Source organism: Bubalus bubalis, chromosome 9 (genome assembly GCF_019923935.1).
Source record: "Bubalus bubalis isolate 160015118507 breed Murrah chromosome 9, NDDB_SH_1, whole genome shotgun sequence".
Classification (NCBI taxonomy): domain Eukaryota; kingdom Metazoa; phylum Chordata; class Mammalia; order Artiodactyla; family Bovidae; genus Bubalus; species Bubalus bubalis.
The window spans coordinates 42741141-42802088 of record NC_059165.1 but is presented as its reverse complement, the minus strand read 5'-3'; the positions used below and the strand labels follow the sequence as shown (position 1 = coordinate 42802088).

The 60948-nt window shown below is 40.5% G+C and overlaps 1 protein-coding gene across 7 annotated transcripts; it reads right to left on the bottom strand.

Annotated features, from left to right (window-relative positions):
- Positions 1-9934: 9934 nt before the first annotated feature.
- Positions 9935-50978, bottom strand: LOC102397804 (integumentary mucin C.1-like). 7 transcript variants are annotated; one of them, XR_003111313.3, is made up of 8 exons: positions 48169-48758; positions 46716-46795; positions 26112-26476; positions 23022-23117; positions 17921-17975; positions 15443-15551; positions 14541-14582; positions 9942-11726 (listed from the first exon to the last, which is right to left on the bottom strand). XR_003111313.3 is itself a non-coding variant. In XM_044947405.2 (5 exons), the coding sequence occupies exons 1-5, from the start codon at positions 48352-48354 to the stop codon at positions 17959-17961; spliced, it is 744 nt and encodes a 247-aa protein (XP_044803340.2). In that variant the 5' UTR covers positions 48355-48758; the 3' UTR covers positions 17788-17958. The 7 variants fall into 7 exon arrangements, 4 of the variants coding, with proteins under 4 accessions (XP_044803342.2, XP_044803340.2, XP_044803341.2 ...); XR_003111312.3 differs by having other exon boundaries at positions 9937-11726; positions 14541-15551; XR_006553247.2 differs by lacking the exon at positions 23022-23117 and having other exon boundaries at positions 9935-11726; positions 14541-15551.
- Positions 50979-60948: the final 9970 nt, after the last annotated feature.

Below are 60948 nucleotides of genomic sequence, written 5' to 3'. Positions count from 1 at the left end.
AACTGTTAAGAGCCTCTGTCATGCTCACAGGCAGAGGGGATGATTCCAATAAATAGCAGAAGGCTAGAGATACACATGAGACTGGATTGTGCACATATGAAGATATCTTATAAAGTTCTCATAGTCAAGGCTTTTGTTCAAAACCTGAACAAGGTGCTTTTCCATTAAGTTAAGAAACAAGGTAAGGTTATCCGCTCTTCTTTTCAACATCATACTGGATATTCACACTAATGCAGAAAGACAAAAAGATAAAATAAAGGGTATACAGATTCAAAAGAAAAGCAAATCTCTCTCTGTTCACATATATATAATATGATAGCCCATATAGAAAATTCCAAAGAAGTGATCAAGTAATTCCTGAAACTAATAAGCAATTAAATCAAGGTTATAGGATACAACATTAATGTCCGAAGTCTGTTGCTTTCCTATATAACTGCAATGAAAAATTAAGAATTGAAATAAAAAATACAACACCACTTATATTAACAAACACAGAAACACTTAGGCATAAACCTAACAAAATATGTATAAGATCAACATGAGGAAGGCTATGATACTCTGAAAAAAAATCAAAGAATTATATAAACAGAGATCTGTTCCATGTTCATGGATCAGGAAGCCCAATACTGTTAAGATGTCAGTTCCTCTCAACTTGCTTTAGACTCAATGCAATTTCAATAAAAATCCCAGAAAGTTATTTTATTGATAATAACAAACTGAATCCAAAGTGTATGTGGAAATGTAAAAGACTCAGAATCAGTTCAGTTCAGTTGCTCAGTCGTCTCTGACTGTGATCCCATGGACTGCAGCACACCTGGCTTCCCTGTCCATCACCAACTCCTGGAGCTCACTCAAACTCATGTCCATTGAGTCAGTGATGCCATCCAACTATCTCATTCTCTGTCGTCCTCTTCTCCTCCTGCCCCTAGTCCCTCCCAGCATCAGGGTCTTTTCCAATGAGTCAGCTCTTCACATCAGGTGGCCAAAGTATTGGAGTTTCAGCTTCAGCATCAGTCCTTACAATGAACACCCAGGACTGATTTCCTTTAGGATGGACTGATTGGATCTCCTTGCAGTCCAAGGGACTCTCAAGAGTCTTCTCCAACATCACAGTTCAAAAGCATCAATTCTTCAGTGCTCAGCTTTCTTTATAGTCCAACTCTCACATCCATACATGACCACTGGAAAAACCATAGCCTTGACTAGACAGACCTTTGTTGGCAAAGTAATGTCTCTGCTTTTTAGTATGCTGTCTAGTTTGGTCATAACTTTTCTTCCAAAGAGTAAGTGTCTTTTAACTTCATGGTTGTGGTCACCATCTGCAGTGATTTTGGAGCCCCCAAAAATCAAGTCTGCCACAGTTTCCACTGTAGCCCCATCTACTTGCCATGAAGTGATGGGACTGGATGCCATGATCTTAGTTTTTTTGAATGTTGAGTTTTAAGCCAACTTTTTCACTCTCCTCTTTCACTTTCAAGAGGCTCTTTAGTTCTTTGCTTTCTGCCCTAAGAGTGGTGTCATCTGCATATCTGAGGTTTCTGATATTTCTCCCAGCAATCTTGATTGCACCTTGTGCTTCATCCAGTCCAGCATTTCTCATGATGTATTCTGCATATAAGTTAAATAAGAGGGTGACAATATACAGCCTTGATGTACTCCTTTCCCGATTTGGAACCAGTCTGTTGTTCCATGCCCGGTTCTAACTGTTGCTTCTTGACCTGCATACAGATTTCTCAGGATGCAGGTAAGGTGGTCTGGTATGCCCATCTCTTGAAGAATTTTCCACACTTTGTTGTGATCTACACAGTCAAAGCCTTTGACAGAGTCAATAAAACAGAAATAGATGCTTTTCTGAAACTCTCTTACTTTTTCAGTGATCCAGTAGATGTTGGCAATTTGATCTCTGGTTCCTCTGGCTTTTTTAAATCCAGCTTGAACATCTGGAAGTCATGGTTCATCTACTGTTGAAGCCTAGCCTGGAGAATTTTGAGCATTTCTTTGTTAGCATGTGAGATGAGTGCAATTGTGTGGTAGTTTGCGCAATCTTTGGCATTGCCTTTCTTTGGGATTGAAATGAAAACTGACCTTTTCCAGTCCTGTGGCCACTGTTGAGTTTTCCAAATTTGCTGGCATATTGAATGCAGCACTTTCACAGTATCATCTTTTAGGATATGAAATAGCTCAACTGGAATTCCATCACCTCCACTAGCTTTGTTCATAGTGATGCTTTCTAAGGCCCACTTGACTTCACATTCCAGGATGTCTGTCTCTAGGTGAGTGATCACACCATCGTGGTTATCTGGGTCATGAAGATCTTTTTCATATAGTTCTGTGTACTGTTGCCATCTCTTCTTAATATCTCTGCCTCTGTTAGGTCTATACCATTTGTGTCCTTTATTATGATAACACAATATTGAAAAACAAAGTCATAAGATTGGACTTACCCAACTTTAAGATTTATTATAAAGCTACAGGAATCAAGACAGTATGCTGCTGGCCAGAGAATAGAAAAATACATCATTGGGATAGAATAGAGAGCCAAGAAAGAGAAAAACACAAATAAAGTCAAATTATCTTTGACAAAGGAGCAAAGGGAATTCAATGGACAAATGACTGTTTTCTCAATAATGGTGCTGGAATAACTGGATCTCTACATTGAAAAAAAAAGAATCTAGATGCAGACCCTACACCTGACATGGATCATACTCCCAAATGTAAAACCTAGATTATAACACAGGAGAAAATCTAGATGATCTTGTATATGACAATGGCTTTTTTTTTTTTAATTTTTTTTAATTTTATTTTATTTTTAAACTTTACATAACTGTATTAGTTTTGCCAAGGCTTTTTAGGTACAACACCAAAGACATGACCAATGAAAGAAAAAATAGTAAGCTGGACTTCATTAAAATTAAAGACTTCTACTCTGTTAAAGACACTGTCAAGAGAATGAGAAGACAAGCCGGAGATTAGGATAGAACACTTGCAAAAAACATATCTGATAAAGGACTATAATGTAAAATATTGGGCTTCCCAGGCAGTGCCAGTGGTAAAGAATCCACCTGCCAATTTCCAAGATAAAAGAGACTTTGGTTTTGATCTCTGGGTCAAGAAGATCCCTTGGAGTATGCCATGGCACCCCACTCAATTATTATTGCCTGCAAAATTCCATAGACAGAGAAGCCTAGCAAGCTATATAGTCCATGGGGCTGTAAAGAATCAGACATGACTGAGCAAACACATCTCTATCTCTCTAATGTAAAATATACAAGAATGCTTAAAACTTAACAATAAGAAAATGAACAACCTCATTAAAAAATGGTCAAAAGATCAAAATAGACATGTCACCAAAGAAGATAAAAAGAAGGCAAATAAACATAGAAAAACATGTTTAATATCATGTGTTACTGGGAATGCTAATTAAAACGAGAGGACATCCCTGGGGGTGCAGTGGTTAGAACCCACCTGCCAGTGTAGAGACACGGGTTTGATCCCTGGTCCAGAAAGATTCCACAAGCCATGGGGCAACTAAACTCATGTCCACAACTACTGAAGTCTGTGTGCTGTAGAGACATGCTCTGCAACAAGAAGTCACCACGATAAGTTCATGAACTGCAGCTAGAGCATAGCCCCCACTCGCTGCAACTAGGTAAAGCCTGCACACAGCAACGAAGACCCAGCACAGCTAATAAAGAAACACAAACAAAACAACAAAAATGAGACACCACTACATACCTATTGCTATTATTCAGTCACCAAGTCATGTCCGACTTTTTGTGACCACATGGACTGCAGCATGCCACATTTCCCTGTCCTTCACTATCTCACAGAGTTTGCTCAAACTCATGTCCAGTGAGTCCGTGAGGCTATCCAACCATCTCATCCTCTGTTGCTCCCTTCTCTTCCTGCCTTCAGTCTATCCCAGCATCAGGGTCTTTTCCTATGAGTAGGCTCTTCATATCAGGTGGCCAAACCTATTAGAATCATTATAATCCACCACCAATTGCTGTCAAGGATGTGAAGTAACAGGAGCTCTCATTCATTGTTCACAGGAAGAAAAAATGCTATTTTGCTATTTAGCGATTTTGGAAGACACTTTTGTAATTTCTCACAAAACTAAACACTTACCATACAGTCCATCAAACATGCTCATTAACCTGAACATGAATGTTTATAGCAGCTTTATTCATAGTGACCAAAATTGGAAGCCACCAAAATATCCTTCAATAGGTCAAAGTACAAACTGCAGTATATTTAAACTATAAAATATTATTCACAATAAAAGAAATGTGCTATGAAGCCACAAAAAGAAACAAAGGAAACTGAAATGCATATTGCTAAGTGAAATAAGTCAATCTGAAAAGGCTTTATACTCTATAATTCCAACTACACAGAATCTTGGAAAGGTAAAACAACAGAGACAATTAAAAGGTCAGTAATTATCACAGGTTTGTGGTGAGAAATAAATGAATGGGTGGAGCCTAGAGGATTTTTAGGGCAGTAAAACTATTCTGCATGATATTGTAACGGTGGATACATGTAATGATACACTTGTCTAAACCCGTAGAATGCATCTCACAAAGTGAACCCTAATGCAAACTGTGGACTTCAGTTGATAGTGATGTGTCAATATTGGTTCATCAATTGTACCAAATGTACAAGGCTTGGGAGAGATGCAGATGGTGGGGAGACTATGTATTTTGGGGAGAGGGAGACAGACATATGGGAACTCCCCAGACTTCCCGCTCAGTTTTGCTGTGACCTTGAAACTGCTGTAAAAAATAAAGTCTATTGAGAAATATGTGAATCATTCATCACCCAAGGGTTTTTAGGCTCCAGCAGGTGCAGAAACTGCCAGACAGAGCACTCCCCATCTCAGCAGTCGACAGCACAAAACACAGAAGGTTACCTTAGAGCACTTCCTCACAGGCCAAAGGGGACTTTCTTCTTTGCTTGTTTTTACAACTAGTGGGAGAAAACATTTAATTCTTCAGAGGCCCAGGGATGGTCAAAGGAGACAGCTGTGGGCCAGCTTCCTGAGAAGCCTTACAAAAGCATGGCAGCATCCAGACTTTTGATTCCACGGCTGCACCAGCATCAAGCCATTGCCAAGGAAGCTGCATGGAGGACACATCTGCTGTGGCAAAGTGTCCTGCCCTTTCCCTGCTTGATGGCTCGCCTGTCCCGGACTGGACCAGTGTTGATGCACTCCTGTTTAGTTTGTATCTTTCAGGCTTTTCTAGGGTGCTTGACACACACAATAAGAAAATATGCTGTCATCTCCCTTTTCAAGTCAACCTCAACTACACATTGAAATCATCTGGGGAGACTGAAAAGACTAATACTACCTGGGCCCCACCTGCTGAGATCCTAATTTGTTTGGTCAGGGCATGGCTTCCCAGGTGATTCTGATGTGCAATCAAGGTTGAAAATTACTAGTCTGAGTCCAGTGGAATTCACACAAACTCCTACACGCCAGTCAGTCATAAAGAGGGGTAGTTTCTAATTTTGAGACACACTTCCACTCTCATCCCAGCCCCAGCACACACAAGAAGGTTCTAGGGAACATCATTTCAGTCTATTCTATTCTATTCTATTCACTAATTGTCATGAATAAGTATTGTGTAAACTGGATGCTGGGAAACTACATACATTTCTCTCAAAAAGCTCAATATAAAAAGCATCATCAATCTGAACACCTCTCATGCACAGGACTAGGTTACAGGGTCACTACTTATGGTTACAGTTTGTAGAGACTCTATTTGGCAGGTCTCTCTGCCTTGGCTCCAGCTCTCTATCAGGCAGGAGGAGGAGGCCTCTCCATAATTCACCCCTATGTGCCACACAAGCTAGGTGGGGTGCTGGTCTCCTGCAGAAAGACCTGAGCTAGGCACTGGCACCATGCCTGGCACATGGGAGGTGCTCCATACTATTCACAGAGAGACTACAATGGGCTGCACAGAAGGGTTCAGGGGAGGGGATCATTCTGTCTACAGGGATGAGGTGAGAAAATGTGAAGAGGCTAAGGCTGATTTGAACCTTGAGGGATGGCATGTCTGTTGGAGAGACAGGTGACAAGCATCTCCCCAAGACATGCTGACCTACAGAGTGGAGAGTGGGTATGTGAGGCATTTCTATCTGCCAGAGCACTGCATGGAGGGGCTGCATGAAGTGGACAAGGGAGAACCTGTGAGGGGCTTATGATGGAGTAGGGACTTGTACCCACTGGGGAGCAGTGGGAGGATTTTCAATTCCCGTAGCACAATCAGATCCTTGTTCCTTCGATTACACTGGTGCCTGGGTGGAAAAAAATTTAGGGACTATTGGGATCACCCAAAACACCAACAGAGTTGCAAAGCTTCTTAGGTTCTTTGAGAATTGCCAAGGGAAGTTTACAGTTATATCCTTGGGAATTCTAGTGTTAGATTATTCCTCTTGCAGCCCCATATCCACCCTGCTCACATTCTACACCAATGCCACTAAAAGCACTCTCTGAATTTTTCTCAGCTGTCACTACCTTTGCAGTAGGTGCAGCAATGACTTTGTCTTACTTCTTCAGATCATCTGATGTAATCAAGAATCAAAGAAGAAACAAAGTCTAGAGAAGCTTTGTATCCTAAGACTTCGTCCCTCAAAGCTGTCTACAACCAACTGCCAAAAGACTTTGATCAAACAGAGAACAAAGGATAAACTGTTATTCCTTCTAGAGAGTACTAGGAACCTAGAAGAAATAATTCTTCAAAGCTAGGCTATGAAAATCAGAGAGAAAATACACTTCCCCTACATTGTTAGGGTGTTCCTAAATTTTAGGGACTTGGAGCAATTTCTTTTACCTTCTAAAATCCATCAGAATACCCACTCAGTCTAAATATAAAGGGTTCATATCCATTTCCTGAAATTTATGGTTCAAATAAAGTAGAAATAAAGGATTATTGCATGCTCTACTTCTGTATATTCTTTCATGAAATCTGAATGTTTTTGTAAAAATGTAAAATAATTCATAGACACTTATATTCTGTGATTTAAACAAACAAAAAACAAATTCCTAGGTCTTATCTCTCTTATTGAATCAGAATCTCTAGGAGCAGAGACCAGGAATCTGTATATTAATGAGCTCCCAGTTGACCTAACTCACTGCCTCTCTGACTTCAGACATCTACCTAACTTTTGCCATACTCACATTGTCCATTTGCCTTTGTTCACTCAAGTTGTTTTAGGTTAACTTTAAAATTGTAGTCATCCTCAGTGATGTCCACCAAATCATAGTTTTGAAGCATTGTTTTCCAAAAATGCTTGTTAAAACACATAACTATTTAAAAAATCCATTGTGGACTAACTGAAGGTGGTACATGGTCCACTCCACTCATTCAAAGCTGTAAGTTTGGGAAGAGTGGGTTTAGCTGCTTCTGGGTTCCTGTGATCCAAACTTTGGCCTTCTTATTTCAGGACCTACCTTCCTAGGCCTGGGCGCCCTCATACGGCTCTACGGAAAGCGCCTCACTGCCAGGACCCTACCCTCTCTTTCCACATGTACTCTCTCCCGTCACCCCAACCAAACTGGATTTTTATATCTGAACTTAGGACAGTATCACTAAAGCACATTAATAAATGTTGAAATATAATCGGTAGGTTTAACCCTTGATAGCAAAAATGCTTTGATTTTCAAGAATGGGATTCTCCTCATAAACATTCACACAGCTCTTTGCATCAGTCCCTGAAACAGCACACATTTCTGCAGCTTCATTTCTTTTCAATCCTCCTCACTCACTCTGCCTCAGCCACACTGGAGCATACCTTACTTTCTCCCTCTTAATATACAAGCTCTTCCTACCTCAGGGCCTTTGCACTTGCTGGATTTCTTCCACATGTCTGCCACCTACACATTACTTGGGTTTCAACTCAAAATCCCTACTTTCTGAGAGGCAGCTCCTGACCAACCCAGTTACAGTTACACCAATTCCCCACATCCCCATGCCCTCCAGGGATCCTCTGTCACAGCAGTTTTTAACCAAGGGTGTTATTTCCTCTAAGGGAGACACTGGTAATGTCTACAGACATTTGCAGTTGTCACTGTGTGTGTGTGTGTGTGGGGGGGGGGTTGGTGGGGGCACACAAATACCCTCTAGCAAATAGAGGCAGGTATGTTGATAAGCACTCCTATAATGCTTGCACAGTGCCCTCCCACAGTGCATTATCTGGACCCAAATGCCGTGTTTGAGAAATTCAGCTCTGTCAGTGTGTTATGCTTTTTCCTTCTCATCATCAGCACCAGAGCAGATGGTGTGGGGGTTTCCTTCCTATTGAGCGGAGCTCCTTGGGAACTGGAGTTCAGGGTTGTTCCTTGCTCCACCTCAGCACCTAGAGGAGTGTCAGGCACCTTGACTCTCAAATCTGGCCTCATTTGCCCTTGTCCTGAGAGCCCACAGCAAGTTGAAGATGCCTGGACTCAGTAAATGGTGAGGATAAGAAAAAGTGTCACTTTAGAAAATGAAAACAAAAATGTGTTCAATTAATGAGTGTGCATACAAATGAAATTTGTGATGAGGAGTCCCTCATGATTTCAAGGACTGACAAAATTATCTTCGCAGCCATTGGTGAAAGACTGGTTCTTCTGCTTTTAAAGAAGAGCAAAATTTCCCAAGTTCAAATATATGGTTTTAATTATACCAGAATCTTAATGTCCCTAGACCAACAGAAGACAATGGAATCGCAATGGTCTCAAAAACAAACAAACAAACAAACAAACAATACATTCTATTTGATCGGCACTTTTAAAGGAAAGAATTTAATGTTAACTTAATGTTAAATACCTCCCCTTCCTTCCCTCTAATCCATTCTACCCCCTCAATTATTGACAAATTTTTCTATAGCATAAAATGATAGCCAAATCACCCATATAAATTTTTCTAGAACAGAACTGTTATTCAGAAAAATAATAAAAGGGACCATATAATGAGAAATTTGTGAATGCAATATCACTGAAATTCTTTATTGAGCACTGATGCTAGATTTCCTATCACGAGAAACTCTATAAACAGAAACCCGTTGTATTTCTGAAGTGATTTTCAGTTTCATTTTTTCACAAATATCATGTCATTGAAATTACCACTATACACCAATGTAAGTGTGGGAATAACTCTCATAGGTGCAAAAAGAAAAAATCAACACAACATTATAAATCAACTACACTTCATTTAAAAATAAGGCATAAAGAATGATTTACTCTAATGGCATCCAATGTTCCCGGTACAATTTGGGATTAGAGCTCAGGGCCTATCTCTGATTCTGAGTACTGCCTGCTTTCTCCCACACCCCAGGTCTTGTTTCACAGAATGCTACTGGGTATGCCAGTAGTCACTGTGCTCAGGGGATTCCAACAAATTTTGGAAATGCTGGATTAAACAAAGTTAAGCAGATTTCCAGAACTTGTAATGTGCCATCACAAACTTTAGGAAGGACTTGGAGAAGATAGCACAAATCATAAATTCAAAGCCCCACAAGTAACAAAGTAGGTAACAAACATGAGGCTGCAGGCAAGGCAAGGGCTGAGGGATGTGGTGCCATCTAACTGGGCCCTGGCTGCGTAGGGATGTTGCCCAATGTTGTTAGGGCTTTCCTGACAAGTTACAAATCTGGGCTTTAATTCAATATCTCCATCTTTGTGCGTACTGTCTTGAATTAAAAAAAAACAAACATCGTAGTTGGAACATAATTTTTTAAAACAGATCAGTGTGGTTCCATTTACGAAAACTAGTATGCAATGTTTCAGAGAAGGCAATGACACCCCACTCCAGCTCTCTTGCCTGGAAAATCCCGTGGACGGAGGAGTCTGGTAGGCTGCAGTCCATGGGCTCTCGAGGAGTCGGACACGACTGAGTGACTTCACTTTCACTTTTCACTTTCATGCATTGGAGAAGGCAACCCACTCCAGTATTCTTGCCTGGAGAATCCCAGGGACAGGGGAGCCTGGTGGGCTGCCGTCTATGGGGTCGCACGGAGTCAGACATGACTGAAGCGACTTAGCAGCAGCAGCAGCAGTAGCAGTATGCAATCTTTAGCCATCTTCATTGCCCATGCATACATGTTGTTAAGTTACTTCAGTCATGTCTAACTCTTCGCAACCCTATGGACTCTAGCCCACCAGGCTCCTCTGTCCATGGGATTCTCCAGGCAAGAATACTGGAGTTGATTGCCATGCCTTCTTCCAGAGTATGTTCCCAATCCAGGGATTGAACCCACATCTCTTATGTCTTCTGCATTGGCAGATAAGTTCTTTACCACTAGCACCACCTCTTCATTGCCCACATAACCTTTATTCAGAGGTCCTATTAATTTTCTACAACTCTGCAGAAGTTTAAAAAATGTTGCCTTCAAAATCAACCATCCAGCCCTCATGGACCACTTTGGTGTGAGCAGCTCTGAACACCACTACCCTTTCCCCCACCAAAAACAAAAACAAAAAACTCAAGAATGAGTTATTTCAGGGTTTACGCAAAGTGAAATTAATTTCCAGCCTTCTTAGCTGTTCATGCAAAAATACTTCAAAGTGACTAAAACCAGCTTTACTTTTTGTCTTTGACTAACTCTTCTGGAAAAAACAAAAATTGAATTGAGTTGTGAAAAAGATATAACACAGGAATTGATTATATATGGAAAAGACCCTTTATCTTTCCAATATTGAGGATGATTTAGCCTTTTGGTGGAAACTGGTAACATGATCAAAGAAGACTATTCTATTTGCAAACTGGCTTTTCCAAAACAGAAAGCCTCTTTTGTTACTCCCTCCCTCTTTTCTTTTCTTTTCTTTCCTTGTATTTATTTCTGTCTTACCTCATTCTAAAAATTCCATCAGAGCCTACCAATTGTCTACATAAACACCTAGAACTATAGCACCAATGCAGCAGAAACAGTATAAATCACATGGCAATTGATTTTCTTACCCTGGTGTCTCCATGGATTACTCATTACCCTACCTTCTTCTAACTGCTAAAATACCATTCTGGTCCCAGGGAAAGCACTTAACGCCTTCTATTTCCAGAGCCCTGAGAAACCAGATCAACCTATAATGGCAAAATCACATTCACGTCTATTTTCCCAGTGGGTAAATAGAAACCTGTACACTCCCATGATTTGAAACCTTTGATGTCCCAAGAAATATTACATTTGGAGTCAATTTAAAAAAAAAATCATGAAATGCTTTCATGTTAAGTCCTTTAAGCACCAAATTAAATTTGCTGATTTTAAGTTGTGGTCAGCTCCTCTCCACAGCTTTATTAACCAAGGTCAAAGTGTGTTTTCTGTCTCCCCAATGAGAATTCTTGATGGATAACAGGATTCATAGGGTCTAAAGAGAATGTACAATTCTAAAGTGTACCTTTCATGTTTTGGAGAGATTTCTGCAATGAGCAGAATGATTGACTCAGTTTTAATATAAAAAATTAGGACTGGTGTGACAGAGATTGATTGTGCACAGATGATCTAGACTCACTCTATCCAATGTTCTTGACTCCGTGGAATGTCATCAGAAACTGACCAAAAATTTGTCCTGCTGCTTGAAGGATTCTGACATAGTGATATCTTGGCACTGTCTTCTACATAATGCCTTAGAATCTGGGCCCACGACTTCATGAGAGTCATCAATAATGTAGGCATTTTCTTCTGCTTGTATAGGCTTCAGAGATGCATGTTTCAAAGCTCCAATATGAGACTCCTTCAAGGGAATCACACTGTAGAAAGAATAACAAGATTAAGAGAAAAACACTTCTCGAGGATGAGCAGCACAGTTCTTTATGTTCAGGCAATACTGGGTTTTTGCATTTCCTTGGACATCATTCAGACAGCCTATGAAGTCAATAGAAGCTTCCAGATTTTATGAATATGAAGTTTTAGGAAAGTCTGTTTAATAAAGTGATAGAAATCCTCAGCAGTCATTTCAAAATCTCAGACTTGTCTCCTTTAAGAGGCTTATGTAACAGAAAACAAAAATTGAAAATGTAAGAAGACAAATATCAGACATCAAAATGAAGTACTAAAGCAGGATGCACATTCACAAAGATGGCCAGGGAATGGTTTGGTTGGTGTTTTTCTGAATGGAGACTGTGACCCTTTAAAGAAGGCTAAATTAAATCTATTTAGTGGTCTATGCTGCTGCTGCTGCTACTGCTGCTGCTAAGTCGCTTCAGTCATGTCCGACTCTGTGCGACCCCAGAGACAGCAGCCCACCAGGGTCCCCCATCCCTGGGATTCTCCAGGCAAGAACACTGGAGTGGGTTGCCATTTCCTTCTCCAATGCTTGAAAGTGAAAAGTGAAAGGGAAGTCGCTCAGTCGTGTCTGACTCTTTGCGACCCCATGGACTGCAGCCTACCAGGCTCCTCTGTCCATGGAATTTTCCAGGCAAGAGTACTGGAGTGGGGTGCCATTGCCTTCTCCATTAGTGGTCTATATCCTATATTTAAGATAAATATATATCAGCATACAAAGTATCAGATCATACTGGATACAATAAAATAGCATTGCTTCATCTAAGTGTGTACTAGATCATGCAGCCAAAAATCTTACTGTGTCTTAATGGTCAAAATTGGAAAGCTATGAGTTAGATGACTTTTATAGCTTGTACGCTCACACAACAAGGGTATAAAAAGGTAATTTGTGAGGCTTTGATACAGCTACTTTCTTAGAACTTGTATGCCGTCACTATTTTCATTACCTAAGCCTGCCCAGAAATGATATGAAATGCACTGAATCTTCACTCAGCTCTGATCTTTAAACAGATTAGTCACATATGTGTGGAAACAGTTTAGGTGTCTGTGGTTCAAAATAAGTCAATATGATAAATTAATAGCTGCCCCCAAAATAACACGATGAGGAAACCCTCAGCTTTGTTTTGTTTTGTTTTTTTGTAAGGTATTTTCTACAATAAATATTTTCTTTTCTAATTAGGGGATAAAAAGTGAAAAATTTAAAAATCTAAACAGTGAAAGGACTAAGAGGATGCTATTTTCCATTCTTTTCTGCCTATAGGGAGTATTTATTTTTCTTCCATTTTTGGAAGCAGATAGTCAAAAACTTCTATAAGTCTGGGTTTTGGACTCTAGGAGACCTACACTGGAACCTTTTAACTGCTGTGTGATGTGACTTTTAATATTACTCAACATCTCTACACCTGTTTTCCAAACTGTAAACTAAGACTAATACTAGTGCCTGTCTCACAGGTTTATTGATGTGAAGGGCATGCCTACAATAATAAAAGTCAACATTTATGGAACAGTTGCAATGTGTTGGTCATTGTTTAAGGCATGTTGTGTCGACTGGCTTATGTGATTAACTTAGGTATAGGAAAGACTATGTACAAACATAAAAGAGAACTAGGAATACTGAAAGAGAAACTAGGAATAATGGCTGGTGGCTTAAGAGGGATGGATTTTCTCAAAGAAAGACTTTGCCTAAAGCCCAAGCTGGACCAGATGAAGCAGGCTGTTTGGATTTGGAAGTAGGCGGAGAAGGCAGTGGCACCCCACTCCAGTACTCTTACCTGGAAAATCCCATGGACAGAGGAGCCTGGTGGGCTGCAGTCCATGGGGTCACTAAGAGTCAGACACGACTGAGCGACTTCACTTTCACTTTTCACTTTCATGCATTGGAGAAGGAAATGGCAACCCACTCCAGTGTTCTTGCCTGGAGAATCCCAGGGACAGGGGAGCCTGGTGGGCTGCCGTTTATGGGGTCGCACAGAGTCGGACATGACTGAAGCGACTTAGCAGCAGCAGCAGCAGCAGTGGTTTCCCACCTTTACAGATGTTTGGGCAAATGACTACAGGGATGCATACAAAGAGGATTAACTTTCTATTGGGCTGTGGGGTAGATTTACACAACTGTAAAGTCAAATGGTTTTGAGGCCACACAACTAATGTAGTTGAGCACAGCAGGCTGGGTATGGAACAATAGGGGATGGTGAGACCTTGGAGAGCTGGAGGCACGTCCCAGCTTTGTGGGTCTTCAGCCTGGAGGTGTCCTCCTCCAGATCTTTGCAGAGCTGCCTTCTGCTCCCTTGGGGCTCACTCACATAGCCTGCTCTGTATTCCCCATGGTATTTCTCTGAAAGTCCTGTAAGTGCCCTTCTTATTCATTTACATGTTTTCAGTCTGTTCTGCTCATCTCTTTGGAATATAATAGGGACTCAATAGACATGCAATAAATAAAGCAATGAATTAAATTAAATAACAAACCAAACAACCCACTCAAATGGCCCATGAAACAAAATCTGCAGTTTAGTTCTTTTGCTCTAAAAGGTCTGGTTTCAGGTGCTGTTTCTGTACTGTTCTAGCACATTTGCAGAAAACACAGAGATGTATTCTCATCACATCACTGAAATCATTACTGGAAGGTTAGACAGCAATGGAGAGTCTCTATATACTAGATTTTTCAGAATCCAGAGTATAAAATGGAGAACTCAGAAGGAAAAGAGGAGAGGGACAGAGACATTTTCCTTATTTTTAATAAGAATATCAAAAGGCATTGACACAAAGTCTTTCGAACTTACCATAGTAGCTCCATCTTGTTACCCAGGCAAAGATATTCTAAACTGGATAAGAAATGAAGAGAAAATTAAACATATAAGCTAAAGAGTTCATGAGATTTTTTTCCCCAATAAGTATATTATTACTGTTATTACCTTGATATGAGAAAAATAGGTACAGATATCAGACACTGAAAAAATTAATTAAGAGGAAAGAATATTTTTAAAATGAAGGGGAAACAAATCAATCTGGGGTCTTCCCTAATAACTCCAGATAACTTTTCTTGAATCTCTAGGAGCCAAATAAACCCCTTAGTGGAAAGTATCTTATGATTATTAGGGTTAATGCATTCACCCACATGCCCTAGCTTACTTTAATATAATCACATTTCACTGTAAAAAAATGGGAGGTTGTGTTTCTCCTATAGATGACAGGTTTTACACACACACACACACACACACACTGGTGGAAGGACACCAGGAGGCCCTGGGTGGCTGCCTTGTGAAACCCTTTGTTCTCTTCTTAGCCCTGAAATCACGTATCCTCCCAATGGCTCATTTGGTTCCTCTGTTAAGTGGGTATTGTAAAACTCTCAGCAATTTCACCCCCTATAGGAACAAAAATTGGTTATTGAAGGAAGGGGAAAAGGAGGAGTGAACAAATCTTGTATATTACACTGGTTTGTTGATATCCAAATGCCAACTCTACCTAACCAATGCTTAATTCTCCATATTTAATTTCTCCCATGGAGAAATTAAGTATCATGTTTCTCTTCATTGGGAAGATAATTTTAAGATAAATAAAAATAAAAAAGAACAAGGTAAGAACCAAGGAAGTTATGTGAAACCAAAATCATATGGAATATAGGGCTACAGGTCGTTTGGCTCAAGAATACTCCTGTGGGCACAGTCCTGAGGTGACTTACTTTTGTTAATCCAGAATACCACAAATATGAGCAATACTACCAAGACAGCAACAGGGATTCCAATGGAGACTCCCTTGTTGGTGCTCATCCATGGACCTTGTACCAGCCCCTAAAGAAGCATCAGCAGATCAAAAATAAAATAAAAAACAACAAAATAAAACCATATTATTAGAATTATGCGTAGAACACACTTCCTAAAATAAATTACCCAGATATATTTATTAACATTTGGCTAGTTTGTTATCATGAGGGGTGAGACCAAATGATCTGAAGTTATAATCATATGGTGAAATTCTAAGACAATTTAAAATTCAAATACATTTGGGGTGGTGGAAATGTGTATCTTGCTTGTGATGGTATTTATAAAGGTGTATACATTTGTCAAAACTCAAACTGTACATTTCAAATGAGCCTGTTTTATAATATTTAAATTACAAATACTTTTAAAAATGAATAAGGTATTTCTGTATATACTATTCTTATGATATTAAAACAAAAAAATGTTTTTTCTCATGTAAGTTTGACACATTTTTTAGTTCTGATATATTTTTTAGTTCTGATATTTATATATATATATATATATACACACACACACACACACACACACATTTGTTTGGCTGTACTGCACAATCTAGGGATCTTAGTTCCTCAGCCAGGGATGGATCCTGTGAACCCCTGCATTGGAAGTGTGGAGTCTTACCCACTGGGCTTCCAGGGAAGTCCTTACATTATTTTAAAAGTTAGTTTTTCACTTATCAATTGACATTTTCTTTTCATGTCAGCAAGTACACTGCAGTGCCAACATTGTTAATGGCAATAAATGGGCATGTTTAATTGACTAATCAATCCCTATTATTGAGTATTAAGGTTATTTGAAACATTTTTATGATTATACATAGCAGCAAAGAACATCTTTTCTTATACAACTTCATATATTTGTTCAATTCTCTCTTTAAAGTGGAGTTCAGGAGATTGATTTACTACTAGGACAAAATATATGCTCCTTGGTTTTCAGGATACCTGGGAGACACTGTGACATCTTCAGAGTCAAGACACAAAAAGCCCACGATTTTGCTACTGCCTATTGTGGACTTGCTTCTGTAATGATTCTACTTTTTGCTAAACATACCTGTCCTAAAGGTAAAAAAAAAAAAATCCCACCATTCAGAATATTTGTTTATTTTTTTAATCCAGCATAAATCTAACTGTATAACAATATTACAGTCATTTACACAGTGGCTGTTCTGCTATTTAATAGATATAAACAAATTCTATCCATATTCATCAGATCAATCAGTGCCCATAGCTGATGGGTGAGAGTGGCTAAAATCTTTCATATCATTCCTGTATGGTAGTGTTATCATTGTCACTAAGGTATGCAACATAAAGCCATTGATCTCACACTAAATAACTCCACTTTTTCTGAGCTTGACTTTCTCTTACAATGGCCATGTTGCACTCTCTCACCACTTGCAATCAGGATTACTCTCATGCCTAAACTCTTTTTGTTTGTTGCTTCTAAGAGTTACTTGCACATAGTAAAAAGAAGTTTTTTAACCAAGTGAGCCAAAAGAAAAGATTCTATTGATAAATTCTTCTAACTTACAAAGATCAGACTTTAATGAACATCATGAGACTACAGCTCCTTATATTTTTTCTCAAACTACGTATGAGAACATCCTACAGAATCACAAAGTTGTTCAAGACCTTAGGACCTTAAAAAGTCATCATATGGGGAGGATCAGGGCTTCATAAGTGGCTCATTAGTAAAGAAGCCACCTGCCAAGCAGAATACATGGGTTTGATCTCTGAGTGTGGAAGATTCCCCAGAGAAGGAAATGGCAACCCACCCCAATATTCTTGCTTGGAAAATTTCATGGACAGAGGAGCCTGCAGGTTACCATGGGGTTGCAAAGAATCGGAGAAAACTTAGTCACTAAACACCAGCAACAAATGCGGAGGATTACATATAGAAAGACTCAGCAGTGGGCTCAAAATTTCTCAATAGGAGGACAATTGGGTTGGAAAAAGATATTACAGGGCCTAAGTTTAAGCAAGCACACTTTGATTTGCATAATAGTTTTGGTTGGGATGGCCCCCATTCCACCACGTCAGTTCAAGGCATGCTATTTCTCTAATGATGATCGAAGTTTTCCTTGATATGTAATGTTAATTCACTATCCTTGAATTAATTCACTCTTTTTTCAAATTTTATGGCCAGGAGACATTTTGTAGAATGTTTGTGTGGAGTATAATATCACTTTTTGGATATTTCTAACAAAATAGTGCATCTATATAAATTTTTTTAAATTAATTAAAACATCCTTATTTAAGAGTCAAATTCTTTTCTTCCTTTATTTTATGAATTAGAAAAAATCAACTGTGAACAAGACTTATAATAATAATCTCTAATGAAACTTGCTTCCAAGGAAACATACAAGTGAATCAGGCTAATGAAGTAGGAAGGAGTATGCTTACAACTTGATAGCTACGCCAAAGGGGATCTGGAGACTCTGTCACAGTGTCATTCCATCTGTTCAACAAGAAGGAAAATTTATTAGAATTATAAAAATACTGAATTTTCATTGCAAACATCAAATACATTCACATTGCTTTCTAGTAATTAATAAAAACTTGAATAATCATATGGCCAAATGCTGTAGGCACTGCAGGAGTTAAATCAAATAACTAACATTATTTAATTTAACCTGTAACCCACGCTTCTCAACCATTTTCATCACCCACCCTTCCAAAATGGACACCTTTTTTTTTTTCTATCTTGGAAACAAGTATATGTTCACAGAATGTTTACCTACAATTTTCGAGAAGTTATAGTGGCCCATTCTCAGAACTAGGTTAAAGATTACACTTAAGGTAGGTAACCAGTTTTTTTATGACAGCTATGAAATTGCCAGTGAGTGCTCAGAGGCCACTGCACACCAAACAGCAGAACCACCCTTTTCAAAACAGATGTTACATTGGCTTTACATTTAAAATGTGAGTGAAATGCATTAAGATATCCCAAAGCAGTGGCATCCAACTCCTACATTATGTGCCAATATGCCCAGATATTGATCCAAAAGAGCTTTAGAAAATATGTTACATCAGCCCCAAAGCTAATGTAATATGAGGATATATGTAGAATTTCTAAGGATACCATATGGGCTTCCCTGATGGCTCAGATAATAAAGAATCTGCCTGCAATGCAGGAGACCCAGATTCAACTCCCAGGTCAGGATAATCCCTGGGAGAAGGGAATGGCAACCCACTCCAGTATTCTTGCCTGGAGAATTCCACATACACAGGAGCCTGGTGGGACAGTCCATGGGGTCACAAACAGCTGGACACAACTGAGCAACTAACACATACAGACACACACATACACACACACACAAGGGTGCTATGTACCTGAAATCTTGATATAAAAGAATATTATGCTTTAAAGTTTTGAATGTTCAAATTTTAATAGTGTTTTGAAATATGCCTTTTGTTACACAGAACATATACTGTTGACCTTCCTAAGCAATCTATCTGACATATAGGTCAGACACAGGATTCTTTCTTTACTGAGTATCTATTATATACCAAGACCTTTATATTCTTATACCAATTTTCTTAATCCTATTTTACAGCTGAGGAAGTAGTTCTGAAATGGTTCTAAATTTCCAACTATAGAACAGGACAAGAGCTTCAGTTCATAACCACTACACAAGTTACATTCTCATCCAATGAAAATACTGAAGGTCTTAGAAAGTCCTTAACTACTGACAAAACTTTTGTCATGTCATTTTGCAATGGCAGTGAAAATGAATCCATCATATCCCCTCTAAAGTTTTACACTTTACATATTGTGTTTACATTTTAATTATTCTGACTACTTCTTGGAGAGCCAAAGACAATAGCTATAGTCTAGGCTTTGTGCATGACTTGTATTATAACCTTAGGTAAGTGTTTCAGGTATAGAATGGGTAATTTTGTAAAAGCAGCATGGACTTGAGCAAGATAAAACTTGACTTCAATGTTGATAATGTCCCTCAACAATGTGACCTTGATCAAGGTCCTTTGCATACACATAAATGTATATATTTATGTTTCTAGCTAAGGTAAGCGTTAGAACTATAAGCTGCTGATAGCACCCATCTCAGAAAGCAGTCATATTAGATGATGCTTATAAGGTGCTTAACACCATGTTAAACAAATATCAGCTATTACTATTATGTTATTATATAAAAATAGGAACAATGTGGGGAGAGACACAATGCAATGGACTTTTCAAACATCTTATTTTTCATTCCTCACAAACTTGCAGTGAGGAATGCAACATCTTGCCCATGGGTGCACAGCTAGTAACTAGCAGTTGAACTGAAGACTGTCTGTCTCCAAAACAGTACTAAACAGGCTCCTTAGTCTGGCAAAGGCAAGAAATAAATGTGCCCTGAAAGAATTAAATGAGATAATGTATGACAGTTTTATTTGCACTGTTCGTTTAAGAAGGCCTTCTTATCTCTCCTTGCTATTCTCTGGAACTCTATAATCAGTTCGATATATCTTTCCCTTTCAGTTGGGTATGTCTTCCCTTTCTCCATTTCATTCAAGAATGCGCATGACAAAGGACAGAAATGGTAAGGACCTGACAGAAGCAGAAGAGATTAAAAAGAGTTGGCAAGAATGATGAATGATACAAAAAGGTCTTAATGACTTGGATAACCCTTCCATATGCTAACAAGGTTATGTTCAAAATCCTTAAGCTAGGCTTCAGAAGTACATGAACTGAGGACTTCCAGATGTTCAAGCTAGGTTTAGAAAAGGCAGAGGAACCAGAGATCAAATTGCCAACATTAGGTAGATCATGGATAAAACAAAGTAATTCCAGAAAAACATCTATTTCTGCTTCATTGACTATGCTAAGCCTTTGATTATGTTGTTATTGTTCAGTCACTAAGTCATATCTGACTCTTTGTGACCCCATGGACTGCAGCATGTCAGGCTTCCCTGTCCTTCACTATCTCCCAGAGTTTGCTCAAACGCATGTCCATCGAGTCAGTGATGTTATCCAACCATCTCGCCCTCTGCTGTCTCCTTCTCATCTTGCCCTCAATCTTTCACAGCATCAGGGTCTTTTCCACTGAGTCAGCATTTCACATCAGGTGGCCAAAGTATTGGAGCTTCAGCATCAGTCCTTCCAATGAATATTCAGGTTTGATTTCCTTTAAGATTGATTGGTTTGATCTTCTTGACTTCTTTGATTGTATAGATCACAACAAATTGTGGAAAATTCTTAAAGAGACAGGAGTACTAGACTACCTTACCTGTCTCCTGAGAAATGTGTATGCTGGTCAAGAAGCAACAGTTAGAACTGGACAAGGAGTATGACAAGGCTACATATTGTCATCCTGCTTATTTAACTTGTGTGCAGAGTAAATCATGTAAACTGCCAGACTGAATGAATCACAAGTTGGAATCAAGATTGCCAGGGGAAATGCAACAACCTCAGATATGTAGATGATACCACTCTAATGGCAGAAAGTGAAAAGAAACTAAAGAACCTCTTGATAATGGTGAAGGAGGAGATTGAAAAGGTGGCTTGATATTCAACACTTGAAAAACTAAGCTCATGGCATACAGTTCCATTACCTCATGGCAAATAGAAGGGGAAAAAAGGGAAGTAATGACAGATTTTATTTTCTTGGGCTGCAAAATCACTGTGGATGGTCACTGCGGCCATTAAATTAAAAGATATTTGCTCCTTGGAAGAAAAGCTATGACCAACCTAGACAGCATATTAAAAAGCAGAACATCTCTTTGCTGACAAAGGTAAGTAGAGTCAAAGCTCTGGTTTTTTTTCCAGTAGTCATGTATGCATGTGACAATTGGACCATAAAACTAGCAGTGAAGAATTGATGCTTTTGAACTGTGGTGCTGGAGAAGACTCTTGAGAGTCCCTTGGATTACAAGGAGGTCAAACCAGACAATCCTAAAGGAAATCAATCTTGACTATTCATTGGAAGGACTAAAGCTCAAATACTTTGGCCACCTGATGTGAAGAGCCAGCTTACTGGAAAAGCCCTTGATGCTGGTAAAGACTGAAGGCAAAAGGAAAAGGGGGTGATAAAGGATGAGATGGTTGGATGGCATCACTAACTCAATGAACATGAATTTGAACAAACTCCAGGAGACAGTGAAGGACAGGGAAGCCTGGCATGTTGCAGACTATGGGGCCACAAAGAATCAGACATGACGTAGCTAATGAACAACCACAACAAGTGACAGTTTGCTGGTACATCTGTCTGTCAAAAGGTGGGTGGCAGGCCATATGATGACCAAAATTCCTTCCATACTAAAATTCTTTGTTTTGTGAGGCTTTAACTCACTGAAGTCTGACTTGGGCATTGTGAGGATTTGGCTGGAGAAGCTCAGAGACACTGCCAAGGTGGCAGCAGTCACAGAAGTTGTGGGGACACAGCTGTTCCAATGTCTGATCCATTCCGAAAATCTCTACCTTGACCAGGTTTTAATGACATATTTTAGAGATTGATTCCCAGTGGAATTGGTTCCTCTGTGCATCCTACTGCAGGTCCATTTTCTATTAACCAGCTTCCAGGGATGATTGGCAAAAGGTAGGCCATACTGAGGGTCTGCTACAGATTGGCAGCTCCTGAGCATGATGAGTCATATGCATGAGGAGTCTTCAAAAGCCTGACCTTGTTTGACCGCATCACAGGCACAAGGACACATAAGCCAGCTCTGCATTGCAAAGGAGTTCAGTATGTGCCACATCCCCAAATTTACCACCACAGGTAGCAAGTTAGCTGGGAAAGATGACAGGATTTAGCATCACTTTTCACCATCACAGCAAAGACAAGACAAATCTTACATCTGAAAAGAATATGGATTTTCCAGAATTGGGGAGAGCAGGGAGACTTTTCTGGTGGAATAGCCCAATCCTAGTAGGGCATGACTCTTTGGTTCTCCTGTCCATGTTCTCAACCCATCTCAAAGTGTCCATGTGAAATGAAAGCTTAACAAGGCAGCGGGAGGGCCTGTGGTTCTTTCTATGTAGTTTCTGGAGCTTAGGAGAAACATAAACAAGTGACTAGTCTGGTCTGGGCCAGGTTAATTTGGATTTAAGCCCTTTAAGGCTCTGTCCAGGGAATTAAACCTACTAATAAGTTTAAAGAAAAGGCTGGTTCATTTAATTTAGAGAAATGCAGATGCACATGTGGATGTTCCCGATTCTTACAAGCTAGCTATGTTGCTCAGGTGTGCATATTTCTGGACATGCTAAGTGACAGTCATAGTTGCCACTCTATGTATCACTACCATTTAACTATGTTCCAGTCTTTATCTAATTTAATCCTTGAAAGAATTCTACATCAGTAAAATTCCATCCATTTTACAAAAGATAAACACAGATTCAAAGAGGGTAAGACATTTGTTTAAGTCATATAGCTAATTGGAGTAGCCTTTATAGGTACTCAAGTCAGACCTGTGTTATTACAGAATATGTGCCCTTAACAGTGTGCTAACATTTATCAAAATTTGAAAGCTCCCAGGCTTTCAGGAAAGAAAACAAATTTACCTGTTGAGCAAGAGTATGATGGTGAACAAGTTTTATTTGTTTCATATGGGGTGGTAGGCTTGGTTTCTGCAGCCTGCGTTGGAGAAGATGAAGGTACTGAAATGATAAGAATGGAAGAATGTTGTTCAATTCATGGAGGAAAATTTCCAACTCCAGCAAAAAATAGCAAACAAAACTAAAATTAGGAATTACCCTTTGACTCTTTCTTAGAGAAGTATTCAAGGATGGCCTTGAGACATTACCCTGCCATATATGTGTTTCATTATCATGAATAAATATTACCTAGATAATGATCTGAAGAGCTTATCAATAGAATCAATATTACCTAGATAATGATCTGAAGAGCTTATCAATAGACAGAATCATTTCTCCTTTTATACTCTTAGTATCCTCTTAAAACCTATCAACAGAGCATCGTATATAGGACACTCAATTAAGTGTTTATTCATACCAAACTTCTATTCATACCAATGACATTTCAATTCTGTGGAGCATGGCTTTGGGGCTGGCACTAACCCACCTTGTTCACAAGAACCCCGATCTTGATTTCCTGACCTTATTCAAGTTCCTAATTACCCATCTACATCTTTCCAGGGAGATGTACACATTGACCAGCACAGAAAACATACTGAGATTATTCAATTTCTTGAAGTCACTTTATGGAGTCAGTACTGTCCACTGTCTGAGTCTTGGTAATAAGCCTCAAAGCAATGTTCCTGGTACCCTGGCTCCTTCTGCAGTTGTGTTCTGATCACTCCTTTCATAAGACTGATTTCATATGTTATCTGACTCATCTTCTATTTCTCACCAGAAAACTTTACTGGGAATTCTCGGGGCTATGTTTCCTTTTTCCTTTCTTGAAATCTCTCCTTTATTTTCTATCAAACATCTCATCTGACCTGCAGAGTTGACCAGTTGCCTCTTAATAAGATTTTTTATATCCCCTCCTCTGAGAGCATCACAGAATTTTAGAGCAAGGCAGTGGTGCTGGCTGAACAAGAGTTCCCAAACCTAGGCTTTCCCTATTGCCTCTCATTGGTCTTCTTTCCACTTTCTCACCATGGACTTCACATTTCAACATTACCTGTTCTCTTGTTCTGATCTATCTTTTGTTTTCTGTGAAAATTTTTGTTTTTATGGGAGTTTTTTGGTCATTGTTGTTGGTGGTGTATTTATTTTCTTTTTTTTTTTTTGGTTTTGCTTTTGTCTAATGCTCAAATTTGTAACAGGATATGGCTCTCTTTAGGAATTAAGAACAGGACAATAAAAGAAAATCAAAAGATCACAGTCTTCATTCAACTTAAATCTGTGCAGAAGACCTGTTGATCTTAACTTCTATCTGTAGTTTTGGTCTTTGTGGGCATTTTTCTGTTCTCCTGTTCTCCTAGGACTTTAATTCCAACCAGTTCAGGAGTATTCCAGGTGACTAGCATGGACAGGGGCACAGAGCACAGAGAGGGAATGAGTGTAAATACAAATGCCCCTGCTATAGATCTGTTCCAGTGCTAACGTCCTTTCTATATTGTAAAGTTCAACTCTAAACTCAAACTCACTAGGAAACTATCAGGACATGTATAAGACTCAACTAATACTACCCCTAGGAGGTCACATGAACATATGCACCAACACTTCCCTTCTGAACTTCTGCTTTAAACAAAGGCCATAACTTACACATGTCCCTCAAAACAGGAGCTCTAATCCATCCACCTCAGCAGGCACAAACAATTAAGCTAAATCAATATTGAAAAAGTCAACAGATGCTCTAGTGCATTTTTCTTGCAAACTTTTATGGCTGTAAAAATCCCACTTTCAACCTAAAGACCTCCTTCCAAATTCAACTTGAAGAAAATCCTTCAGATCCCTCCTCACGGAATACACACATGGATCAACAGGGGTGAAGGGAAATCAATGTGTTCCCTCAGACATTTTGGCTAAGAGTTTGTGATATTTCTGTTTCTCTTCAGTTCCAGAGCCACTTCAAAGTGCCAAAGGGTTGTGGAGGCTTTGAGAATCTCCACATAAAAGTTACCTTTTTAATCCTAAAGAGAGAAAGTTTGAACCCAAACATGTCCACAAAATGAGAAGTTATTTCCCCACCTGTAATTCAAAAATATTCTCCATTTATATTAATCCTAAACTATTATCTAACAGAAATTTGAAGTATGAACACTGTAGCCTGAATTGGAAAAAAACAAATGTATGCATTCTAAATTGCATAATACTTAAATCTGATGTTTACTTTGTCATCAGTATAAATGGCGTTCCTCTGATACATGAACAAAGGAGGTTAGAAGCAAAATGTGTAAGTCACTGACACCCTGAAAAAGCAGGGTAATTGTATGAAAGCTTTTCCAGTGAGGATGTCAGATCAGAACAAACTCATCCAAACAGAAACTCTATGTTCAGTATAGAATGCAGCAAAGGCCAACATTCAAATTAACGGGCACAATCTAGACCCAACCATTTTCTATTCATATGAATGAACAGAAACAATGAACTCAGACTCTGTGCCTCAGTCCTCAGGGATATAAAGTAGGATTGACTCACACTGACAGTGGGTAGGGTTGTCATAAAAATTAAGTGGCTTAATAGTTGTAAAGCAGTTAGCATGTTTCCTAACACAGGAAACAGAGTAAGCATTAACTTCACTGAAATCTTATCCTCATGTGTTGGGTTAGGCTTTAGAATGAATAAATGATCTCTATTCAGAGATCCTTGAAAGGGCAGAATCTCATTCACCAGGCTCTGTTCTGGCATCCTTATTTTTCCCTCACAATTCTGTGTTCAAATGAGCCATTCTCCTTAGATGTCCGAGATCAGTGATCTGAGTTTTGTTTCGTTTTGTTTTGTTTTGTATTAATGAATTTCTTGAGAGTCTGATAAAAAGCCTTAGGTCTTCACTCTGTAAATGCTTGTAGATATAAAAGATGAATATAACAGGGGACAGGGGATTCACAGACTCTGTAGAGCTAGGTTTGGAGGCCTGTTAAGAATCTTTACTGTAGATTGTACATCTGACTTAACACAGCGCTCTGCATAGTCAATACCCTCTCCTTTAAAGCCTAAAGGATCAGAAGCACATCTGTTTACCTGGCTGGAAGTCCTCTGTGGGAGTTGCCATCAGAAGAGCAGAGGTAGAAGCCTTTGTTGTCGTTGGAACAGTGGTGGACCTCGTGATTGTTGAAGTAGTGGTGGCAGTTGTTACTGGAGTAGTAGTGGTGGTCATTTTTGGAATAGTGGTGGCTGTCACTGGAGTACTGGTGATGGTGGTTGTTGAATCAGTAGTTTCTGTCTGATTAGTTTCTGTCATTGTTGGAGTACTGGCCTCGTTATTTCTCTTGGAGGTGTAGTAGTCATGGTCGCTTTTCTTTGAGTAGTAGTGGTGGGTCCTGTTCTTTGAGTAGTGGTAGTGCTGGGAGTTGTTGGAGTAGTGGTTGTTGTTGTTGGAGTTGGAGCTAGAAATTAACATGAAAGCAAGGATTCAGTAAGCTGCAGGTAACAAGAGCCATGTGCTGGGTCTGTTCAACAACATGACCAAGGAGACTGTCCCCAGGTAGAATTCAGTGTTTATTTCCCATGAACTCCAAATTCTCATCATTGGTCAGCTAGAATCTGTGACAAGCAGGGAGTGAAGACATGGTCACATGCAGGAAACAGCTGCACTGAAAGGATGAAATTTCAGGAGGTGTTGAAAGGAAAACTGACATATGGGATTTGTATTGAAGCACTTTGTAAAGACTAGTCGTGCATACCAAATCTATGTATCTTCAAAAACATCTGTGAGAAAGAGAAAATGTCTCGAACCCGAAACCATCTTTACCCTCTCAGTGGTGTACACCTAGGACCTAAATAGTAGTTCCCAAGAACCAAAATATTTACCAGATAAATAGCATTCAGTTTGATCAGTCCTGGGGGTACTTTTCCCAACAGAAAATGAAAGTGAAGTCGCTCAGTCGTGTCCGACTCTTTGTGACCCCATGGACACCAGGCTCCTCCATCCATGCTGGAGTGGGTTGCCATTTCCTTCTCCAGGGAACTTCCCGACCCAGGGATCGAACCTGGGTCTCCCACATTGTAGACAGATGCTTTACTATCTGAACCACCAGGGAAGTCACAGAACTACATCTTAAACACAGATTAATTTAAACCATTAACATATACTCAATAACACAAATGCATTTTGAATCTGGTTAGAAGACAGACTGGATGCTTTAAAGTTCCTTTCTACCTAAGAGATAATAACAACAGGTAATAACTTTGACTCTTTCCAGAGTCTGAAATGGTATAGGATTCCAAACCACTTACTGAAGTCCTCAGAGTTACCCAGAGAAAGAATTGGAACTAAAATTAAAACAAAACACAGTGCCTGACACAAAAGCAGAAATTGTAGGGTTGAATAAAAAATAAGTACTTTTTTTTCTCACCAAGCATTTTTTTGCACAGAAGTATTCTTAAATTTCAACTCTACTAACTATGAATTGGAACCTCAAGTCACTTAAATAGGGGGAAATTGATGCGAAAACTATTTTGAGGGATTCAAGTCAACTTAATTTGGATACTAGTTAATTTTTGCTTAAAAAAGAAAAACTGTTTTTCAACAGGTATTTGTGAGTTCTATTATGTATAAGGCATTATAAAATTTTAGGCTTTGGGGGGTCCTGAGATCTTGGTGGTAATTGCTCTAATCTGTCAGTGTGAAAACAACCATAGACACAATGTAAACAAATGGATATGGCTATGTTCCAATAAAACTTTATTTATAAAGCTGTTGGTGAGCCTGTTTTATAATCTGACCTGGCCCTGGAGCTACAGTTTGCTGACTCTGGTCTAACAGTGTAGTCAGAGGTTTTGACAAAGAGAGCAATCTCAATCCCCTCTGTTCAGTCTGAAATCAAATCTAGACAAAAAAAAAGGAAGTAAGCAAAAAATCCGATAAAGGACTGTAACAAGGAGGAACCTGAATTGGCTTGTTTAACTGTGTGTCTTCCTTGTTTGTAAATATTTCCTGAGGAAGAAGCTAGGAAGCTAAGGGTAGAAGAAGATGCTGAGGAAGAGCCCTAACAGAAGGTTGGAAAGTAAGCTCATTCTGTGAAAAGTACAAGAAAATTTAAGCAAAGAATTGAATTGGAGGTGGAGTCACTTTGGCTCAGTTATGGACCAGTTTCCCGCTGTACAGGGCAGTGAATTTAAATATTCATCTATTAAACACTATAAAAGTCCCCTACTAAATTTTTTCTGTATCATTGAAAAAATATTCAGCCAGACCAATCATACAATTTTACAACTCTAAAAAAAATCTCTTCTCCACATGCAACCTCCTTACCTATGTCTCTCAGTTCAGTTCAGTTCAGTCGCTCAGTTGTGTCCGACTCTTTGCAACCCCATGAATTGCAGCACGCCAGAACTCCCTGTCCATCACCAACTCCCGGAGTTCACTCAGACTCACGTCCATCGAGTCAGTGATGCCATCCAGCCATCTCATCCTCTGTTGTCCCCTTCTCCTCCTGCCCTCAATCCCTCCCAGCATCAGTCTTTTCCAATGAGTCAACTTTTCGCATGAAGTGGCCAAAGTACTGGAGTTTCAGCTTTAGCATCATTCCTTCCAAAGAACACCCAGGCCTAATCTCCTTCAGAATGGACTGGTTGGATCTCCTTGCAGTCCAAGGGACTCTCAAGAGTCTTCTCCAGCACCACAGTTCAAAACCTATGTCTCTAGCACCAGCCTATTTTCCTTAAATTACTTCCTAGATGTACTTTCCTCAGAGTCAGCTATTTGCTGTATCAAACTTGACCTTATTTTACTTTCCTTCAAGGACACAAGCCAAGTACAAAAGAGAGGAGATTGTAATGTAATATCAAGCTCATTTAAATTAAACAAGAGACATAGCTCAAGAAGGCCAGGGGCATTGGGTTCTGTTGTCAATGGAAGACCTTAGTGGGAGAACATTTATTAGGAAGGAGCACCAGAAACTAGGAAATCCTGAAGAACTTGATCCTTTCATCAAACAGTAAGGAAAATTAGAATATCTACCTCAAGATGGAAAAATGTAAACTTCCCAGTTTTTTGAATTTCACGAAATTTTTAAAAGCCACAGGTCAACAGCTATTGAGATGCAAATGTTCTCATAGAGTGATAAGGCTATTTTAAATTTAAAACTAGCAATTTAATGATCAGGGGTGAAACATGTTTCAAAAAATCCAAGACAGAGCAGAGGGAAGGGGTGAAACTATATAGGCTCATATATTGTGGCTCAGCTGGTAAAGAATCCGCCTGCAATATGGGAGACCTGGGTTTGATCCCTGGGTTGGGAAGATCCCCTGGAGAAGGGAAAGTCTACCCACTCAAGTAGAGCGGAGGCTGTGTGGTGCTGGAGCAACTTTGAGGAGATACCCCACTTCCAAGAACAGAGAAGTCCCATCAAGATGGTAGGTGCTGGAGCAGTGGCTGCGTGGCACTGGAGTGACTTTGAGGAGATACCCCATGTTCAAGGGCAAAGGAAAAGCCCGAGCAAGATGGTAGGAGGGGTGAAATCTCATTTAGAATCAAACCCCATACCCACCAGGAACACTCAGAGGACTCAAACAAACCTTGTGTGCACCAGGACCCAGAGACCCCACAGAGACAGAGAAAAAACTGTGTTTGAGTATCTCCTGTAGAGGTATGGGTCAGCAGTGGGCTGCTGCAGGGGCAGGGGCTCTGGGGGCAGCAGACCTGGGTATGGCATAAGCCATCTTGGAGGAGGTTGCCATTAACCCCACCATAGAGCTGCCAGACTTACACAGGACTGGGAAATAGACTCTTGTTTTGAGGGCTCAAACAGAACCTTGTGCACACCAGGACCCAGGAGAAAGGAGCAGTGACCCCACAAGAAACTGACCCAGACTTGCCAGTGAGTATCCAGGAGTCTCCAGGGGAGGCGTGGGTTGGTGGTGGCCTGCTGCAGGGCTGGGGACACTGAGAATAGCAGTGTATGCAAGGAACCTTTTGAAAGAGGTCACCATTATCCTCATTACCTCCACCATAGTTTGCCCCAGGTAATTAACAGAGATGGAACACAGCCAACAACATCAACAGAAAATTGGATTAAAGATTTACTGAACATGGCCCTGCCCATCAGAACAAGACCCAGTTTTGCCTCAGTCAGTCTCTCCCATCAGGAAGCTTCCATAAGCCTCTTATCCTTCTCCATCAGAGGGCAGACAGACTGGAAACCACAATCACAGAAAACTAACCAATCTGATCACATGGACCACAACCTTGTCTAATTCAATGAAACTATGAGCCATGCCATGTAGGGCCACCCAAGACGGACGAGTCATGGTGGAGAGTGCTGACAAAACGTGGTCCAGTGGAGAAGAGGATGGCAAACCACTTCAGTATTCTTTCCATGAGAACCCCCTCAACAAAATGAAAAGGCAAAAAGATAGGACACTGAAAGAAGAACTCCAGAGGTCAGTAGGTGCCCAATATGCTACTGGAGAAAGTGGAGAAATAACTCCAGAAAGAATGAAGAGATGGAGCTAAAGCAAAAACAACGTCCAGATGTGGATGTGACTGGTGATGGAAGTAAAGTATGATTCTGTAAAGAGCAATATTGCATAGGAACCTGGAATGATAGGTCCATGAATCAGGGCAAATTGGAAGTGGTCAAACAGGAGATGGCACAAGTAAACGTCAACACTTTAGGAATCAGTGAACTAAAATGGACTGGAATGGGTGAATTTAACTCAGATAACCATTATATCTTCTACTGTGGGCAGGAATCCCTTAGAAGAAATGGAGTACCCATCATAGTCAACAAGAGTCCAAAATGCAGTACTTGGATGCAATCTCAAAAACAACAGAATGATTTCTGTTAATTTCCAAGGCAAACCATTCAATACCACAGTAATCCAAGTCTATGCCCTGACCAGTAATGCTGAAGAAGCTGAAGCTGAACGGTTCTATGATTACTGACAAGACCTTCTAGAACTAACACCCCAAAAAGATGTCCTTTTCATTATACGGGACTGGAATGCAAAAGTAGAAAGTCAAGAAATACCTGGAGTAACAGGAAAATTTGGCCTTGGAGTACAGAATAAAGCAGGGCAAAGGCTAATTGAGTTTTGCCAAGAGAACGCACTGGTCATAGCAAACACCCTCTTCCAACAACACTCTACACATGGACATCACCAGATGGTCAATACTGAAATCAGATTGATTATATTCTTTGCAGCCAAAGATGGAGAAGCTCTATACAGTCAGCAAAAACAAGACTGGGAGCTGACTGTGGCTCAGATCATGAACTCCTTAATGCCAAATTCAGACTTAAATTGAAGAAAGTAAGGAAAACCACTAGACCATTCAGGTATGACCTAAATCAAATCCCTTATGATTATTCGGTGGCAGTGAGAAATATATTCAAGGGATTAGATCTGATAGACAGAGTGCCTGAAGAACTATGGATGGAAGTTTGTGACATTATACAGGAGGCAGGGATCAAGACATCCCTAAGGGGAAAAAAATTCAAAAAGGCAAAATGGTTGTCTGAGGAGACCTTACAAATAGCTGAGAAAAGAAGAGAAGCAAAAAGCAAAGGAGTAATGGAAAGATATACCCACTTGAATGCAGAATTCCAAAGAATAGCAAGGAGAGATAAGAAAGCCTTCCTCAGCGATGAATGCAAAGAAATAGAGGCAAACAATAGAATGCGAAAGACTAGAGATCCCTTCAAGAAAAGTAGAGATACCAAGGGAACGTTTCATGCAAAGATGGGCATAATAAAGAACAGAAATGTTATGGACCTAACAGAAGCAGAAGATATTAAGAAGAGGTGGCAAGAAAACACAGAACTATATGAAAAAGATATTCATGACTCAGATAATCAGGATGGTATGATCACTCACCTAGAGCTAAACATCCTGGAATGTGAAGTCAAGTGAGCCTTAGGAAGCATCACTGCAAACAAAGCTAGTGGAGGTGATGGAATTCCAGTTGAGCTATTTTGAATCCTAAAAGATGTTGCTGTGAAAGTGCTGCACTCAATATGCCGAAAACTCAGCAGTGGCCACAGGACTGGAAAAGGTCAGTTTTCATTTCAATCCCAAAGAAAGGCAATGCCAAAGAATGCTTAAACTCAATGCACAATTGCACTCATTTCACACGCTAGTAAAGTAATGCTCAAAATTCTCCAAGCCAGGCTTCAACAGTACATGAACTGTGAATTTCCAGATGATCAAGCTGGATTTAGAAAAGGCAGAGGAACCAGAAATCAAATTGCCAACATCCTTTACATCATCAAAAAAAGCAAAAGAGTTCCAGAAAAACATCTACTTCTGCTTTAATAGAACATCTACTATTCCAAAGCCTTTGACTGTGTGGATCACAACAAACTGTGGAAAATTCTTCAAGAGTTGGGAATACCAGACCACCTGACCTGCCTCCTGAGAAATCTGTATGCAGATCAGGAAGCAACAGTTAGAACTGGACATGGAACAACAGACTGGTTCCAAATAGGATAAGGAGTACATCAAGGCTATATATTGTTACCCTGCTTATTTAACTTATATGCAGAATACATCATCAGAAATGCTGGACTGGAGGAAGCACAAGCTGGAATCAAGATTGTGGGGAGAAATATCAATAACCTCAGATATGCAGATGACACCACCCTTACGACAGAAAGCCAAGAAGAACTAAAGAGCCTCTTGATGAAAGTGAAAGAGGAGAGTGAAAAAGTTGTCTTAAAACTCAACATTCAGAAAACTAAGATCAAGGCATCTGGTCCTATAACTTTATGGCAAATAGATGGGGAAATAGTGGAAACAGTGACAGACTTTATTTTTGGGGGCTCCAAAATCACTGCAGATGGTGACTGCAGTCATGCATAAAATTATAAGACACTTGCTCTTTGGAAGAAAATGTATGACCAATTGAGACAGCATATTAAAAAGCAGAGACATTACTTTGCCAGCAAAGGTCCATCTAGTCAAAGCTATGGTTTTTCCAGTAGTCATGTATGGATGTGATTTGGACTGTAAAGAAAGCTGAGCACTGAAGAACTGATGCTTTTAAACTGTGGTGTTGGCAAAGACTCTTGAGAATCTCTTGGACTTCAAGGGGATCCAACCAGTCCATCTTAAAGGAAATCAATCCTGAATATTCATTGGAAGGACTGATGCTGAAGCTGAAACTCCAATACTTTGGCCACCTGATGCGAAAAGTTAACTCATTTGAAAAGACCCTGATGCTGGGAAGTATTGAAGGTGGGAGGAAAAGGGGACAACAGAGGATGAGATGGTTGGATGGCATCACCGACTCAATGAACATGAGTTTGCATAAACTCCTGGAGTTGGTGATAGACAGGGAGGCCTGGTGTGTTGCAGTCCATGGGGTGGCAAAGAGTTGGACATGACTGAGCTACTGAATTGAACTGAACAATGTATACGCAACAAGACTGTGTTGACTGTTGTCAAAGTATCTATTTTATATATGTGAAATTCTTTATAAGTCTTAAAAGGTTAAGAAAGAACATTTAAAAATTCTTTTAAGATATGATCTAGAGAAAAGAGCAGTTCTTCAAGTGGAATAAATTTAGCTCCATAGAAATGTTCACTATACCTCAGAGTGCATTTTCATTAAGCAACTAGAACTCCTGAAGCACTGTTTTAGGAGATGCTGACTGGAAAGATCCTCTAGCCTATGATCCTGAATCAAGATTAGTTTTAATATTCCACTCCACACAAATACAAGTTATTCTACTGAAGTTATTAGAAAACAAAACTATAAGAACCTCCTGTTTCCCTATTAAAGGAAGAGGAAGTTAATACCAAACAGAAACTCCTATCTCTGGGAACCTACAGTAAGTGATCAAAAAAAGTAGGAAGACAAACTCACCTGGCCTTATACTCAACTCTTGAATGATTTTTATATCATTGAAACACCCTCTTTTCTCAATACGGCAGCAATACAAGCCACTGTCAGATGGGACAGTATTCTCTATGGTCAAAGACAAATCCCTTCCACCAATATTTCCTTTTAGCTGATAACGTCTGTACATCTGAACAATGACTTTGTATCCATCAGTCCAGATAATGTTACTTCCGCAGCTCAGCAAAGAACATGCCCCTTGGCCCCAGCATGCAGTTGTGATTTCTCCAGTATATGAGCAGGGTAGCCTGGCAATGGCACCCCACTCCAGTACTCTTGCTTGGAAAATCCCATGGACGGAGGAGCCTGTTAGGCTGCAATCCATGAGGTCACTAAGAGTCGGACACGACTGAGCGACTTCCCTTTCACTTTTCACCTTCATGCATTGGAGAAGGAAATGGCAACCCACTCCAGTGTTCTTGCCTGGAGAATTCCAGGGACGGGGGAGCCTAGTGGGCTGCCGTCTATGGGGTCGCACAGAGTCGGACACGGCTGAAGTGACTTAGCATAGCATAGCATAGCCTGACAGGCTGACCCGCTACTCCAGTCACTCGATGGTAAGAGGTTACACCATCTGTAAATAAAGAGAAACCAGAGCATGAGAATATGAGGTCTACATATTCTAATTTTAATAATTTTAATTTTTTTCATATATTTGGTTTGAAATTATGTGACTGTATCTTGAGTTTTTAGAATTTAGTATAAGCAAATTTCCATGTTAACATGTTCTTCAGCAGCATCACTATTTACTAGATATGATTGAAGATGAAAGATCATATAAACATTTTTATCAATTGATGAAAATGTCCTATGCTTCCCAATAGGACAGATTTTCTAGAGAAAATATCAGGACAAAGGTCAGATATATATGTTCAGCCGTTTTGGTGAATATGATCAAACTTTTCTCCAAAAGATTTGATTGAAACAAATGACATCTAGTAATGCATGAGCATGTGGATAGTCATCCTGTATTTGACAGGTATCCGTTTATTAAATATGTAAAACACACTGGTGGCTTCCTTTCTCCTAGATTCAATCACTGTCTTAACTGAAATCTGCTTTAAAAACTCTATTGCATTCAAAGTTTTGATTTTCAATTTTTATTTGAATTTTCCAATGGCCATTGAACATAGTCACTTCATAATACCCTCTCTTATTTAAATTTTAAAAAACAGGTCTAATATCTTATTAAACATCATTGACTAAAAGGCAGAAGTCTTGTAAACTCTTTAGAAGTCAGTTTTTAGTAAAATGGGTTTATAATACTTTTAGGAGAAATCGAGTCTTATGGGCTTTAGGGTCATTCCAAAAAATTCAAGCAAGGATCCTTTCTTGAGCTATGTGCAATGAATCAGTCCACTTACCCAGGCAAAACCAAAAAATTGGAGAATATTCAGTAAAATACTAAATTGTACCTCTTAGAAACAAACATGCAGGAAAACTCTCACCTGTGGCAGTGGCTTAAAAACCGTGAATTGGCAAAAAGTTCCTAAAAGAAATATGAGATTTAACAGCTAATCATAGTCAGGACTTCCCTGGTGGCTCAGACAGTAAAAAGCGTCTTCCTACAATGCAGGAGACCTGGGTGCAATCCCTGGGTCAGGAAGATCCCCTGGAGAAGGAAATGGCAACCCCCTCCAGTACTCTTGCCTGGAAAATCCCATGGACGGATGGAGGAGCCTGGTAGGCTACCGTCCATGGGGTCGTAAAGAGTCCGACACAACTTCACTTTCACTCTTCATAGTTAGGACTGGGCTCTGAGTCTAGGAAGTACTTTGGGAATAAGACACTCATTGTTATATAGTATAAGAGTATTTTCTTCACTGGAATTCTGATAATATTTAATTTTGCTTAATATCATTTTGGGATCACAAAGCTAATACATATTAATTTTTAAAATTTGTTATAGAAGTATAATTTTAAATTGTACTTTTACTCATATTCCACCTGTAAAGATTGTTTTTAAATTTTAGGATATATCTATCACTAATTTTCTCCCCTATCTCATAGAATGTTTTGAATTAAAATATTTTATCTATTAAGAAAAAAATTTCCCATACAGCACAGATGAGGAATCTTAGTTCCCCAAAGAGGGATGGAACCCACACCCACTACATTGGAAGCATGGAGTCTTAAGCCACTGGAAAAGAGGGAAGGTCATTCTCCTTCCCATCCATCCCCATTTCTTCTTCCCGTTCCCTTCCATGCCGTGATAACAATGGTTGCTGTTTACTACATACACATGAGAAGTTCATGCATAAACATGAACAACACAAATGGCAGCAGATGCATATGTGCTGTATCATGCCTTGTTCATCTAGCTATTGATTTTATAATTCTCAGTGTTTAAGCAATTTCTTTGGCTTAAGGTTTCAGCCTTGTTCTTTGCTCACCAGTTGACCCCATTATTTTTAAACGATGCCCTAGAAATCTACCCTGCTCGACCATACTTACATATCCGCTATATTCCCCCATCCTCAGGGCTTCCAAAGCACAGCCCACCTGTGCACCTACCTGTCAGAAGGAGTAGGAGGCCCAGGATGGCTACCCAAGGCTGCATGATGCTACTGGCCTGAAGGAAAGTGAAGGTTGACTGGTTTGTACGCTCCCAGGCAGATGGTATCAGGTTGGACACCACTAGATGGCTTTCCAGGGGTTCTAAATAGCTCAGGTTCCTTAGGCCTCAGCACAGAAAAAATTGAGCCAGAGCCTGAGGAGTGATAGATGAGAAGTGATCCATTAAAATAGGATGCTTGTAAGACTTACAAGGAGACAGGTGAGCATTGTGCTGCCTCAAGTACTTAGTGGGTTACATTTGTATAATCAAAGGAAGAAAGAGAGGGGAGAAGACCACCTTCTTTTTCACTGTTAGTCTTCTTGGATGGGAGAATGTTGATCCTGTGTGGTGCATCCAGCACTGTCATGGCACTACGGAAAAATTAGTCCAGGTCTCAGGACAATGAGGGTTGTTCAGTTTGAAATGTCACATATCCATCTCTAGCAAATGTTTTAATCTCTACAAATATCAGTTTCTTCTCTTTTATAATGAATGTAATAATAGAATCACCCCAAACATTTGGACATGGGTTCACAATAAGATAATGCTCTGAAAGCATCAAACCAAGCCCTTTCCTATAATAAACACTCAGTAACTATTGTTTATTATCAACGACTCCAAGAATAATATTGATAGCTCAGAATGCTCCTCTATGAGATGATACATATGAAAGCTTTGGTATAGAGGCAAGTCCTTATTCAGCACTTACACTGTATCATCACAGTAATGATTATTTGATCAGAGGGAGGTGCCAGTGATCAGACACCAATCCCCACCGAGGCATCTGTAGGTCCACCCAGCCCCACATTTCCAAATTCCTGTTAGACATCACCCAGGGGCACTTACTTCAAACTCAAGATCACCCAAATAATTTTCATTCTTCCTTCTGGGGTTCCTTTACCAGTGAGCCCATCACAACACCTACAATCCCAAGTACAGAGAATCAGTCATCCTTCCCTCTTACTCCAGTCACCAGCTCCTCTCAGTTCCAAGTCCTAAATGGCTCTGATTCTGTCCCTTCTTTGCTGTTACTGCTGCCATCATTCTAGCTGACACACTCCTCTCCTGTCTGAATAACAACAGCAGGAGCCTCCTGGGGAGCCTCTCTGCCTCCAGGTTTACTCCCCTCCAATACAGCTTCCACAGTCTTGCCAGTACAATATTTCCAAAGACAGAGCTGAAAGTGCCATTCTCTTCTCCAAACACGTGAACAGTTTCTTAGGAACCTAGGGTCAAATCTAAATTCCTCAGTCCATCAATCAAAGCCTTTAAGAACCTAGGCTACTTCTAGCTTCCTGTCTCCATTAGATTAAACTAGACTCCTAAACAATCACAGAGATTCCATGCTCCTATAAGTCACCCTATCCCTGCTCAGACTGTTACTCTGCCTGTTCACTCTGCTCAATGAAATGCTCTCATCCATGAAGAGCCAATTCAAGGATCTTTGGGAGAAATCATCCTGGCCCTCCTTTCCCAGTTAGACTCCTTCTCTCCTTCCTTTGTGTCCCCAGGGCACCTCTTCACACTTCTACCCCAAAACAAAGCCCACTGAGTGGTTATTTGCTCCACCCAAGCCTGTGTATCCCACACCTTTATGGACAGAGGTCAAGATTTCCTCATTTTGATATGTTGTGGTCCTTGCATAGAGAAGCAACCAGGTAAGCCATGCTTAATGAATCATAGATTCAAAAGGCCTTTACCAAGTATCATGCTACATATTTCTATCTATCCAAATGAAGTCCCAAGAAAAAGATATACAATCTCATCTCCAACCACTTTTCCTTCTAAGAATCCCTTGATTTGAGGGAAAGGCCAGCTTGCTCAGACCATGGAGCTTCATCTGGTTTTGTAAAACAGAGAGATACGGTAAGAGAACAAATGCTCCTAAGAGTTCCTCATGCCCACTTTTCCACCTTCCAACCCTGAGACCAAGAAAATCCTATTGTAACAGACAGAGTGCCTGATGAACTATGGACGGGGGTTCGTGATGTTGTAAAGGAGACAGGAATCAAGACCATCCCCAAGAAAAAGAAATGCAAAAAAGCAAAATGGCTGTCTGAGGAGGCTTTACAAATAGCTGTGAAAAGAAGGGAAGCGAAAAGCAAAGGAGAAAAGGAAAGAATTACCCATTTGAATGCAAAGTTCCAAAGAATAGCAAGGAGAGATAAGAAAGCCTTCCTCAGCGATCAATGCAAAGAAACAGAGGCAAACAATAGAATGGGAAAGACTAGAGATCACTTCAAGATAATCAGAGATACCAAAGGAACATTTCATGCAAAGATGGGCTCAATAAAGGACGAAATGGTATAGACCTAACAGAAGCAGAAGATATTAAGAAGAGGTGGCAAGAATACACAGGAGAACTGTACAAAAAGATCTTCATGACCCAGATAATCACGATGGTGTGATCACCTAGAGCCAGACATCCTGGAATGTGAAGTCAAGTCGGCCTTAAGAAGCATCACTACAAACAAAGCTAGTGGAGGTGATGGAATTCCAGTTGAGCTATTTCAAATTCTGGAAGATGATGCTGTGAAAGTGCTGCACTCAATATGCCAGCAAATTTGGAAAATTCAACAGTGGCTACAGGATTGGAAAAGGTCAGTTTTCATTCCAATCCCAAAGAAAGACAATGCCAAAGAATGCTCAAATTACTGCACAATTGCACTCACCTCACAAACTAGAAAGTAATGCTGAAAATTCTCCAAGCCAGGCTTCAGCAATGCGTGAATTGTGAACTTCCAGATGTTCAAGCTGGTTTTAGAAAAGGCAGAGCAACAAGAGATCAAATTGCCAACATCTGCTGGATCATCGAAAAAGCAAGAGAGTTCTAGAAAAACATCTATTTCTGCTTTATTGACTATGCCAAAGCCTTTGACTATGTGGATCACAACAAACTGTGGAAAATTCTGAAAGAGATGGGAATACCAGACCACCTGACCTGCCTCTTGAGATACCTGTATGCAGGTCAGGAAGCAACAATTAGAGCTGGACATGGAACAACAGACTGGTTTCAAATTGGAAAAGGAGTACATCAAGGCTGTATATTGTCACCCTGCTTATTTAACTTCTATGCAGAGTACATCATGAGAAATGCTGGGCTGGAGGAACCATAAGTTGGAATCAAGATTGCCGGGAGAAATATCAATAACTTCAGATATGCAGATGATACCACCCTTATGGCAGAAAGTGAAGAAGAACTAAAGAGTGTCTTGATGAAAGTGAAAGAGGAGAGTGAAAAGTTTGGCTTAAAGCTCAACATTCAGAAAACTAAGATCATGGCATCCAGTCCCATCACTTTATGGCAAATAGATGGGGAAACAGTGGCTGACTATATTTTTATGGGCTCCAAAATCACTGCAGATGGTGACTGCAGCCATGAAATTAAAAGATGCTTACTCCTTGGAAGGAAAGTTATGACCTACCTAGATAGCATATTAAAAAGCAGAGACATTACTTTGTCAACAAAGGTCCATCTAGTCAAGGCTATGGTTATTCCAGTGGTCATGTATGGATGTGAGAGTTGGACTATAAAGAACGCTGAGTGCTGAAGAATTGATGCTTTTGGACTGTGGTGTTGGACAAGACTCTTGAGAGTCCTTTGGAATTCAAGGAGATCCAACCAGTCCATTCTAAAGCAGATCAGTCCTGGGTGTTCATTGGTAGGACTGATGTTGAAGCTGAAACACCATTACTTTGGCCACCTGATGCGAAGAGCTGACTCATTTGAAAGGACTCTGATGCTGGGAAAGATTGAGGCAGGAGGAGAAGGGGACAACAGAGGATGAGATTGTTGGATGTCATCAATGATTCAATGGACATGAGTTTGGGTGGACTCGGGGAGTTGGTGATGGACAGGGAGGCCTGGCGTGCTGCGGTTCATGAGGTGGCAAAGAGTCGGACACGACTGAGTGACTTAATTAAACTGAACTGAAGAACCTCAAGGAAAGAAAAATGTGATTATTATCAGAACAATGTTCACTTCATTTCCGTGTTCACTTTATTTCCAGTGTTCCTGGGTTGACAGCCAAGTCCTCATGCACATTTGGGGTACATTAAAAACTGCTTGGACTTCATACTGTTGATGAGCATTATGATCCAATTCAGGGCTGAGAAAAAGTAAATCCTGATACTTGAGGAGCAAATAGGAAAACCTGCCCTCCGGGAGCTCTCCTGAGAGGTAGTTGCTGCCAGTCATGGGACAAACAGTAACTGCACATGGGATCAGAAGCACTGGCCTCTGGGCTCAGCAAGCTCCCTGACTCACTGCAAGCCCTCTCACACCCCACTAGCCTTTTCTGGGCCTCAATTTAATATCAGTTTTTTACTGAAAACATCACCCTCAGGGGTCTATGGGCCCAAATTTAAAGCATCTAAAACCGAGGAACGAGTCTCAGCTCTCCCTCTGCTTTGCTGTGTGATCTTGGGAAAGTCACACCATGTCTCTGAGCTCCATTTCTAGGCAGCCACAGAGTGGAGGTAAGGATTTGCCTACCTAGGTAGAGTTTCTTCAGATGGTGTCTGCAGACCAAACACATTCAGAGTAGAAGAGGGCCCTGCAGCAGGAGATCCATACTTGGAGATGTCTTATAAAATAAACAATACAAGTCAGGAAGCCCTTGCATGGCATACTTGACCACGGCTCTTTAAAACACACACACACACACACACACACACACACAACTTTTGAGCCAAATCATAGAATGGAGCCTCTCTACTGAGAGATGTGAGCAGGAAAAAACAACTGAGAGGCATCAGAATATTAAAGATGTCTATCTGGAGGAACAAAACCTAGAAAGAAACAAAACTGAGAGTTCTGTAGAGCCATGTAAAAAGGAGTCAGTGGAGCTTTCAGAATCTCAGATTTATTCTAATAGTGAGTCAAATAGGACTACCATGAGATTTTTTTGTTTTTAATTTTTGTCACTTCTCCAAGTTTGTAATTTTGCCACTCATCAGCTGTTCCCCTGGTGTGATAAACAGTGAAAAAAAAATCATAAAATCAAAAATTGTCTCTGTACTTGGAAGGAACCAAGTCAGCTGGAAGCTGGTAGATGTGGTCTCTTGCTCCCCAGCCAGCCTGGCCTGAGAATGAAGGTGTGTGCGTAGGAAGAGCAGCAGAGATGCAGTGAGGAGAGGGGATGGGAGTCCCGCCTGAGGGCTCTGATTCACCACCAGGAATTATGGACCAGGACTGTCCTCATGCATTTCCAAAGTCAACAGCCCTGTGAAACATGTACTGTCATCTCCATGGTACATTTTGAGGAAAGAGATTTAGAAAAGCATAGAACAAGAACTTGAGATTTTTTTTTTTTTTAATCTTTCAGTTTCTTTTTTTCTTTTTAATTTTATTTTATTTTTAAACTTTACAATATTGTATTAGTTTTGCCAAATATCGAAATGAATCTGCAACAGGTATATCTGTGTTCCCCATCCTGAACCTCTTCCCTCCTCCCTCCCCATACCTTCCCTCTGGGTCGTCCCAGTGCACCAGCCCCAAGCATCCAGGATCGTGCACTGAACCTGGACTGGCGACTCATTTCATATATGATATTATACATGTTTCAATGCCATTCTTGAGATTTTAAAAGAAAAAATAAGGCATACAATGGTGGAGCTGAGACTTACACTTCCTAACAAAGGTATTTTAACCTCTACCTAGTGCTACCAGACGGAGAAGGCAATGGCACCCCACTCCAGTACTCTTGCCTGGAAAATCCCATGGATGGAAGAGCCTGGTGGGCTGCAGTCCATGGGGTCGCTAGGAGTCGGACATGACTGAGCGACTTCACTTTCACTTTTCACTTTCATGCATTGGGGAAGGAAATGGCAACCCACTCCAGTGTTCTTGCCTGGAGAATCCCAGGGACGGGGGAGCCTGGTGGGCTGCCGTCTATGGGGTGACACAGAGTCGGACACGACTGAAGCGACTTAGCAGCAGCAGCAGCAGTGCTACTAGAAGACTGGGAGGGAAAAGGACTAGAAAAAAAGGATTTGGGATGTTATTGAGGTAGTAAACGTGAGCCTGAGGCATAAACACAGGGAATTTAATCTCAGGCCACTGGATTTTGTTTAGGAAATGACTTAGTCATGTGGGTCTCCTCATGCTGGCTTCAGGCTCCTGACTCAGTAGAGATGTTGGGTCTGTAGGAAACAATTTGGGACCATTTCACACATTCCTGTGGCCAAATGAGAAATGAAATTAATCCTCAGGCTCAATGGAATGATCTGAGTTCCCATCTAACTGAGGTGTAACAGTTCATATTCCCCTAACAGACTGCATTTACCTGGGTCTAGGAAACCTATGAGAATGTTAATTGTGTTGTTGTTATTGCTGTTTGTTTGTGTTTGAATTAGGTTCCTAATCATTTGTGGCTTTGCAGAATTCTTGGAGAATCTAATAAGAGTTCTAGACTTTTATACTTACACAATTATATGTGTGTGTGTGTGTGTTTATGTTTAAAGTGGCCTTCAACCATCCACTTGCCACCCAAAAACTAAAGGAAGAAACTAGGAAGGAATTGGGAATATTTAGCCAAGGTAAGAAAAATCCCACAGAGGCATGCAGGTTCTCTGAATAGGTTGAAAGCATTTTTATGCAAATGAAGAAGTTTTATTCAATAAGTGGTTCCAGCAGGTAGATGGGGCAGGGGCCCTGTGGCATGATGTCAGAATGGCACCAGAATCGAGCAGACATGAGTTAAATCAAGGTCTGTTATCTACCAGACAAGTTGTATAACCCTCATGGATTCTAAAATGTAAGTGATAATGATATATATCTCATAATATTTTGTGAAAAACCAAATGAGCTAATACATGTAAAATGTATTATGTTGAAACAAAGACGGACTTCAGTATGTGTTAGCTTCTCTAATAAACTCTTTGACCCTCCATATCTTTACTTGTAAACTGGGAATAATATTTGCACCTGGCTAGAAGGTCTTGAGAGTCCCTTGGACTACAAGGAGATCCAACCAGTCCATTCTAAAGGAGATCAGCCCTGGGTGTTCTTTGGGAGGAATGATGCAAAAGCTGAAACTCCAGTACTTTGGCCACTTCATGCGAAGAGTTGACTCACTGGAAAAGACTCTGATGCTGGGAGGCATTGGGGGCAGGAGGAGAAGGGGACGACAGAGAATGAGATGGCTGGATGGCATGACCGACTCGATGGACGTGAATTTGAGTGAACTCCAGGAGCTGGTGATGGACAGGGAGACCTGGTGTGCTGTGATTCATGGGGTTGCAAAGAGTCGGACACGACTGAGTGACTGAACTGAACTGAACTGAAATGAGAAGGTCTTTGTGAGATGTAAATAAGAGAATACATGTTAAAACCCTTATACAACAGCTACTGCTACTGATGCTAAGTCACTTCAGTCGTGTCCAACTCTGTGTGACCCCATAGTCATCAGCCCACCAGGCTCCCCCATCCCTGGGATTCTTCAGGCAAGAATACTGGAGTGGGTTCCCATTTCCTTCTCCAATGCATGAAAGTGAAAAGTGAAAGTGAAGTTGCTCAGTCGTGTCCGACCCTCAGTGACCCCATGGACTGCAGCCTTCCAGGCTCCTCCATCCATGGGATTTTCCGGGCAAGATTACTCGAGTGGGGTGCCATTCTAACACCTACCTAAATCCTCAGTATGGATTATAAATGTTTCATTACAAATACCATAGGGGAAAAGGAAGGTCAATGACAAAAACATGATGTTTTATTTCAGACTGGAAGATAAGGCAAAATAAAATAATATCTAAAAGTATGGAATCAGAGCAAGACTTCCTGAGTCTGGCAACCAAGAGCTATGCAACCTTGAGAAAGATGTCAAAGAGAGATAGAAGCATTGCTAAGAGGGATTGAATGGCATGGCCCCTGAGAACAGTTGACCCCACACCAGCACATGATCTGTGCTCAGTAAACCCTGGTTGAGTAGATGTCACAAAGGGACCGAGACCTCCTCTTCAACAGTGCCACCTATGGGTATGGTCACAAGTGTTCCCTCTCCCAGGGTTTATCAAGTGAAATGAAATTATCAGGAGAAAAATTTTATAAAAAATACTAAATTTAAAAGCACACATTTCTTTGAACCTAGCATTTCTCCTTCTTGGTCATTGCCCTAGCTAGAGAGACACTTGCTTAATCGCTTAAAGAGATAACTACAAGGATGCTCAGTGCAGATTGTTTAAGAATGAAGCTTTGGAACAACTAAGCGCCCCTCAATGGGCAATGGATACTATAAGTATTCATAGTAAAAAAAAAAAAAATATGGCCTGGGTGAGACAGCATGCCTGCCCAGTTGCTCAGTCCTGTCTGACTCTTTGTGACCCTTTGGACTGTAGCCCACCAGGCTCCTCTATACATGGGATTTTTCCCAGCAAGAATACTGGAAATGGCAACCCATTTTCTCCTCCAGGGGATCTTCCTGACCCAGAGATCGAAACTGTGTCTCCTGTGTTTCCTGCATTGCAGGTGGATTCCTTATTGCTGAGCTACCAGGGAAGTACAAAAGACTACACAGCAATTTAACATAGTGATGAAGATCTACATGGACCAATAAAGAAAGTGGTCCAATGTATAATGTTAGGTGAATAAACATGCAGAAGGCTGAAAGTATATTTCAAAACTTTATACATAATGCTGTATATTTCTATAACTCCATACATAAGGGACTAAGAAAAGATCTGAACAGTGATCACCTTCAACTAATATCAATCATTAATCTGGGGGGGAACTGAGATTAAAGAAGGGAATCAAAGAGCACGCTATTTCTACATTAAAAAAACTTTAACAAAAAACATTTTTAAACTGTCTGTATAATTTAAAATAAATTACTAACATTTTGAAATACGAATGTGGGTTTTTCCTACTAGCAGTCCTAGCTTTAGATCCCAAGACTGGTTTCAGAAATGAGGCAGAGATGGGAAGGAGCCAGCGCTGATGCTTTTAGCCTGTTTCACTCTCATCCCAGCTTGCAGGGGGATGTAGGCCGTGACCACAGTGCTCCCCAAAGAGCAGAATCCTAGACAAGCAGGCAGATGACAGACTGTTCCCATGGCCAAAGGCAAATCCCTCACAGCAGCACAGTCCCCCTATCTCCTGACTCAGAAATCACCAAGTCCTACACTTCCTGCATCAAAGTCTGGGATTTCAACTGAAGAACCCAAACTTTAGACACTGGGGGAAAAAAAGAAAAGGAGAAAACAAACTTAGGTAAATGCCTGTATTCCTATCTGGGGGGCCCCACAATTGCCCTAAACTGATTTCTGTCATTAAAAAAAAAAAAGAAGAGCAAAGGTTTACTGAGTAAACCTTTTATTTAGTACATGGCGGACACTGTTCTATGTGATCTACATGCACTGTCTCATTTAATCCCCAGAAAGAGATAAGGATTGGGGTTTCATTATTCCCGTTTGACCAGTGAGGAAGCCAAGGCCCAGAGAGATTAAGGAACTTTGCCAAAATCACACAGCAGAGACGAGGCATCATGAAGTGGACACTGGAACACACACATGAACCATTCTATTTTACTGTCCCCTACATTCTACTCTCACAAGCATTGATTTATTTACCTCATAGAAGTCTGTTTTCCTCTTCTTAATTATAAACTTCACTAAGGTAACAATTACCTTTTGTGTGTCTACTAGCTAGCCAGGCACTCATCTAAATTTTACGTGCGTGAGGTTACACAACACAGGCCAGAGACCCCGAGGGAAAAGCAGTAGCAGCTGAAAATCAAACCCAGGCAGCCCCTCTAGCACCTCCAAGGATGTAAATTATTTGGATATTCTCTGCCCCTGGGCCCTAGTATACACCTAAAGAAGTCTGGTAGAGGGAGGAGAGGACAAATGAATGAAAGAACGCTCCCTCCACTGTATGGAGTCAAGGGGCCTAGTGAGGTCACCCTCTGGGGCTTCAAGGAAGAAGACCAGCGTATTTGGAAATGGGATGAGATAGCCAAGCTCCATCCAGCCTAGAGTGGACAGGCAAGTATTCTAAAGATGATCTACCATGGAGAACTGCACAAAGAAATCAAGGTCAATGGTCTCTCTTACCCTCTAAAATCCACAGGGAGGAATAAACCGCAAACACAGTCTTGACATCGGTGTGTCCCAGGTGGGCTTCACCCCACAGGACCCAACAGTCATCTCTAGTCATCTGATTCGGTGACACTCTGTTCAGTGTTTCCCCCTCAATCTAAGGGGAGAGGAAAGAAAGAGAACCACATCCCCATACCTTGGATGTGAGCAAGGCAGTGTCTCCTGAAATCGCCTCTGTGCTTCTCTGAGAGGTCCTGGGGAGGACACTTTCTGATTCTGGATGAGAGAAAAGTTTGATAAAGGCAGTTAAAAAGTAGTATTTGTGCTGAGTGGTAGGATTTGGAACTATTTTTATTGTTGTCTTTTTACTCTTCTATGTTTACTTTATTTTTTTTCCCCAATGATTTTAAATAATTTTTAGAATCTAGGTGAAAAACTACAAATGTTGTATTCTAAGATGATGATTTTAAAGACCAAAGGAATAAAATTTACATATAAAAATTGGCTTAGGGTTCATGGACCTTAGGTCACTACTCATAGTATAAAGTTGTTTAAATTAATCCAGGCCTTATTGAGGCAGCCAAAATGCCTAAGACTTCAAGCTGTCTCATGATTCTTTTCTGAAAATCTTACCTCAGAATCAGAGGTTGAAAGATGGTGGGAACTCTGATAAGTCCCTATAATTAATGGAGCTAGTGACTCAGTGGGAATTCCAAGATACAGTATTAAGAAGGTTTCAGGAGGAAGGGAGGGACAGAGGAAGAATAGAGAGAGACAGAGGGAGAGAAGGGGAGGGAGAGAAAGAAAAGAAGGAAGAAAAAAGACAAGTAGAATCAGTTCATCAAGGGATATTTTAGGGCATCTAGAGGTCTTTCCTCTAATGCCTAAGTAAACAGTTGAGCCCTGGCAGGATGGAACTCTTCTGACCCAGGGTAACATTTCCTGGTTCTTTACTAAGTGTCTCCAAGTCTCCTGGAGGGAGGTCAACTGGAGAACCCAAAATGCTGACTTTTCAAAAGTACAAAGGTTAAAAATAAATAGCAACAAACAAAAGGAAACCATAGAGTAATGTAAAAGAACAATTTAATGACAACAATTTAATTTAAATTACACACATACAGACACACAGAGTTGCGGGATAAATTATGTGGCCCCCACCCACAAATTCATTTGTTCAAGCCCTGACACCTAGGACCTTGAATATGACTATATTTGGAGACTGCACATTAAAAGGGATAATTAAAGTAAAAATGATGTTATATGGATGGGCTCTACTTGAATATGACTGATGTTCTCACAAAAAGAGGAAATTAGAACAAAGACACACAAAGGAGAAAGATTACGTGAAGACACAGGGAGAAGGCAGACATCAAGGAGAAAGGCCTCTGAAGAAACCAACCCTGCTGACCCCTTGGTTTCAGACTTCTTGCTTCCAGAATTGTGGGAAGTAAACTTTTGTTGTTTAAGCTGCCCAGCCTGTGGTGTTTGTTATAACAGCCCTGGCAAACTTGTACACATATACGTACACGCATAGACCCTGGAGCAAGTTGCTGAGCTGCCCCATTCAGTAGGAGAAACTTCTTCCAAGGGACTCAAGGTACATCTGAACAGCAGAAGGAAACAAATGGCCAGGTGAGCCAGGTACCTACGGGGAGAATGGGCCCTTCGGTGGAAGGCTCAAGGGTCAGCACTGTCATGTCTTCCTCAGGAAGGGAGCTTGTCAGAAAGCATGTGGAGGCCATGGCTGCGAGGGCAGCTCCCATCTGAAGTGGTTTTGTGGTTGTGAGGTCAGGTGTAGTCATGTCTGTTGTTGGAAACACAGCTGTGGGCATCATCTCGGCACTGGTGGTAGTGGCGGTTGGGCAGTGGGTGGTTGTTGTGTGAGTGATTGTAGGGGCTGTAACCAATAGAAGATATGTCCGGTACCAAGTGGAAATGGAGGAAGAGGGAAACACCACAGATATAGCTGGCAACCATCCATTTCTCTGTGTTTTAGCTGCCTCATCTGGTCCACAACTTGGACCTTTAAATGTTCATGAAAATTGGGTTTCTTAATTCTAGTCTTGGCCTATCCAACTTATTCTTCACAGAGTGGCTAGAGTAATCTTTGAAAGTGACAAGTTATTATGTAATGTCTGTTTCTCCTAGTACACTGTAAGCTCCATGAGCAAAAAGCTGGAATTTATGTTGTTCTCTGCTACTAATTTAATACTACCACAGTGTCCTGTACATAGTAAGTATTCCCAAAACACAACATTAATGAGTAAATGAGCAAGCCCATTAAAAGTGAGTCTGCTGCTGCTGCTAAGTCGCTTCAGTCGTGTCCGACTCTGTACGACCCCGTAGACAGCAGCCCACCATGTTCCGCCGGCCCTGGGATTCTCCAGGCAAGAACACTGGAGTGGGTTGCCATTTCCTTCTCCAATGCATGAAAGTGAAAAGTGAAAGTGAAGTCGCTTAGTCCTGTCTGACTCTTAACAGCCCCATGGACTGCAGCCTACCAGGCTCCTCCATCCATGGGATTCTCCAGGTAAGAGTACTGGAGTGGGGTGCCATTGCCTTTTCCAAAGTGAGTCTAAACATAATATTTAAGTTAAGCAAGATGAATAAGCTCTAGTAATTTGCTGCACATATTGTACCCATAGTTATCAATAGTTTATTTTATAGTTGATAACATGTGAAGACAGTTGAACTTATTCTTGGTGTTCTTTCAACAATAAAAATCAAAATCTAAAAAAAGGAAGCTCAAAGACTATAATATACGGTGAAAATGTAGTCTCTTTCAGATATTAAAGATTGATTCATGTCAAAACCACTCACCCCCTAAACATCTGAATTAGCATCACTACATACACCACCCTTTCTTAAATATGCCAAATCTCCATTAACTCTAATGGACCAGAAACTTATCATTAGTTTCAACTGAGCTTAGAACTCATAGAGTATTGAAGATGTCATAGAGTATTGAAGTCAACCAATATTTTATAAAATAATATTACTAGCTGGTTATATCAGGCATGAAAAGCAAAGACTTGGATTGGCATCATTTATCTTCATTGAATCCAAATAATACCTTCTATCTCACAAAGTTGCTTTGAGGGAAAAGTACACTAATGCTTATGAAAGTTCTCTTACTGAAAGCATTCACATCAGTTCTTCTTAAATTTTAGAGTGTATGAGACTCACCTGAGACGCTTATTACACATATGGCTAGCAAGACCTTGCCTCCTGAGATGCCAGTCCCATTAGGGAGAGAGACCAAGGATCCTCAGTCCCTGGTGCCGGCTAATTTGACATCATTAAAGAGCACTCTCACTTCTGATGCTTGATGAGTCTGAGTAGTCACTGTCAAAACCCATCTTTTAGATAAGGCACCAAATAAAACAGTCATCAACTAGGTGCTGCCTTCTTCACGTAGGGTTGGAGACGCCCATTTAATCAGTATCCCTCCAATAGCGGGAAAGGCGGCCATAGCAACTATCTGCATCACCAAACCCTTCACGCCTCCAGCTCAAGAACAGTATATAGACCAGGAAAAACAATGGTAAAGAAAGTGACAAGAACTGCTTTCATTCTATTAACTCCCATATGGTGTCTTGGAAGAGAAGTAGTTAAAGGAGTAATTACTATGGGCAACAAGTTCTCTAAAGTGGGGTACTCCAGGGAGGACAGAAACTTACAGCAGAAACATTTAAACCAGTCTGGAGACTATGGGTGGTCAGGAAAAGCCTGACTTAGGTGGAAACCTCAGGATGCATAGAGTTATAGAGGAAAGAAAGGCAGAGAGAACAGTAGGACAAAGGCTAACTTTTCTTGGAATACAGGTGTTTTCTCACACAGCACATCTGAAAGATTCATATGCGAAACTATGAACTGCTTAAACTGCAAGAGACATTAGATACTGTCTAGTCCTAGGGTCATGGATTGTTAAAACTGATCCTATCCAGGTCCCTCCTTTCTTACCTGGAAGGGCCATAGTCGTCAAAGGATAATAATCAAGATGTGACTTCAGTTCAGCTCAGAGTATCCTGCCCTATAGCATCAGGATGTGAGGGTCTGTAGCGGTCCACACTGAGTGTGTACATTTGTGTTGTCCAAAAGAAAACATAAAGCTCACCTTGAATCCTGACCTCTGGGAATATAAACCAAGAAGCAAACAAAAATTCCTATAAATAAAGAGAAAATAAAGATTATAGTAAGAGCTCTTAGCAGAACAAATTCCTCTACTAGAACACTCTACTAGTAACACCTGCAGAAGACATGTCTTTTCTCCATGTTATCTGACCCCTTATCCCTGTGTCTTAAATTACCATTTCTGATATGAATATAAATATCACCACCCTAAAATTCCCAGATAAATTTATCTGAGCATAACCCAGATAATTGTGATGGTGTGATCACTCACCTAGAGCCAGACATCCTGGAATGTGAAGTCAAGTGGGCCTTAGGAAGCATCAATACAAACAAAGCTAGTGGAGGTGATGGAATTCCAGTAGAGCTCATTCAAATCCTAAAAGATGAAGCTGTGAAAGTGCTGCACTCAATATGCCAGCAAATTTGGAAAACTCAACAGTGGCCACAGGACTGTAAAAGATCAGTTTTCATTCCAATCCCAAGAAAGGCAATGCCAAAGAATGCTCAAACTGCCACACAGTTGCACTGATCTCACATGCTAGCAAAGTAATTCTCAAAATTCTCCAAGCCAGGTTTCAACAGTACACGAAGCGTGAACTTCCAGATGTTCAAGCTGGATTTAGAAAAGACAGAGGAACCAGAGATCAAATTGCCAACATCTGCTGGATCATCAAAAAAGCAAGTTTCAGAAAAACATCTACTTCTGCTTTATTGCCTATACTAAAGCCTTTGACTCCGTGGATCACAACAAACTGTAGAAAATTCTTAATGAGATGGGAATTCCAGACCACCTGACCTGCCTCCTGAGAAATCTGTATGCAGGTCAGGAAGCAACAATTAGAACTGGACATGTAACAACAGACTGGTTCCAAATAGGAAAAGGAGTACGTCAAGGCTGTATATTGTCACCCTGCTTATTTAACTTATATGCAGAGTACATCATGAGAAACGCTGGGCTGGATGAAGCACAAGCTGGAATCAAGATTGCCGGGGGAAATATTAATAACCTCAGATATGCAGATAACACCAACTTTATGGCACAAAGTGAAGAAGAACTAAAAAACATCTTGATGAAAGTGAAAGAGGAGAGTGAAAAAGTTGGCTTAAAACTCAACAGTCAGAAAACTAAGACCATGGCATCTTGATACCATCACTTCATGGTAAATAGATGGAGAAAAAGTGGAAGAAGTGACAGACTTTATTTTGGGGAGCTCCAAAATCACTGAAGATGGTGACTGCAACCATGAAATTAAAAGATGCTTGCTCCTTGGAAGAAAATTTATGACCAAAAAAGACAGCATATTAAAAAGCAGAGCCATCACTTTGCCAACAAAGGTCCGTCTAGTCAAAGCTATGGTTTTTCCAGTAGTCATGTATGGATGTGAGAGTTGGACTATAAAGAAAGCTGAGCACCGAAGAATTGATGCTTTTGAACTGTGGTGTTGGAGAAGACTCTTGAGAGTCCCTTGGACTGCAAGGAGATCCAGCCAGTCCATGCTAAAAGAAGTCAGTCCTGAATATTCATTGGAAGGACTGATGCTGAAGCTGAAACTCCAATACTTTGGCCACCTGATGTGAAGAGCTGACTCTTGGAAAAGACCTTGATGCTGGGGAAGATTGAAGGTGTGAGGAGAAGGGGACAACAAAGGATGAGATGGTGGATGGCATCACTGACTTAATGGACATGAGTCTGATTAAACTCCTGTAGTTGGTGGTGGACAGGGAGGCCTGGAATGCTGTAGTCCATGGGGTTGGCAAAGAGTCAGACATGACTGAGTGACTTAATTGAACTGAACTGAACTGAAAATTTCCAACAAGTCTCAGGAAAAACCCTGTGTCACAAAGAGAGGGAGTGGCTCCAAAGTACAGAAAGTGAGTGGATGCAGGAGTGCACTGAGCTTCTGCTTTACAGATCATCCATGGACATTCATCACAGGGAGCCAAACCTCCAGGGATTCCTGATGGGAGGACTGAGAACTCTTACTCAGACAAAGCTGCCTGAGTTCAATTACCAGCCAGAGAATCTGAGGCCTTTTGAACATTTTGGCTGTTGGCAGGCCCCAGGAGTCTGTTTGTCTGTCCAAATTCCATTTCTTACACCCCTGTTAATGCTGACAGGGCAGGTTCTTGAAGTTTCATTTCTCTTTTTGCCTCATTATCTTCCCTTTCCCCATCCTGAATGGCCTTCCTCAATCTGGGATATATGATGAAATGTGCTAAGCAATTTTCTTCTGATTATTATTATGTGTAACAGACACGTGGAGTGGTGGTGTGGACATGCACTTGTCCACTCATGTAGTGGGTTTCCACATGTACATGAGAATCTGAGCTGTGTATGCGCACACTCGTAAACTGCATCAGCCATGGTCTTCCTGGCTACTATGCAATTCACACTCGAATGCAGTTAACTCTCCCCACTGGCAGGAGTTCACACACAGACTCCTCATGACAACCAAAAGGAAGCTAGATGGGAATTTGGGTCTGCTATCATCCTGAGTTCTCCCTCACCCAGGCCCTTGGGCCCTTTGACCTGCTAATAGAGAAATAAAAGCACAGCTGCCATCAACCATCCCATAAGCCAAGAACACCATTAGAGTTTTTCGAGCAAAGAAAGAAGAGGTTCGATAGAGGAAGCATGTGGTGATAGCTACCAGGCAGCCTCAGGTAACAAATAAGCCCAAGGTCTGGGCCCATTTCCACCATTTCTTAGTGAAACAGCTTGATGGGGAAGAGCACACAATACAATTCATGAACCAGATTTCAGGGCTTAAATCTCATGATATTTCTAACCCTCTGGATTCTATGGATTCAACAATATATCCAGGACCACAGCATCAGTTAGATGAAGAGTCAAATCAATGCTCACCAACCAGATGTGTTTTCTAAAGCATATTTATCTCATCATCATTAGTTATTGAATGCTTAATTACATTCCTGGCACTCTAGTACATGATATAGAAGTACTATTTAATTCTCACAACCCTAAGAAAGAGATAATACTGTTTTCTCATTTAATAGATGCAGAAGCTAATGCTTAAGAGATCCAAGTAATTGGCATTCATAGCAAAAATTTCAGAAACAGAACTCAAGCCAAGACTTTCTGGTCCCAAAGCTCCTGATTTTAATTACTATACATTCCTTTGATCTGTGACCCTTAGGGCAATGCACCATGAGACCAAGTATATCAGTGGCAGCTCCTATCTAGCTATAGAGAAGGAAATTGTTCAGCTGCTAAGTCATGTCAGACTCTTTGTGATCCCATGGACTGCAGCATGCCAGGCTTTTCTGTCCTTCACTATCACCCAGAGTTTGCTCAAACTCATGTCCATTGAATTAGTAATACCATTCAACTAGCTCATCCTCTGTCGTCCCCTTCTCCTCCTGCCCTGAGTCTCTCCTGGATTCAGGGTCTTTTCCAATGAGTCAGCTCTTACATCAGGAGTAGCCAAAGTATTGGAGATTCAGCTTCAGCATTAGTCCTTCTAATAAATTTTCAAGGTTGATTTCCTCTAGGATTGACAGGTTTGATATCTTTTCTGTCTAGCAACAGCAAACCAGTCTTCTCCAGCACCAGAATTTGAAAGCATCCATTCTTCGGTGCTCAGGCTTCTTTATGGTCCAACTCTTACATCTGTATATAACTATTAGAAAAACCATAGCTTTGACTATATGAATCTTTGTTGGCAAGGTTATGTCTCTGCTTTTTAATACACTGGCTAATTTTGTCATAGCTTCTTCCAAGGAGCTAGTGTCTTTATATTCATGGCTGCAGCCACCATCTGCAGTGGTTTTGGAGCCCCTCAAAAGAAAATCTACCACTTTTCCCCCATTTATTTGCCATGAAGTGATGGGATGGGATGCCATGATCTTCATGTTTTGAATGTTGAGTTTTAAGCCAACTTTTTCATTCTCCTCTTTCATGCTCATCAAGAGGCTCTTTCCTTGGAAGGAAAGTGTTGACCAAGCTAGACAGCATATTAAAAAACAGAGACATTACTTTGCCAACAAAGGTCCATCTAGTTAAGTCTATGGTTTTTCCAGTAGTCATGTATGGATGTGAGAGTTGGGCTATAAAGAAAGCTGAGTGCTGAAGAATTGATGCTTTGGAACTATGGTGTTGGAGAAGACTCTTGAGAGTCCCTTGGACTGGAAGATCCAATCAGTCTATTCTAAAGGAGATCAGTCCTGGGTGTTCATTGGAAGGACTGATGTTGAAGCTGAAACTCCAATACTTTGGCCACCTGATGCAAAGAGCTGACTCATTTGAAAAGACCCTGATGCGGGGAGGGATTGAGGGCAGGAGGAGAAGGGGACGACAGAGGATGAGATGGCTGGATGGCATCACCGACTTGATGTACATGAGTTTGGGTGAACTCCAGGAGTTGGTGATGGACAGGGAGGCCTGGTGTGCTGCCTTTCATGGGGTTGCAAAGAATCAGACACGACTGAGGGACTGAACTGAACTGAACTGAACTGAGGCTCTTTTGTTCCTCTTCACTTTCTGCCATTAGAGTGGCAACATCTGCATATATGTGGTTGTTGATATTTCTCCTGGCAATCTTGATTGCAGCTTGTGCTTAATCCAGCCCAACATTTCACATGATGTACTCTGCATGTAAGTTAAATAAGCAGGGTGACAATATACAGCCTTGATGTATTCCTTTCCCAATTTTGATCCAGTCTGTTGTTCCATGTATGGTTCTAACTGTTGCTTCCTGACCTGCATATAGATTTCTCAGAAAGCAGGTAAGGTGGTCTGGTATTCCCATCTCTTTAAGAATTTTCCCCAGTTTGTTGTGATCCAGACAGTCATAGGCTTTAGTGTAGTCAATGAAGCAGAAGTATATGGTTTTCTCAATTTCCCTTGTTTTTTCTATGATCCAATGGATGTTGTCAATTTCATTTCTAGCTCCTCTGCTTTTTTGAAATCCAGCTTGGACATCTGGAAGTTCTTGGTCATGTACTGTTGAAGCATAACTCAAAGGATTTTCAGTATTATTTTGCTAGCACATGAAATGACTGCAATTGTTTGGTAGTTTGAGCATTCTTTTACATTGCTTTTCTTTGCTATTGGATAAAAATGCACAAAAGTTCCAGGGTTTTTTTTTTTTTTTAAAAATCTCTTTTGTTTGTAACCAACCAAATAAACCTTAACCCTTGAAATTTCTCACACTGAAAGATTAGTGAAAATAGAAATCTTGGGTGAAGTTTGGACTCAGAGAAGCTGGAACAGGGGGAAAAGGATGATAATAGAGTGATTTCGAGAAAACCTTTCCACTGAATGCTCACTAAACTGTGGGATCCTTTCCCACCCCATTTCCAGGAACCTGGGGAATGTATTCTCTGAATAAACTGAATTGTCTGAATAAAACACTCAAAGATACTGAGATTTCTGTGCCCCCCAACAATATCATCCAATCTCACTGCAATAAAGTCATCAGAGCACGAATCTCAGTCATGCATGCATCCATCCTAATTAGTGTTTAGGCCGTCACTGTAAGATATGAACAGACAACCAAGGGTCTCCAAACTTTTCAGGAAAATACTCAGTATGGAAAAGATAAAATAACAACAGAGGGAGTAAAAGAAACCAAGTAGACAAATAAACAACCCAAAACTAGTCTAATCCAAGAGAAAAAGAGAAGGAACAGAGAAACTGTAACCTAGAGCCAGTTATACAGAGTGAAATTAAGTTAGAAAAAGAAAAACAAATAGCATATATTAATGCAAATGTGCAGAACCTAGAAAAATGGTACTGATGAACCTATCTGAGGGGCAGGAATAGAGATCCAGACATAAAGAACAGTCTTGTGAACACTTCAAGAGAAAGAGAGAGTGGGATAAATTGAGAGAGTAGCATTGAAACATGTTCAACACCATATGTAAAATAGATAGCTAGTGGGAAACCGATGTATAACACAGGGAAGTCAAACCTGTGCTCGGTGACAACCTAGAAGGGTGGGATGGCAAGTGGGGAAGGGGCTCAAGAGGGAGGAGCATGTGTGTATATGACTGATTAACACTGGTATATGGCAGAGGCCAACACAACCTTATAAAGCAGTTGTCATCCATTTAAAGGAAATTTTAAAAAGAAAAAAGAAAAAGTTAACTTAGAAAAAGAAAGAACTCTTAGAAATTAAAAAGTTTATATCTATCCCCAAATTTTATGGAACGTTTGAAAAATAAAGGAAATTTTCTAGAAAATATAACCCATCTATAAAGTCAAATGACTAGGGGTGTTCCAAATATTAAAATAGAAAATACAGAAGAGGAAATTGTTAAAGAAATATTTTTCTTAATTCTAATACCCAAAAGACATGAGCCTACAGACTGGGATGGCCAACCAAATGCTAAATTTCATGAATAAAAGGTGAAAGTGAAAGCCACTCAGTCATTTCTGAGTCTTTGCGACCCGATGGAATGTATAGTCCATGGAATTCTCCAGGCCAGAATACTGGAGTGGATAGCCTATCCCTTCTCCAGTGGGTCTTCCCAACCCAGAAATTAAACCAGGATCTCTTGCATTGCAGGTGGATTTTTTACCAACTGAGCTATGAGGGAAGCCCACACGAATAAAAAGAACTGCACAAGAATAGTATGTTATCATGAAATGTAAGAATTTCAGGCATAAGGAAAAAAAATATTAAAAGTCTCCAGAGCATCTTGCAGCACTAGGAAGTAGGAAATGTTTAAAAAAAATCCATAATTTAACAATAGGATTATTAAAGGGACAAAGGAGACAACAGTAAGAGTTCCCAGTGACCAGAACTGGACTAATATGAACAACAAAATAAAGTAGTACTGCATTATAACCCAAAGTAGACAACGTGTACTATGAGTCCATATTGATAAATAATTGAATCAATGCATATGTGGGGGAGAAGAGACAAATCTTCTACACAGAAGAGCACCAAATAATTGATGTAAATACTCCCTCCTCAAAGACGTGAAGCAAAACTCCCCTCCTCCTCAAATGTGGGCTGGGTACAGTGATTTTCTTCCCAAAAAGTGCTTCAAGAAGAGGGATAAAAACATACTAACTTTTAAGTGCAGAAACCTGGCAAACACTGCCAGAAGCAGATGGTCAAGATCAATGTCAACAGAGGTAAGTCATGTTGACATTTGAGAGATGTGAGGTAAATGGAGCTTTATTTCTGCAGTCTTTCCCTAGAACACACCATGAGACACCACCAAATTGAGGGGTGTTCTACAAAGCATCTGACAAGTGTTTCTGAAAACTTTCAAAGTCATCAAAGATGAAGAAGATCCAGGGTTTCCCTTGGTGACTGAGTGGTAAACAATCCACTTGCCAATGCAGGAGACATAGGTTTGATCCCTAGGCCGGGAAGACCCCACATGTCGTGATGCATCTAAGCCTGTGCACACAGTTGAGTAAATTCAACAGATAAAACACAGCCGAAAATATTTACTATCTTGTCTCAACAGTAAAGAATTCTCAACCTCTGAACCATATATTGAGTTCCTGCTTTGTGTGAGGCTGCAGTGTTACCCTAGCCATTCCTGTCTTCAATAAGCTCACAGGCTAGTGCTTCCTAGTGGGAGACAAGCAAGTTAACAACAGAGCACGTTGTGATAAGATGTGACGGGGAAAGGACAGAACACTGGGGGTGGTAGGAAAGAATCCTAGCCTAGTCTTAAAGGTGGAAGGAGAGTCAAGAACACTTCCTAAGTCTAGACCAAAAGGACATTGGAGAGGACTTGGGTGGGGTAGAAAAAAATTCAGGTAGAAGGAAGAGGTTATCAGTGGTGATAGCTGCAAGGCACCTCAGACTTTCAGATTTTCAGGTGTTTGTAATATTATTTAAACCATTCAATACATGTACTATACTATTTAAAAACAAAAGTAGAACTTAAATGTTTTCTACAAAAAAAAAAAAAAAGAGCTGAAAATATAAAACAGAGATACAGGTCGACCAATAATGAGATCATGTAGTGGTCCAAGTATTACAACTGATGGGTGTGTGTTTGTCACTATGGTTGGACTTGAAATCAGAAGAAGTGGAAGTGCCAAGTGAGGAGACTGGAGCACAGGCTAGGGTCAGGACACCAAGGGCCTGAAAAGCCCTATGAAGTGGTATGGACAGTGTCAGGAGAGCATAGAGGAACTCATCATTTTTTCCTTTAATTGAAGTATTATTGATTTCTATATTTTGAATATTATAATTGAACCTGAGAGTATATCTTGTTTTTTTAAAAAAAGAATCTCACATTTAGGAGAATTTTCAATAACTGACTAGTTGTAAGATCTCTAAATATCTTCCAACTTATACAGCCTATGACTCTTGAGATCAGGAAATGACTTTAACCTGAGAATGGGCCTGTTTTTATGGGCTCTTTTAATAAGAGGAGAAGAGTATCCTCTCCTGCTTATCATCAACCATGAGGACCCCCTTGGCAAGCTTCCTCTCATCTGTGACCCTTGCATCGCTTCTGTACTTTCTGCGATTTCCTATGGGGTGAAAAATCCGTCTGCCTGGATTCCATCTTGACCACACATGAGCTGTGTGGATATGAGCAAATTACTTAACCTCTCTGTGCACAATAACTCCTCTACAAAATGCAGATAATAGTAGCTACATCTTGGATTGCTATGCGTGCTAAATGACAAGGTCCTTGAAAAGCATTTGACAGATTACCAGGCAAATAGTGAACACCTCACAAGTGGTAACTATTATTCAAGTAGCCGCTATTCCAATAGTGTTGGAAGAGCACAGAAGACAGAGTGACCTGTTGCAGTGTGTATCTTGTCACTGCCTGCTCAACAGCCTTTCCTTTGTGGAACTATCCAATCCAGCATCTGAGTTGATGAGTACAATCAATAATTTAATCCATTCTTTTGTAGAGACTAGTATACAGTAAAGAAAATACACTGGTTGACTGGGAGAGGCTAGTTCAGAGGCATGGAGAATCATGAATCTTGGAAATGAAAGTCAAGGGAAAGATCACTAATTTACCATCCATCCAAAACCTGATACACGTGGTCAAGCCTCTGCTTGTGTCTTTCTTGCAAGTGGTCCTTTCTAGCTCCATACAGCCATAATTATTAGGGAAATGGAAAGGAAGTAATATTCGCCCAGCTGCCACTATGTGCCAAGTACTGTGTTGTTCACATATAATCTCAACTACAAACCTGTAAGAAGTATTATTACCTTTTATACTATGTATGCAAATAAAGAGGGATTGGATAAGTTAAAAGTTTAACTCACAAATAGCTTTTGCTCTCTAGTGTATTAGTTAGAGCTTACTTGAGGACAAGGACAGTGGTTCACTCATAGTGTCCCAGGAAAAAGGTGACTCCTGATGAGGGCCCTCATTGTCAGGAATCACTATCCCATCAGGAATCTTCAAGGCATCATTTGCTCTGCTCTTCTCTTCCTGCTCCTCTCTGAACCACTCCTCATCACCAGTTTTCTCATAGTCTCAGCTTGCTCCTGGTCCACATCACACATCCCAGCCCCCAAATCCTCTCTGAGACCCTCACCTCAGCAATCTGAGCTCAGTGACCCATTCTCTCAATTACAAATGCCATAGCCCTGAACGAGGACCCCAGTCTCTCCAGTACCTATTTCCCATGGCAGACCTCAGATTGTAGTTCACTGGCAGGTCTGTGGTTAGAACCTCAGGGTCATTCATGACCATGAGAAGAAATACTCCACTGGGTAGAATACAATCATTCCATTTGTAGTTTGAGCAACGAGGGCTATGAATGGGGTATAGTTTTTCAGAAGTGGTTGAGGTGAACCAGCAAGGACTAAGAACTCTACCACAAATATGAATTTTTTATGTCTGTCACCAAAATAGTCAGTCAAGTCACTTAAGGATCCATTCAAATGTGAGCAACAGAGAATCCAATTCACAGAAGCCTAAACACACAGAGGGTTTTCCTCTCACAACAAGAGATCTGGATACAGGCAACCTATAGATTAAAAAATACCAAGGACCCAGGCTCTTTTCCTTATGTTCCACTCTATTGATTTGCTACCACATTGTTACAACAGGGCTGAGGTACTTCTGGACATCAAGTTCATCGTTTGGAAGGGGAAAGGAGAGTCAGAGCAGTTTCACATCATTGTTTTGTGACTTCCATTGGGGAAAGGAAGACCTTCTAAGCAGATTTCCTCTGCCACTTCTTACCTAAAACAAGTTTACCAGTCTATTCTCTAATCCAACCTATGAGATGTCTATGACAGGTTTAGACCAAGCAGAGACATCCCCTGAAACAGGGGTAGGAACTTAGGATCTCTGATCAAGGGATGGAATACACTAGCTTTCTG

What these genes read in the sequence shown, in the direction of transcription:
- LOC102397804 (XM_044947404.2), bottom strand. Translation starts at nt 48,354, where the DNA reads ATGATGCCCACAGCTGTGTTTCCAACAACAGACATGACTACACCTGAC. An exon ending in CTGCCTTGCTCACATCCAAG is followed by an intron (nt 26,477 to 46,715) that starts GTATGGGGATGT and finishes GTTAATTTCTAG; the next exon opens with CTCCAACTCCAACAACAACA. An exon ending in CACAGAGGACTTCCAGCCAG is followed by an intron (nt 23,118 to 26,111) that starts GTAAACAGATGT and finishes TTATCATTTCAG; the next exon opens with TACCTTCATCTTCTCCAACG.